Genomic DNA, 72,089 nt, shown 5'->3' on the forward strand with positions numbered 1-72,089 from the left:
CCAAGCATCAACAGCGTGGTCTGTGCTATGTGATTGCATTGTTACTGCTGGAATGAGCAATTTCAGGTAAATAAGGTTATAATGTTGTCAATTTCTATTCCAATATAATATTAAATTTGGTTGTAAAGATTGCGTTATGATGGCGTGCCCCGTTAGCGTCGTGATCGGCGTGCCCTGTTTTTAGCGTCATGGTTTGGCGTGCCCTGTTTTTACCACATATTTTTTTTTTTTTTTTAATGTAATTGGCATAATTTAAAACTAGTTATTCTCCAAACTTCTTACATAGTGATTTCAACTCCAGCATTGGTCAGAGGAGTTTCGCAAGCAGCAAGGAAAGGAGGCCCCTTCATCACCAAAAGTTTAGTAAGCAGGTGCAGTACACAAGTTGATTTCATTACTTGTAAGTATATTCATAGTTTGTAATTAATATCTTTGTTTAATATCTCTGTTTTTCAAGATAAGCAAAGTCAAATTTTTTTTGGATATGAGATGGGCAGCAATTTTATCGAGCCATGACATCTGAGTAAGATTTCATTTTTGTATTATATTATGGTTTGACTTTATTAATTGGTCTAACCTTTTTATAAAATTCAGTTTCTGTTATCCTGCTTTTGGTGACCTGTCACTTGATTGGTAAGCCAAACCTAAGTTTTTGCCTTGCTTGAAGTATGTAAGACAGCTTGCATTGCAATTTTGTTTTGTATAATCAAAGTTTACATTTAATTTATTAGATTTTCTTCATTAAGATTATGAATGTCAAATTTGGGACACAGCTGTGCAGTTTTTATTATTGAGCTCTGACATCTGAGTATGATTTAATTATTTAATTTTTTTAGAGTTTTTAGACTTTACTTGATTAATTGAAAAAACTCGAAACCCTTTTTTATATCAGTTGCTATGCTATGCTATGCTTCTGTTGCTATACTCCATGCCTTTGGTGCCCTCTCACTCTATGATAAGCCAAAGTTAAGCTACGTAAACAGTTTGATTGCATTATTTGTCACACAACAACACAATGATTTAAATTGATAATAAATACTTTATTTATCAACAACAACAGTACTATTTCTTTTATTCATCATTATGCAATGTTACTTTTTGTGACTGGTTATAGATAACCAAGTACACCTATACACATCATCTTTTCTGTAGAGACCGCCATTATTACCTGTTGACGGGACCAAGAAAAGGAATTTTTGCCGGTATTCATAACATAACTTCCGAATCCACATACCAAGTAATCTCCTGTGGACTCCTTTGTCAAACTTCTAGCTGATGAAGAGGAGCCTACTTTTCTTTTTTTTTTTTGTTTTCTCTCTTTGACCAATGCTGGAGTTGAAATCACTATGTAAGAAGTATGGAGGTTAAGTTATCTTTTCAACAAAGTTGAGCATTTTATATTGGAATAAACATTTACAACATTATAACCTTATTTACCTAAAATTGCTCATTCCAGCAGTAACCCCCCCCCCACCCCAAACACAAAACAAAAAACCCCCTTTTAAAAAAATTTTTGGCTTCTGCTTGAAATGAAACCGATTCAAAATCGATTTCTAACAAATCAAATGTTACGAAGAATACAATTTACATATTGAAAAAGATAAATAATAAAAAATAGGTACATGAAAGATAATTTTATTTGATAACTTTACTTTTTTCTTATTTGTAAAATGCTGAGGTTGATGATGGACAGATGACGCCATCTTCATGACGCTATCGAACCAAGCGACTTTTACCGATAGATGGAGAATTTTTAAACCAGGCTTTGGTTCTTTGGTATTTAAAAAATGTTATAAAAATAGTCGTTTCGTGCTATAAAATATATTTAACAGTTTATAAAAACGTTTTCAATAAAAGCGCACAAATTATTTCATCGAAATTGTTTGATTGAATTTTCATCGGATCCTGCGCGTTTTCATAGCGGTTGATGAGTTGAGAAAGCACTGAAGGCCATAAAGCAGTTTATTGAAATTTTTTTTTTAACAAATAAACTTGTTAGTTATGGCTACGGTTAATATGTTTAATGAATTAAAACTTGAATCCGGCTACTTTACGTGTGATTTACAAGACGGTAAAGTGATATCAGATGTCATAGCGGTTTGAAAAAGGCAAAGTATATACAGACTGCCTGTTTCTATCAAGCCGCCATCTTCTAGGTTGGGTAAATTTTTGGAAAAATTTTTCCGAGGCTTTTATGAGACTTGAAATTATTTGGTAGAAATAGGCCCATTTTATTGTAGAAATAGGACCGCTTTAAAAATATTTTTTAAAGTGGGCCTATTTTGTAGGGTCCTATTTTGTAGGTCCTATTTTGTAGGTCCTATTTGACGGGCTTATATTGTAGGGTCCTATTTTGTCCGGGCCTATTTCACAGCAATTCATATTTGATCCTGTTTACATATAGAAGTAAAAAGTAATGGTATCACAATGTATGCACATTGAATACAAGTATGTTTGATCCTGTTTACATGTAGAAGTATAAACTCATAATATAACAGTTTATTCACATTGAATACAAGTATATTTGATTCTGTTTACTTGTAGAAGTATAAAATCATAATATATCAGTGTATTCACATTGAATACAAGTATATTTGATCCTGTTTACATATAGAAGTAAAAACTCATGGTATCACAGTGTATTCACATTGAATACAAGTATATATAATGCTGTTTACATGCAGAAGTATAAACTCATAATATAAAATTTTATTCACATTGACTACAAGTATATTTGATCCTTTTTACATAAAGAAGTAAAAACTCATGGTATCACAATGTATTCAAATTTAATACAAGTATATTTGATTCTGTTTACATATAGAAGTAAAAAGTAATGGTATCACAGTGTATTCACATTGAATACAAGTATATTTGATCCTTTTTACATGTAGAAGTAAAAAGTAATGGTATCACAGTGTATTCACATTGAATATAAGTATATTTGATCCTGTTTACATGTAGAAGTATAAACTCATAATATAACAGTTTTTTCACATTGAATACAAGTATATTTAATTCTGTTTACATGTAGAAGTATAAAATCATAATATATCAGTGTATTCAGATTGAATACAAGTATATTTGATCCTGTTTACATATAGAAGTAAAAACTCATGGTATCACAGTGTATTCACATTGAATACAAGCATATTTGATTCTGTTTACATGTAGTAGTTTAAATTTATAATATCACAGTGTATTCACATAGAATACAAGTATATTTTATTCTGTTTACATGTATAATATAAACTCATAATATAATATTGTATTCACATTGAATACAAGTATATTTGATCCTGTTTACATATAGAAGTAAAAACTCATAGTATCACAGTGTATTGACATAGAATACAAGTATTTTTGATCCTTTTTACATATAGAAGTAAAAACTCTTGGTATCACAGTGTATTCACATTGAATACAATTATATTTGATTCTGTTTACATGTACAAGCATAAACTCATGGTATCACAGTGTATTCACATTGAATACAAGTAAATTTGATCCTGTTTATATATAGAAGTAAAAACACATTGTATCACAGTGTATTCACATTGAATTCAAGTATATTTTATTCTGTTTACATGTAGAAGTATAAACTAATAATATAACAGTTTATTCACATTGAATACAATTATATTTGATTCTGTTTACATGTAGAAGTATAAACTCATAATATAACAGTGTATTAACATTGAATACAAGTATATTTGATCCTGTTTACATATAGAAGTAAAAATTTATGGTATATTAGTGTATTGAAATTGAATACAAGTATATTTCATTCTGTTTACATGTAGAAGTATAAACTCATAATGTAACAGTGTATTCACATTGAATACAAGTATATTTGATCATGCTTATATATAGAAGTAAAAATTCATGGTATATTAGTGTATTCACATTGAATACAAGTATATTTCATTCTGTTTACATGTAGAAGTATAAACTCATAATATAACAGTGTATTCACATTGAATACAAGTATATTTGATCCTATTTACATTTAGAAGTAAAATCTCATGGTATCACAGTGTATTGACATTGAATACAAGTATATTTGATTCTGTTTACATGTAGAAATAAAAACTCATGGTATCACAGTGTATTTACATTGAATACAAGTATATTTGATCCTTTTTACAAAAAGAAGGAAAAACTCATGGTATTACAATGTATTCACATTGAATACAAGTATATTTGATTCTGTTTACATGTAGAAGTATAAACTCATAATATAACCGTGTATTCACATTGAATACAAGTATATTTGATCCTGTTTACACATAGAAGTAACAATTCATGGCGTCACAGTGTATTCACATTGAATACAAGTATATTTGATCCTGTTTACATATAGAAGTATAAACTAATGGTATCACAGTATATTCACTTTGAATACAAGTATATTTGATTCTGTTTACATGTAGAAGTATAAATTTATAATATCACAGTGAATTCACATTGAATGCAAGTATATATGATGCTGTTTACATGTAGAAGTATAAACTCATAATATAAAATGTATTCACATTGACTACAAGTATATTTGATCCTTTTTACATAAAGAAGTAAAAACTCATGGTATCACAATGTATTCACATTGAATACAAGTATATTTTATTCTGTTTACATGTAGAAGTATAAAATCATAATATATCAGTGTATTCACATTGAATACAAGTATATTTGATCCTGTTTATATATAGAAGTAAAAACTCATGGTATCACAGTGTATTCACATTGAATACAAGTATATTTGATTCTGTTTACATGTAGAAGTATAAATTTATAATATCACAGTGTATTCACATTGAATACAAGTATATATGATGCTGTTTACATGTAGAAGTATAAACTCATAATATAAAATTGTATTCACATTGACTACAAGTATATTTGATCCTGTTTACATGTAGAAGTATAAACTCATAATATAACAGTTTATTCACATTGAATACAAGTATATTTGATTTTGTTTACATGTAGAAGTATAAAATCATAATATATCAGTGTATTCACATTGAATACAAATATATTTGATCCTGTTAACATATAGAAGTAAAAACTCATGGTATCACAGTGTATTCACATTGAATACAAGCATATTTGATTCTGTTTACATGTAGTAGTTTACATTTATAATATCACAGTGTATTCACATAGAATACAAGTATATTTTATTCTGTTTACATGTATAATATAAACTCATAATATAACAGTGTATTCACATTGAATACAAGTATATTTGATCCTGTTTACATATAGAAGTAAAAACTTGTGGTTTCACAGTGTATTCACATTGAATACAAGTATATTGGATTCTGTTTACATGTAGTAGTATAAATTTATAATATCACAGTGTATTCACATTGAATTCAAGTATATTTGATTCTGTTTACATGTAGAAGTATAAACTCATAATATTACAGTTTATTCACATTGAATACAACTATATCTGATTCTGTTTACATGTAGAAGTATAAACTCATAATATCACAGTGTATTCACATTGAATACAAGTATATTTGATCATGTTTATATATAGAAGTAAAAATTCATGGTATATTAGTGTATTCACATTGAATACAAATATTTTTCATTCTTTTTACATGTAGAAGTATAAACTCATGGTATCACAGTGTATTGACATTGAATACAAGTATATTTGATTCTGTTTACATGTAGAAATAAAAACTCATGTTATCACAGTGTATTTACATTGAAAACAAGTATATTTGATCCTTTTTACAAAAAGAAGTAAAAACTCATGGTATCACAATGTATTCACATTGAATACAAGTATATTTGATTCTCTTTACATGTAAAAGTATAAACTCATAATATAACCGTGTATTTACATTGAATACAAGTATATTTGATCCTTTTTACACATAGAAGTAAAAACTCATGGTATCACAGTGTATTCACATTGAATACAAGTATATTTGATCCTGTTTACATATAGAAGTAAAAACTCATGGTATCACAGTGTATTCACATTGAATACAACTATATTTCTTTCTGTTTACATGTAGAAGTGAAAACTCATAATATAACAGTGTATTCACATTGAATAGAATTATATTTGATCCTGTTTATATTTAGAAGTAAAAACTCATGGTATCGCAGTGTATTCACATTGAATACAAGTATATTTGATTCTGTTTACATGTAGAGGAATAAACTCATAATATCACAATGTATTCACATTAAATACAAGTATATTTGATCCTGTTTACATATAGAAGTAAAAACTCATGGTATAACAGTGTATTCACATTGAATACAAGTATATTTGATCCTGTTTACGTATAGAAGTAAAAACTCATGGTATCACAGTGTAATCACATTGAATACAAGTATATTTGTTTCTGTTTACATGTAGAAGTATAAATTCATAATATAACATTGTATTCAAATTGAATATAAGTATATTTGGTTCTGTTTACATATAGAAGTAAAAACTCATGGCATCACAGTGCATGCACATTGAATACAAGTATATTTAATCCTGTTTACATATAGAAGTAAAACTCATGGTATTACAGTGTATTCACATTGAATACAAGTATATTTGATTCTGTTTACATGTACTGGTATAAACTAATAATATGACAGTGTATTCACATTGAATACAAGTATATTTTATTCTGTTTACATATAGAAGTAAAAACTCATGGTATCACAGTTTATTCACATTTAATACAAGTATATTTGATCCTGTTCACATATAGAAGTAAAAACTCATGGTATCACAGTGTATTCACATTGAATACAAGTATATTTGACTCTGTTTACATGTAGAAATATAAACTCATAATATCACAGTGTATTCACATTCTGTGATTCTGTTTATTTGTAGAAGGATAAACTCATAATATCACAGTGTAATCACACTGAATACAAGTATATTTGATCCTGTTTATATATAGAAGTAAAAACTCATGGTATTACAGTGTATTCACATTGAATAAAAGTATATTTGATTCTGTATACATGTGGAAGAATAAACTCATAATATCACAGTGTAATCACATTGAATACAAGTATATTTGATTCTGTTTACATGTAGAAGTATAAACTAATAATATCACAGTGTATTCACATTGAATACAAGAATATTTGATCCTGTTTACATATAGAAGTAATAACTCATGGTACCACAGTGTGTTCACATTGAATACAAGTATATTTGATTCTGTTTACACGAAGAAGTATAAACACATAATATAACAGTGTATTCACATTAAATACAAGTATATTTGATTCTGTTTACATGTTGAAGTGTAAATTCATAATATCACAGTGTATTCATATTGAATATAAGTATATTTGAATTTGTTCACAGGTAGAAGTATAAACACATAATATAACTGTGTATTCACATTGAATACAAGTATATTTGATTCTGTTTACATGTAGAAGTGTAAATTCATAATATCACAGTGTATTCACATTGAATACAAGTATATTTGATTAAGTTTACATGTAGAAGTATAACCACATAATATCACAGTGTATTAGCATTAAATACAAGTATATTTGATCCTGTTTACATATAGAAGTAAAAACTCATGGTATCACAGTGTTTTCACATTGAATACAAGTATATTTGATTCTGTTTACATGTAGAAGTATAAACTCATAATATCACAGTGTATTCACATTGAATACAAGTATATTTGATTCTGTTTACATGTAGGAGTGTAAATTCATAATATCACAGTGTATTCACATTGAATACAAGTATATGTGTTTCTGTTTACATGTGGAAGAATAAAGTCATAAAATCACAGTGTAATCACATTGAATTCAAGTATATTTGATTCTGTTTACATGTAGAAGTGTAAATTCACTATATCACGGTGTATTCCCATTGAATACAAGTATATTTGATTATTTTTACATGAAGAAGTATAACCTCATAATATCACAGTGTATTCACATTGAATACAAGTAAATTTGATCCTGTTTACATATGGAAGTAAAAACTCATAGTATCACAGTGTATTCCCATTGAATACAAGTATATTTGATTCTGTTTACATGTAGAATTATAAACTCATAATATCACAGTGTATTCACATTCTTTGATTTTTTTTACATGTTGAAGTATAAACTCATAATATCACAGTGTATTCACATTGAATACAAGTATATTTGATCCTGTTTACATATAGAAGTAATAACTCATGGTACCACAGTGTATTCACATTGAATACAAGTATATTTGATTCTGTTTACATGTAGAAGTATAAACACATAATATAACAGTGTATTCACATTAAATACAAGTATATTTGATTCTGTTTACATGTTGAAGTGTAAATTCATAATATCACAGTGTATTCATATTGAATATAAGTATATTTGAATTTGTTCACATGTAGAAGTATAAACACATAATATAACTGTGTATTCACATTGAATACAAGTTTATTTGATTCTATTTACATGTAGAAGTGTAAATTCATAATATCACAGTGTATTTACATTGAATACAAGTATATTTGATTATGTTTACATGTAGAAGTATAACCACATAATATCACAGTGTATTAGCATTAAATACAAGTATATTTGATCCTGTTTACATATAGAAGTAAAAACTCATGGTATCACAGTGTTTTCACATTGAATACAAGTATATTTGATTCTGTTTACATGTAGAAGTATAAACTCATAATATCACAGTGTATTCACATTGAATACAAGTATATTTGATTCTGTTTACATGTAGAAGTGAATATTCATAATATCACAGTGTATTCACATTGAATACAAGTATATTTGATCCTGTTTACATATAGAAGTAAAAACTAATGGTATCACAGTGTATTCACATTGAATACAAGTATATTTGATCCGGTTTACATATAGAAGTAAAAACTAATGGTATCACAGTGTATTCACATTGAATACAAGTATATTTGATCCGGTTTACATATAGAAGTAAAAACTCATGGTATCACAGTGTATTCACATTGAATACAAGTATATTTGATTCTGTTTACATGTAGAAATATAAACTCATAATATCACAGTGTATTCATATTCTGTGATTCTGTTTATTTGTAGAAGGATAAACTCATAATATCACAGTGTATTCACATTTAATACAAGTATATTTGATCCTGTTTATATATAGAAGTAAATACTCATGGTATTACAGTGTATTCACATCGAATACAAGTATATTTGATTCTGTTTACATGTGGAAGAATAAACTCATAATATCACATTGTAATCACATTGATACAAGTATATTTCATTCTGTTTACATATAGAAGTATAAACTAATAATATCAAAGTGTATTCATATTGAATACAAGAATATTTGATTCTGTTTACATGTAGAAGTATAAACTCATAATATCACAGTGTATTCACATTCTGTGATTCTGTTTATATGTAGAAGGATAAACTCATAATATCACAGTGTATTCACATTGAATACAAGTATATTTGATCCTGTTTACATATAGAAGTAAAAACTCATGGTATCACAGTGTATTCACATTGAATATAAGTATATTTGGTTCTGTTTACATATAGAAGTAAAAACTCATGGTATCACAGTGTATTCACATTGAATACAAGTATATTTGATTCTGTTTACATGTAGAAGTGGAAATTCATAATATTACTTAGTATTCACATTGAATATAAGTATATTTGATTCTGTTTACATGTAGAAGTATAAAATTATAATATTACAGTGTATGCACATTGAATACAAGTATATTTAATCCTGTTTACATATAGAAGTAAAACTCATGGTATTACAGTGTATTCACATTGAATACAAGTATATTTGATTCTGTTTACATGTACTGGTATAAACTAATAATATGACAGTGTATTCACATTGAATACAAGTATATTTAATTCTGTTTACATATAGAAGTAAAAACTCATGGTATCACAGTGTATTCACATTTAATACAAGTATATTGGATCCTGTTTACATATAGAAGTAAAAACTCATGGTATCACATTTTATTCACATTGAATACAAGTATATTTGACTTTGTTTACATGTAGAAATATAAACTCATAATATCACAGTGTATTCACATTCTGTGATTTTGTTTATTTGTAGAAGGATAAACTCATAATATCACAGTGTATTCACATTGAATACAAGTATATTTGATTCTGTTTACATGTAGAAGTGAATATTCATAATATCACAGTGTATTCACATTGAATACAAGTATATTTGATCCTGTTTACATATCGAAGTAAAAACTAATGGTATCACAGTGTATTCACATTTAATACAAGTATATTTGATCCGGTTTACATATAGAAGTAAAAACTCATGGTATCACAGTGTATTCACATTTAATACAAGTATATTTGATCCGGTTTACATATAGAAGTAAAAACTCATGGTATCACAGTGTATTCACATTGAATACAAGTATATTTGATTCTGTTTACATGTAGAAATATAAACTCATAATATCACAGTGTATTCATATTCTGTGATTCTGTTTATTTGTAGAAGGATAAACTCATAATATCACAGTGTATTCACATTTAATACAAGTATATTTGATCCTGTTTATATATAGAAGTAAAAACTCATGGTATTACAGTGTATTCACATCGAATACAAGTATATTTGATTCTGTTTACATGTGGAAGAATAAACTCATAATATCACATTGTAATCACATTGAATACAAGTATATTTCATTCTGTTTACATGTAGAAGTATAAACTAATAATATCACAGTGTATTAACATTGAATACAAGAATATTTGATCCTGTTTACATATAGAAGTAAAAACTCATGGTACCACAGTGTATTCACATTGAATACAAGTATATTTGATTCTGTTTACATGTAGAAGTATAAACACATAATATAACAGTGTATTCACATTGAATACAAGTATATTTGATTCTGTTTACATGTTGAAGTGTAAATTCATAATATCACAGTGTATTCATATTGAATATAAGTATATTTGAATTTGTTCACATGTAGAAGTATAAACACATAATATAACTGTGTATTCACATTGAATACAAGTATATTTGATTCTGTTTACATGTAGAAGTGTAAATTCATAATATCACAGTGTATTCACATTGAATACAAGTATATTTGATTATGTTTACATGTAGAAGTATAAACTCATAATATCACAGTGTATTAGCATTAAATACAAGTATATTTGATCCTGTTTACATATAGAAGTAAAAACTCATGGTATCACAGTGTTTTCACATTGAATACAAGTATATTTGATTCTGTTTACATGTAGAAGTATAAACTCATAATATCACAGTGTATTCACATTGAATACAAGTATATTTGATTCTGTTTACATGTAGAAATGTAAATTCATAATATCACAGTGTATTAACATTTAATACAAGCATATTTGATCCTGTTTACGTATAGAAGAAAAAACTCATGGTATCACAGTGTATTCACATTGAATACAAGTATATTTGATTCTGTTTACATGTAGAAGTATAAACTCATAATATCACAGTGTATTCACATTGAATACAAGAATATTTGATCCTGTTTACATATAGAAGTAAAAACTCATGGTACCACAGTGTATTCACATTGAATACAAGTATATTTGATTCTGTTTACATGTGGAAAAATAAACTCATAATATCACAGTGTATTCACATTGAATACAAGGATATTTGATTCTGTTTACATGTAGAAGTGTAAATTCATAATATCACAGTGTATTCACATTGAATACAAGTATATTTGATCCTGTTTACATATAGAAGTAAAAACTAATGGTATCACAGTGTATTCACATTGAATAGAAGTTTATTTGATTCTGTTTACGTGAAGAAGTATAAACTCATTATATGACAGAGTATTCATATTGAATACAAGAATATTTGATTCTGTTTACATTTAGAAGTATAAACTCATAATATCACAGTGTATTCACATTCTGTGATTCTGTTTATATGTAGAAGGATAAACTCATAATATCACAGTGTATTCACATTGAATACAAGTATATTGGATCCTGTTTACATATAGAAGGAAAAACTCATGGTATCACAGTGTATTCACATTGAATACAAGTCTATTTGATCCTGTTTACGTATAGAAGTAAACACTCATGGTATCACAGTGTTATCACATTGAATACAAGTATATTTGATTCTGTTTACATGTAGAAGTAAAAATTCATAATATAACAGTGTATTCACATTGAATATAAGTATATTTTGTTCTGTTTACATATAGAAGTAAAAACTCATGGTATCGCAGTGTATTCACATTGAATACAAGTATATTTGATTCTGTTTACATGTAGAAGTGGAAATTCATAATATTACAGTGTATTCACATTGAATATAAGTATATTTGATTCTGTTTACATGTAGAAGTATAAAATTATAATATTACAGTGTATGCACATTGAATACAAGTATATTTAATCCTGTTTACATATAGAAGTAAAACTCATGGTATTACAGTGTATTCACATTGAATACAAGTATATTTGATTCTGTTTACATGTACTGGTATAAACTAATAATATGACAGTGTATTGACATTTAATACAAGTATATTTAATTCTGTTTACATATAGAAGTAAAAACTCATGGTATCACAGTGTATTCACATTTAATACAAGTATATTTGATCCTGTTTACATATAGAAGTAAAAACTCATGGTATCACAGTGTATTCACATTGAATACAAGTATATTTGATTCTGTTTACATGTAGAAATATAAACTCATAATATCACAGTGTATTCACATTCTGTGATTCTGTTTATTTGTAGAAGGATAAACTTATAGTATCACTGTTGCGGATTGTCAAAGCCCACAAGAATAAAGAGTATCCAAATTTGGAAGGCCCGTCAGACGGCCTATTGTTTTTGACTTATAATATATGTTGTAATTGTACTTTGTGTAGGCCGCCAGGGGCGCTGCCAAGCAGAGCCTTCTTGGTGGCCGATATCGGCAATAGCCGTTGTTAGAATTTTTCCCTGTGTAAAGGCAGACGCCATTTCTTGTGTCAGAAGTCAGTTTCAAATAAACTAGTGGTAGAACCTGCCTAAGTTAAATTTACAAAGGTATTGAATCGCAGGTATTAGAGTTGTTAATTAGATTTAAATACTTTTCATGGTCCTTCGAACTTTTTGAGACTTTTCATGGTCCTTCGAACCTTTTTTGAGACTGACGATATCGTCCAAGTAATTGGCGTAATTTAAAGTGTAGACTTTGAGTGAGAGATTCAACACGTGTTGTAAGGAATCACGTGTTAGGGAAATTTTCAGCCAACTATTAAGTTATAGTGTAAGTGTTTTGACCTATCTGTTACCTAATTAACAAGTCGTTAAAGGTGTGCGATTTCGCAAAAATACAGTCTTTTGTTTCTTATTAAACTCGTTTTTGTGTTGCTTTCTCAGATACAATATTGCCTTGGGATATCCCACTATAATTGTTATTTAGACAACTTTTTCAGATCACCAGTAGAACTCCATAACAAAAATGGCTGCCAAGAGATTGAATCAAGCAACGTTGGCGGTGACCATAGAAGTTTTGGAGAAAGAACTTCATAAAGACTTGAAGAATTATGAAACCGCAGCTAATGAAAACAGACTGCAGGAAGCTGAAACTTCGTTTGAGCTGGCCGATGACAGGATGAAACGACTAATCAGAAATTACGAAACAATCATCCCTATGTTGGAACAAGCCCCCGAAGTTCAACAGAAGTACCTGGTGCAGCATGAAGAGTTCGTCGACCGTTTCCACAAAATAACCATCGACTGGAAGAAAAAGAAACCAGTAGTAACACCAAGTATGGCAAGCCCCATACTTCAAGTAGCAGCTCCAAGTGGAAACAATACACCTCCAAGCACAATTAATCCACCGATGAATGCGATGCAATTGCAAGTACCTTCAACCCCGTGGAACATTGCACATCTGTTACCACGGATAGAAATCACCAAGTTTGATGGAGATCTTAGCAAATGGGAGGATTGGTGGGAAATTTTTCGCACACTGATCCACGAGAATCCGTCAATGAGACCCATCGAGAAATTCAGCAGACTGAAGTTGCATTTAACGGAGGACGCAGCTGGTGCGATATCGTACTTGGATCTGACAGACAACAATTATATCAAAGCAATAGATATTTTGACTGGGAAATACAACAAGCCGAGATCGGTAAAAGCAGACCATTATATTGCCATTACAGAACTTCCAAGAGTAGAACATCAAGAGGACTTTAAAGGACTACGGAAACTACATGACAAGGCAATGGGCCATGCTTTAAACCTCGGCAGTTTAGACCAACAAACAGCTCAGAATGAAGCAATTATGGAAATCTTGACAAGAAAACTGCCAATTGAACTAAAATCTCGATGGCATGGCAAAACCAGGCAGTTCAACAAGACATTAGAAGATTTCTTTACCTTCATTGACTCAATAGCTGCAGATTGGGAGTATGCTTACTCAACCGAGAAGCAAGAGAAGAAGAAAACAAGACCAGAAGCAAGCGAAAAAACGCGCAAAAGTAACATTTGCTACCACACCAACGGCAGCTGAACTAGCAGTCACAGGCACTGCTACAGAATATAAAGACAGGAAACAGAACACTACGGTCAAAAGAAGATGTTTATTCTGCAATGATAAACATTCACCGGCTAAATGTGATATCACCCTAGAGAAGAAACTGGAGCTAATCAAGAAAGAAAAAAGGTGTTGGAAGTGCCTGGAACAAAATCATCAGGTGAGAGAGTGTTGGAGTACAAGAAAATGCTACAAGTGCGGAATGGGTCACCACACGTCTATCTGCAACAAGGCAGTTAAACCAAAATCGGTGACAGCAACTGTGGCAGCGTCTCCAATGTTAAAAGTAGCAGATGGCGCTCCTCTCTCAATCGAAGCACGACTATTTGGTGGCGTATACGTCCAAACGGCAACAGTGGTAGTGGAGGGCCCAAACGGGTGGCATAAAGCTATCGCCTATATCGATCAAGGATCGAATGCAACCCTTGTTAGAAGTGAATTGGCACAGACTTTAGGGCTACAAGAAGTCGGGAAAATCAATCTGAAGCTGCAAGCAGTGGGACACATCCATCCAGAAAAGGAAAGAAGCGTAAGAAAGCTACGACTTCGCGGAACAATCCCACAGGCGGAAGATATTGAAATTGAAGCAATAGAGCAACCCGAAATCGGGAAAATTGCTGGGTCGAGTAAGACTGAATTCGTCAGCGAACTTTGGAGACAAGGATACCAACTAGCCGACGACAGAATACTGAGCGGAAAAGCAGGACCCTGCCAAATAGACGTCTTGATTGGAGCGAATCAAGTCTGGAAGGTTCTCGGCTCAAAACAGATCGTGTCGAATACAGGTATTCGAGCGATAGAAAGTAAATTGGGATGGCTATTACTAGGGCAAGATGAGAAGGTGGCGTTATCGTCTACAACGGCTATCAGCTTTCTCTTAAAAGCTAAACTAGGAACACCCAAAGATTTACATGAAGAAACTGACCCGAGAAAAGAAGAAATCGATTTTGCCAGATGGTGGAAACTAGAGAGTCTAGATCCACTGGAAAATTTTCCACTTTCAGAACAGTGGAAGACCTATGCAGAGTCCATCACTCAAGATGATGATGGACATTATGTAGCACCGCTCCCATGGAACGGGAACAAAAAATACCTCAGCAAGAATGAAGCCATGGCAGAAGGTCAGGCAAAGGCACTGATAAGAAGATTGGACAGAGACCAGGAGATGAAGACTTCATACGAAGCCGAGTTCAGCAAATTAAAGGAACTTAGGTTCATTTCCAAGGCGGATACGTCATTCGATGGTATCTACACGGTTCTGCCCCATCATCCGGTTGTCAGAAAAGACAAAACCACCAGCAGAGTAAGGCCAGTTTTCAATGGTTCAGCAAAACCGAAAATGGGTTTCAGCGCCAATGATTGCCTAGAAGAAGGACCCAATCTGAACCCAGACATTCTTGACATCATGTTACAGTTTAGGCTCAACCCCATTGCCTGGACAGCTGACATTAGACAAGCGTTTGTAATGGTGAAACTGCTTAAAGAAGACGCGGAAGCGTTAAGGTTTTTTCTAGAGGATGAAAACTTCCCAGGATCACTGCAACTTTATAAATGGAACAGGCTTCCATTTGGACTCACATGCAGCCCGGCAGTGCTCAGGACCGTCCTGAAGAAACATTTGGAGTCCTATGAAGGGGACTTAGCAGAAATCAGCAAACAAATTCTACGCCACCTATATGTAGATGACTACTTGTCAAATGCATCTACAGTAGAAGAAGCAATGGCCGTAATCGGAATTGTGCTGAAACTTTTTGCTGACGCAAATATGGACTTAAGAAAATGGGTAACAAACAACCAACAACTGCGTAGATATCTACAAAAACAAGGCCTAACCAATGACTCAGACAAGTCACACTCATGTCTTAATTTAGACCCACAAAAAGTGATTGGAGTTAGATGGAATACTAGCACGGACTGCTTTTATTTCAAGGCAGACGTTATCGTAGACGCAGCAGCAAAAGTTCAAATGTTGACTAAACGAGCTTTTGCAAAAATTTCAACAAAATTGTTCGATCCACTTGGATTAATTGGACCTGTAACGCTCCAATTTAAGCTTCTTTTTCAAGAATTGTGGGAATTCAAGATTGGATGGGACGAGAAGGTGCCCGAAGAAACGGAAAGCCGATTCAGAACAATTGTTGAAGACTTAAAATACATTGACAAAATACAAGTGCCAAGAATGATTTCTATGGCACCTAGCAAACACACGCAAGAACTGCATGTTTTTTGTGACGCTTCAACCAAAGCGTATGGAGCTGTTGCTTACGTGAAATCAAGACATCCAGATTTCATTCGGCTAATTTGCTGCAAAACCAGAGCAGCACCACTCCCGAAGAACGAGGTATCTCTACCACGGTTAGAGTTACTTAGTGCCGAACTCGGCAGTGTTCTAGCTGAAAGAATCGTCAACGCAGTTGACAAAGTAAATTGGGAAGTGCATTTATGGACTGACTCAATGGCAACCCTTGGATGGATTCGCGGAGAAGCAAACCGTTGGAAGATGTTCGTCAGAAACAGAGTTGAAGCCATCCAGAAGAGGTTTGGGCCAGATCACTGGAAACATTGTCCGGGGAAGGACAACCCAGCAGACCACGCATCAAGAAGCTTGACAGCAAAGAAGTTAGTTGCGGCTTCTTCCTGGTGGGGAGGTCCCTCCTGGCTGAAACTGGAAAAGACGGAATGGCCGCAACAAGATATGCCGACATCAGAAGTAATGCAATTGATGGAGATCGAAGCAAAATTGAAGCAGAAACTGCAAATCCTTGCAGCTAACAGTACTTCGGATTGGTTTGACGTACTCGTATCAAGAGCAAGCAGTTATCTGAGAGTTTTACGTACAATCGCCTGGATGTTTAGGATTTTTAGGAAGGAGTCGCCCGGCAAAGCAACTGAAATGATCAGGGGAGTGGAAGTTTCCTGTCTCTCTGTTCACGAAATCGCCGTCGCCGAGAACTTCATCTTAAAACTCATTCAAAAAGGGCATTTGCAGAAATCTACGAGTCCTTGCAAAAGGGAAAACCACATGGTAAACTGCTTTACGGTATTGATACACTCAGGCCCATTTGGGAGGCAAAGGAGCAACTCATCCGAGTGACTGGAAGAATAGGCCCGGCCCTAAAAGAACTGCTCATCGATCCACCCATCCTTCTTCCATCAAACGAGAGGATTGTTGACATGATGATTCACTATCATCATGTTAAACGGAAGCATGCTGGTGTCCAAAACACTCTAACGTTCTTACGAAATCGTTTTTGGATCATTCGTGCACGCCAACGGATTAAAAGTGTCATAAAAAAGTGTGTAAAGTGCCAACGAGTTCAATCGCGTCCTTTTAATGAAGAAACTGCTGCAATGCCATTGGATCGAACCAAGAAAGCGCAGCCATTTGAAGTGATCGGGATCGACTACTTCGGCCCAATGTATGTGCTAGAAGAAGTGATTCTTATTGAAAAGGACAGTGATGGGAACGATATCGAGAAAACTCGTGTTGGTGAAAAGAAAGTGCATGCGTGTTTGTTTACTTGTGCAGTCACAAGGGCTGTGCATTTGGAGCTTGTGACTGATCTGACAACACAAACCTTTATGTACGCGTTAAGAAGAATGATGTCACGCCGAGAAGATTGTAAAATTATCTACAGTGACAATGCGTCAACATTTACTTGTGCCGCAAAATTAGTGACGGAAGATCCTACCCTAGCCAACTGGCTCTCAAGTAAGGGTATAGAATGGAAGTTTTCTCCTAGCCTAGCTCCATGGTGGGGTGGGTTTTGGGAGAGGATGGTCCGCTCCGTTAAAGAACCGCTAAGAAAGGTGCTGGGGAAAATGAAGGTTAGTTTCGACCAACTTCACACCATACTGGTGGAAATTGAAGCTATCGTGAATTCACGGCCCCTAACTTATGTTTCTGGCGACGCACATTCCTATGAAGTTTTGTCTCCACAAAAGTTGCTGACCGGAAGACAACCTGGAGCTACATCAGAGTCACCCGACTCAACGAAGATGAGCCGTGATGACCTCATCGAGCTGGACAAGCAGAGGAGCGAACACGCTTTAACATGGTGGAGGCTGTGGCAAGAGTCATACCTGTCTGATCTTAAGCGATTTCACTGTCGCAAGGGAAAGGGTACCAGAATTCCGCGTGTTGGCGAAATCGTCCTGCTGAAAGAACCTAACATCAAACGTGTTTCGTGGCCGACGGCTATTGTTACAGGAGTGATACCTGGAACCGACGCCAAGGTGCGAGCGGTTGTTTTACGACTACGTTCGGGTAAGGAAACCACCAGGAGCATCCAGACTGTCTATCCATTAGAAGTTCAAGCCGATATCGACACGCCCTTCGATGATACCGAAATCGGCACAGTGGAGAAGACTACGTCTACAAGAAAGAAGAATCCGCTCCGTAAGAAGAATTTGGAATCGCGCGAGGACGCTGGCGATTCCGGCGGGGAGGATGTTGCGGATTGTCAAAGCCAACAAGAAGAAAGAGTATCCAAATTTGGAAGGCCCGTCAGACGGCCTATTGTTTTTGACTTATAATATATGTTGTAATTGTACTTTGTGTAGGCCGCCAGGGGCGCTGCCAAGCAGAGCCTTCTTGGTGGCCGATATCGGCAATAGCCGTTGTTAGAATTTTTCCCTGTGTAAAGGCAGACGCCATTTCTTGTGTCAGAAGTCAGTTTCAAATAAACTAGTGGTAGAACCTGCCTAAGTTAAATTTACAAAGGTATTGAATCGCAGGTATTAGAGTTGTTAATTAGATTTAAATACTTTTCATGGTCCTTCGAACTTTTTTGAGACTTTTCATGGTCCTTCGAACCTTTTTTGAGACTGACGATATCGTCCAAGTAATTGGCGTAATTTAAAGTGTAGACTTTGAGTGAGAGATTCAACACGTGTTGTAAGGAATCACGTGTTAGGGAAATTTTCAGCCCACTATTAAGTTATAGTGTAAGTGTTTTGACCTATCTGTTACCTAATTAACAAGTCGTTAAAGGTGTGCGATTTCGCAAAAATACAGTCTTTTGTTTCTTATTAAACTCGTTTTTGTGTTGCTTTCTCAGATACAATATTGCCTTGGGATATCCCACTATAATTGTTATTTAGACAACTTTTTTCAGATCACCAGTAGAACTCCATAACAAAAATGGCTGCCAAGAGATTGAATCAAGCAACGTTGGCGGTGACCATAGAAGTTTTGGAGAAAGAACTTCATAAAGACTTGAAGAATTATGAAACCGCAGCTAATGAAAACAGACTGCAGGAAGCTGAAACTTCGTTTGAGCTGGCCGATGACAGGATGAAACGACTAATCAGAAATTACGAAACAATCATCCCTATGTTGGAACAAGCCCCCGAAGTTCAACAGAAGTACCTGGTGCAGCATGAAGAGTTCGTCGACCGTTTCCACAAAATAACCATCGACTGGAAGAAAAAGAAACCAGTAGTAACACCAAGTATGGCAAGCCCCATACTTCAAGTAGCAGCTCCAAGTGGAAACAATACACCTCCAAGCACAATTAATCCACCGATGAATGCGATGCAATTGCAAGTACCTTCAACCCCGTGGAACATTGCACATCTGTTACCACGGATAGAAATCACCAAGTTTGATGGAGATCTTAGCAAATGGGAGGATTGGTGGGAAATTTTTCGCACACTGATCCACGAGAATCCGTCAATGAGACCCATCGAGAAATTCAGCAGACTGAAGTTGCATTTAACGGAGGACGCAGCTGGTGCGATATCGTACTTGGATCTGACAGACAACAATTATATCAAAGCAATAGATATTTTGACTGGGAAATACAACAAGCCGAGATCGGTAAAAGCAGACCATTATATTGCCATTACAGAACTTCCAAGAGTAGAACATCAAGAGGACTTTAAAGGACTACGGAAACTACATGACAAGGCAATGGGCCATGCTTTAAACCTCGGCAGTTTAGACCAACAAACAGCTCAGAATGAAGCAATTATGGAAATCTTGACAAGAAAACTGCCAATTGAACTAAAATCTCGATGGCATGGCAAAACCAGGCAGTTCAACAAGACATTAGAAGATTTCTTTACCTTCATTGACTCAATAGCTGCAGATTGGGAGTATGCTTACTCAACCGAGAAGCAAGAGAAGAAGAAAACAAGACCAGAAGCAAGCGAAAAAACGCAAAAAGTAACATTTGCTACCACACCAACGGCAGCTGAACTAGCAATCACAGGCACTGCTACAGAATATAAAGACAGGAAACAGAACACTACGGTCAAAAGAAGATGTTTATTCTGCAATGATAAACATTCACCGGCTAAATGTGATATCACCCTAGAGAAGAAACTGGAGCTAATCAAGAAAGAAAAAAGGTGTTGGAAGTGCCTGGAACAAAATCATCAGGTGAGAGAGTGTTGGAGTACAAGAAAATGCTACAAGTGCGGAATGGGTCACCACACGTCTATCTGCAACAAGGCAGTTAAACCAAAATCGGTGACAGCAACTGTGGCAGCGTCTCCAATGTTAAAAGTAGCAGATGGCGCTCCTCTCTCAATCGAAGCACGACTATTTGGTGGCGTATACGTCCAAACGGCAACAGTGGTAGTGGAGGGCCCAAACGGGTGGCATAAAGCTATCGCCTATATCGATCAAGGATCGAATGCAACCCTTGTTAGAAGTGAATTGGCACAGACTTTAGGGCTACAAGAAGTCGGGAAAATCAATCTGAAGCTGCAAGCAGTGGGACACATCCATCCAGAAAAGGAAAGAAGCGTAAGAAAGCTACGACTTCGCGGAACAATCCCACAGGCGGAAGATATTGAAATTGAAGCAATAGAGCAACCCGAAATCGGGAAAATTGCTGGGTCGAGTAAGACTGAATTCGTCAGCGAACTTTGAAGACAAGGATACCAACTAGCCGACGACAGAATACTGAGCGGAAAAGCAGGACCCTGCCAAATAGACGTCTTGATTGGAGCGAATCAAGTCTGGAAGGTTCTCGGCTCAAAACAGATCGTGTCGAATACAGGTATTCGAGCGATAGAAAGTAAATTGGGATGGCTATTACTAGGGCAAGATGAGAAGGTGGCGTTATCGTCTACAACGGCTATCAGCTTTCTCTTAAAAGCTAAACTAGGAACACCCAAAGATTTACATGAAGAAACTGACCCGAGAAAAGAAGAAATCGATTTTGCCAGATGGTGGAAACTAGAGAGTCTAGATCCACTGGAAAATTTTCCACTTTCAGAACAGTGGAAGACCTATGCAGAGTCCATCACTCAAGATGATGATGGACATTATGTAGCACCGCTCCCATGGAACGGGAACAAAAAATACCTCAGCAAGAATGAAGCCATGGCAGAAGGTCAGGCAAAGGCACTGATAAGAAGATTGGACAGAGACCAAGAGATGAAGACTTCATACGAAGCCGAGTTCAGCAAATTAAAGGAACTTAGGTTCATTTCCAAGGCGGATACGTCATTCGATGGTATCTACACGGTTCTGCCCCATCATCCGGTTGTCAGAAAAGACAAAACCACCAGCAGAGTAAGGCCAGTTTTCAATGGTTCAGCAAAACCGAAAACGGGTTTCAGCGCCAATGATTGCCTAGAAGAAGGACCCAATCTGAACCCAGACATTCTTGACATCATGTTACAGTTTAGGCTCAACCCCATTGCCTGGACAGCTGACATTAGACAAGCGTTTGTAATGGTGAAACTGCTTAAAGAAGACGCGGAAGCGTTAAGGTTTTTTCTAGAGGATGAAAACTTCCCAGGATCACTGCAACTTTATAAATGGAACAGGCTTCCATTTGGACTCACATGCAGCCCGGCAGTGCTCAGGACCGTCCTGAAGAAACATTTGGAGTCCTATGAAGGGGACTTAGCAGAAATCAGCAAACAAATTCTACGCCACCTATATGTAGATGACTACTTGTCAAATGCATCTACAGTAGAAGAAGCAATGGCCGTAATCGGAATTGTGCTGAAACTTTTTGCTGACGCAAATATGGACTTAAGAAAATGGGTAACAAACAACCAACAACTGCGTAGATATCTACAAAAACAAGGCCTAACCAATGACTCAGACAAGTCACACTCATGTCTTAATTTAGACCCACAAAAAGTGATTGTAGTTAGATGGAATACTAGCACGGATTGCTTTTATTTCAAGGCAGACGTTATCGTAGACGCAGCAGCAAAAGTTCAAATGTTGACTAAACGAGCTTTTGCAAAAATTTCAACAAAATTGTTCGATCCACTTGGATTAATTGGACCTGTAACGCTCCAATTTAAGCTTCTTTTTCAAGAATTGTGGGAATTCAAGATTGGATGGGACGAGAAGGTGCCCGAAGAAACGGAAAGCCGATTCAGAACAATTGTTGAAGACTTAAAATACATTGACAAAATACAAGTGCCAAGAATGATTTCTATGGCACCTAGCAAACACGCAAGAACTGCATGTTTTTTGTGACGCTTCAACCAAAGCGTATGGAGCTGTTGCTTACGTGAAATCAAGACATCCAGATTTCATTCGGCTAATTTGCTGCAAAACCAGAGCAGCACCACTCCCGAAGAACGAGGTATCTCTACCACGGTTAGAGTTACTTAGTGCCGAACTCGGCAGTGTTCTAGCTGAAAGAATCGTCAACGCAGTTGACAAAGTAAATTGGGAAGTGCATTTATGGACTGACTCAATGGCAACCCTTGGATGGATTCGCGGAGAAGCAAACCGTTGGAAGATGTTCGTCAGAAACAGAGTTGAAGCCATCCAGAAGAGGTTTGGGCCAGATCACTGGAAACATTGTCCGAGGAAGGACAACCCAGCAGACCACGCATCAAGAAGCTTGACAGCAAAGAAGTTAGTTGCGGCTTCTTCCTGGTGGGGAGGTCCCTCCTGGCTGAAACTGGAAAAGACGGAATGGCCGCAACAAGATATGCCGACATCAGAAGTAATGCAATTGATGGAGATCGAAGCAAAATTGAAGCAGAAACTGCAAATCCTTGCAGCTAACAGTACTTCGGATTGGTTTGACGTACTCGTATCAAGAGCAAGCAGTTATCTGAGAGTTTTACGTACAATCGCCTGGATGTTTAGGATTTTTAGGAAGGAGTCGCCCGGCAAAGCAACTGAAATGATCAGGGGAGTGGAAGTTTCCTGTCTCTCTGTTCACGAAATCGCCGTCGCCGAGAACTTCATCTTAAAACTCATTCAAAAAGGGCATTTGCAGAAATCTACGAGTCCTTGCAAAAGGGAAAACCACATGGTAAACTGCTTTACGGTATTGATACACTCAGGCCCATTTGGGAGGCAAAGGAGCAACTCATCCGAGTGACTGGAAGAATAGGCCCGGCCCTAAAAGAACTGCTCATCGATCCACCCATCCTTCTTCCATCAAACGAGAGGATTGTTGACATGATGATTCACTATCATCATGTTAAACGGAAGCATGCTGGTGTCCAAAACACTCTGACGTTCTTACGAAATCGTTTTTGGATCATTCGTGCACGCCAACGGATTAAAAGTGTCATAAAAAGTGTGTAAAGTGCCAACGAGTTCAATCGCGTCCTTTTAATGAAGAAACTGCTGCAATGCCATTGGATCGAACCAAGAAAGCGCAGCCATTTGAAGTGATCGGGATCGACTACTTCGGCCCAATGTATGTGCTAGAAGAAGTGATTCTTATTGAAAAGGACAGTGATGGGAACGATATCGAGAAAACTCGTGTTGGTGAAAAGAAAGTGCATGCGTGTTTGTTTACTTGTGCAGTCACAAGGGCTGTGCATTTGGAGCTTGTGACTGATCTGACAACACAAACCTTTATGTACGCGTTAAGAAGAATGATGTCACGCCGAGAAGATTGTAAAATTATCTACAGTGACAATGCGTCAACATTTACTTGTGCCGCAAAATTAGTGACGGAAGATCCTACCCTAGCCAACTGGCTCTCAAGTAAGGGTATAGAATGGAAGTTTTCTCCTAGCCTAGCTCCATGGTGGGGTGGGTTTTGGGAGAGGATGGTCCGCTCCGTTAAAGAACCGCTAAGAAAGGTGCTGGGGAAAATGAAGGTTAGTTTCGACCAACTTCACACCATACTGGTGGAAATTGAAGCTATCGTGAATTCACGGCCCCTAACTTATGTTTCTGGCGACGCACATTCCTATGAAGTTTCGTCTCCACAAAAGTTGCTGACCGGAAGACAACCTGGAGCTACATCAGAGTCACCCGACTCAACGAAGATGAGCCGTGATGACCTCATCGAGCTGGACAAGCAGAGGAGCGAACACGCTTTAACATGGTGGAGGCTGTGGCAAGAGTCATACCTGTCTGATCTTAAGCGATTTCACTGTCGCAAGGGAAAGGGTACCAGAATTCCGCGTGTTGGCGAAATCGTCCTGCTGAAAGAACCTAACATCAAACGTGTTTCGTGGCCGACGGCTATTGTTACAGGAGTGATACCTGGAACCGACGCCAAGGTGCGAGCGGTTGTTTTACGACTACGTTCGGGTAAGGAAACCACCAGGAGCATCCAGACTGTCTATCCATTAGAAGTTCAAGCCGATATCGACACGCCCTTCGATGATACCGAAATCGGCACAGTGGAGAAGACTACGTCTACAAGAAAGAAGAATCCGCTCCGTAAGAAGAATTTGGAATCGCGCGAGGACGCTGGCGATTCCGGCGGGGAGGATGTTGCGGATTGTCAAAGCCAACAAGAAGAAAGAGTATCCAAATTTGGAAGGCCCGTCAGACGGCCTATTGTTTTTGACTTATAATATATGTTGTAATTGTACTTTGTGTAGGCCGCCAGGGGCGCTGCCAAGCAGAGCCTTCTTGGTGGCCGATATCGGCAATAGCCGTTGTTAGAATTTTTCCCTGTGTAAAGGCAGACGCCATTTCTTGTGTCAGAAGTCAGTTTCAAATAAACTAGTGGTAGAACCTGCCTAAGTTAAATTTACAAAGGTATTGAATCGCAGGTATTAGAGTTGTTAATTAGATTTAAATACTTTTCAATCACAGTGTATTCACATTGAATACAAGTATATTTGATCCTGTTTATATATAGAAGTAAAAACTCATGGTATTACAGTGTATTCACATTGAATACAAGTATATTTGATTCTGTTTACATGTTGAAGAATAAACTCATAATATCACAGTGTATTCACATTGAATACAAGTATATTTGATTCTGTTTACATGTAGAAGTATAAACTAATAATATCACAGTGTATTAGCATTAAATACAAGTATATTTGATCCTGTTTACATATAGAAGTAAAAACTCATGGTATCACAGTGTTTTCACATTGAATACAAGTATATTTGATTATGTTTACATGTAGAAGTATAAACTCATAATATCACAGTGTATTCACATTGAATACAAGTATATTTGATTCTGTTTACATGTGGAAGAATAAACTCATAATATCACAGTGTAATCACATTGAATACAAGTATATTTGATCCGGTTTACATATAGAACTAAAAATTCATGGTATCACAGTGTTTTCACATTGAATACAAGTATATTTGATTCTGTTTACATGTAGAAATATAAACTCATAATATCACAGTGTATTCACATTCTGTGATTCTGTTTATTTGTAGAAGGATGAACTCATAATATCACAGTGTATTCACATTGAATACAAGTATATTTGATCCTCTTTAGATATAGAAGTAAAAAATCCTGGTATAACAGTGTATTCACATTGAATACAAGTTTATTTGATTCTGTTTACATGAAGAAGTAAAAACTCATAATATCACAGTGTATTCACATTCTGTGATTCTGTTTATATGTAGAAGTATAAACTCATAATATCACAGTGTATTCACATTGAATACAAGTATATTTGATTCTGTTTACATGTAAAAGTATAAACTCATAATATCAAAGTGTTTTCACATTGAATACAAGTATATTTGATTCTGTTTACATGTAGAAGTATAAATTAATAATATAACAGTGTAGTCAACTTGAATACAAGTATATTTGATCCTGTTTACATGTTGAAGTATAAACTCAAAATATCAAATTGTATTCACATTGAATATATTTACATTTGATTCTGTATACATGTAGAAGTGTAAACTCATAATATCACAGTGTATTCACATTGAATACAAGTATATTTGATCCTGTTTACATATAGAAGTAAAAACTCACAATATAACAGTGTATTCACATTGAATACAAGTATATTTGATTATGTTTACATGTAGATGTGTAAATTCATAATATCACAATGTATTCACATTGAATACAAGTATATTTGATTCCTTTTACATGTAGAAGTATAAACTCATAATATAACAAAGTATTCACATTGAATACAAGTACATTTGATCCTGTTTACATGTAAAAGTATAAACTGATAATATAACAGTGTATTCACATTGAATACAAGTATATTTGATTCTGTTTAAATGTAGAAGTATAAACACATAATATCATATTATATTCACATTGAATACAGGTATATTTGATTCTGTTTACATGTAGAAGTATAAATTCATAATATTACAGTGTATTCAAATGGAATACAAGTATTTTGGTCCTGTTTACATATAGAAGTAAAACTAATTGTATCACAGTGTATTCACATTGAATACAAGTATATTTGATTCTGTTTACTTGTGGAAGTATAAACTTATAATATCACAGTCAAATCAAATTGAATACAAGTATTTTTGATTCTGTTTACTTGTAGAAATTTAAGTTCATAATATTACAGTGTAATCACATTGAATACAAGTATATTTGATTCTGTTTACATGTAAAAGTGTAAATTCATAATATCACAGTGTTTTTACATTGAATTCAAGTATATTTGATCCTGGTTAGATATAGAAGTAAAAACTCATGGTATCACAGTGTATTCACATTGAATACAAGTATATTTGATTCTGTTTACATGTTGAAGTATAAACTTAAAATATCAAATTGTATTCACATTGAATACAAGTATATTTGATTCTGTTTACATGTTGAAGTATTAAATTAAAATATCAAATTGTATTCACATTGAACACAAGTATATTTGATTCTGTTTACATGTAGAAGTATAAACTCATAATATCACAGTTTATTCTCATTGAATACAAGTATATTTGATCCTGTTTACATATAGAAGTAAAAACTGGTGGTATCACAGTGTATTCACATTGAATACTAGTATATTTGATTCTGTTTACATGTGGAAGTATAAACTCATAATATCACAGTCTAATCACATTGAATACAGGTATATTTGATTATGTTTACTTGTAGAAGTGTAAATTCATAATATTACAGTGTTATCACATTGAATACAAGTATATTTGATTATGTTTACTTGTAGAAGTGTAAATTCATAATATCACAGTGTATTCACATTGAATACAAGTATATTTGATCCTGTTTACATATAGAAGTAAAAACTCATGGTATCACAGTGTATTCACATTGAATACAAGTATATTTGATTCTGTTTATATGTGGAAGCATAAACTTATAATATCACAGTGTAATCAAATTGAATACAAGTATTTTTGATTCTGTTTACATGTAGAAATTTAAGTTCATAATATTACAGTGTAATCACATTGAATACAAGTATATTTGATTCTGTTTACATGTAAAAGTGTAAATTCATAATATCACAGTGTATTCACATTGAATTCAAGTATATTCGATTTTGTTTATATGTAAAAGTATAAACTCATAATATCACAGTGTATTCACATTGAATACAAGTATATTTGATCCTCTTTAGATATAGAAGTAAAAAATCCTGGTATAACAGTGTATTCACATTGAATACAAGTTTATTTGATTCTGTTTACATGAAGAAGTAAAAACTCATAATATCACAGTGTATTCACATTCTGTGATTCTGTTTATATGTAGAAGTATAAACTCATAATATCACAGTGTATTCACATTGAATACAAGTATATTTGATTCTGTTTACATGTAAAAGTATAAACTCATAATATCAAAGTGTTTTCACATTGAATACAAGTATATTTGATTCTGTTTACATGTAGAAGTATAAATTAATAATATAACAGTGTAGTCAACTTGAATACAAGTATATTTGATCCTGTTTACATGTTGAAGTATAAACTCAAAATATCAAATTGTATTCACATTGAATATATTTACATTTGATTCTGTATACATGTAGAAGTGTAAACTCATAATATCACAGTGTATTCACATTGAATACAAGTATATTTGATCCTGTTTACATATAGAAGTAAAAACTCACAATATAACAGTGTATTCACATTGAATACAAGTATATTTGATTATGTTTACATGTAGATGTGTAAATTCATAATATCACAATGTATTCACATTGAATACAAGTATATTTGATTCCTTTTACATGTAGAAGTATAAACTCATAATATAACAAAGTATTCACATTGAATACAAGTACATTTGATCCTGTTTACATGTAAAAGTATAAACTGATAATATAACAGTGTATTCACATTGAATACAAGTATATTTGATTCTGTTTAAATGTAGAAGTATAAACACATAATATCATATTATATTCACATTGAATACAGGTATATTTGATTCTGTTTACATGTAGAAGTATAAATTCATAATATTACAGTGTATTCAAATGGAATACAAGTATTTTGGTCCTGTTTACATATAGAAGTAAAACTAATTGTATCACAGTGTATTCACATTGAATACAAGTATATTTGATTCTGTTTACTTGTGGAAGTATAAACTTATAATATCACAGTCAAATCAAATTGAATACAAGTATTTTTGATTCTGTTTACTTGTAGAAATTTAAGTTCATAATATTACAGTGTAATCACATTGAATACAAGTATATTTGATTCTGTTTACATGTAAAAGTGTAAATTCATAATATCACAGTGTTTTTACATTGAATTCAAGTATATTTGATCCTGGTTAGATATAGAAGTAAAAACTCATGGTATCACAGTGTATTCACATTGAATACAAGTATATTTGATTCTGTTTACATGTTGAAGTATAAACTTAAAATATCAAATTGTATTCACATTGAATACAAGTATATTTGATTCTGTTTACATGTTGAAGTATTAAATTAAAATATCAAATTGTATTCACATTGAATACAAGTATATTTGATTCTGTTTACATGTAGAAGTATAAACTCATAATATCACAGTTTATTCTCATTGAATACAAGTATATTTGATCCTGTTTACATATAGAAGTAAAAACTGGTGGTATCACAGTGTATTCACATTGAATACTAGTATATTTGATTCTGTTTACATGTGGAAGTATAAACTCATAATATCACAGTCTAATCACATTGAATACAGGTATATTTGATTATGTTTACTTGTAGAAGTGTAAATTCATAATATTACAGTGTTATCACATTGAATACAAGTATATTTGATTATGTTTACTTGTAGAAGTGTAAATTCATAATATCACAGTGTATTCACATTGAATACAAGTATATTTGATCCTGTTTACATATAGAAGTAAAAACTCATGGTATCACAGTGTATTCACATTGAATACAAGTATATTTGATTCTGTTTATATGTGGAAGCATAAACTTATAATATCACAGTGTAATCAAATTGAATACAAGTATTTTTGATTCTGTTTACATGTAGAAATTTAAGTTCATAATATTACAGTGTAATCACATTGAATACAAGTATATTTGATTCTGTTTACATGTAAAAGTGTAAATTCATAATATCACAGTGTATTCACATTGAATTCAAGTATATTCGATTTTGTTTATATGTAAAAGTATAAACTCATAATATCACAGTGTATTCACATTGAATACAAGTATATTTGATCCTGGTTAGATATAGAAGTAAAAACTCATGGTATCACAGTGTATTCACATTGAATACAAGTATATTTGATTCTGTTTACATGTAGAAGTAAAAACTCATAATATAACAGTGTATTCACATTGAATACAAGTATATTTGATTCTGTTTACATGTAGAAGTATAAACTCAAAATATCAAATTGTATTCACATTGAATACAAGTATATTTGATTCTGTTTACATGTAGAAGTATAAACTCATAATATCATATGGTATTCACATTGAATACAGGTATATTTGATTCTGTTTACATGTAGAAGTATAAATTTATATTATTACAGTGTATTCAAATTGAATACAAGGATTTTTGATCCTGTTTACATATAGAAGTAAAAACTCATGGTATCACAGTGTATTCACATTGAATACAAGTATATTTGATTCTGTTTACATGTGGAAGTATAAACTCATAATATTACAGTCTAATCAAATTGAATACAAGTATATTTGATTCTGTTTACATTTAGAAGTGTAAATTCATCATATCACATTGTATTCACATTGAATACAAGTACATTTGATCCTGTTTACATATAGAAGTAAAAACTCATGGTATCACAGTGTATTCACATTGAATACAAGTATATTTGATTCTGTTTACATGTAGAAGTATAAACTCATAATATCCCAGTGTATCCACATTGAATACAAGTATATTTGATTCTGTTTACATGTAAAAGTATAAATTTATAATATCACAGTGTATTCACATTGAAAACAAGTATATTTGATCCTGTTTAGATATAGAAGTAAAAACTCATGGTATCACAGTGTATTCACATTGAATTCAAGTATATTTGATTCTGTTTACATGTAGAAGTATAAACTCATAATATAACAGTGTATTCACATTGAATACAAGTATATTTGATCCTGTTTACACATAGAAGTAAAAACTCATGGTATCACAGTGTATTCACATTGAATACAAGTATATTTGATCCTGTTTACATATGAAAAAAAAACCATGGTATCACAGTGTATTCACATTAAATTCAAGTATATTTGATTCTGTTTACATTTAGAAGTATAATTTCATAGTATAACTCTTAACGATGCTTTCCAGACAATGGTCACCAGGTTGTGAGAAACGGATCCGTTGATCCCTCCTGGTATATCGCCAATGGGTGAGCTTATCGTACAGTTAGCGCACTCAGTTTCTAAAGTAACTTCTTCTAATCGACAGTTGATCAGCTGATCAGCTGTGACTTGAAGCCAGCTACCCTGCACATTTGGAATACGTTCGAACGACCACTTATTGTTTCCTAAGTAGTCCATGCTTTTGCCATGGCACAATCGGGATTCACGCATTTTTTCACATTCATGTGCATTGACTTCTATTGGCTCTCTTGATTGACTTGGAGTTTGCCAACCCCAGAAGTCAGTATAGATGTGTTTCTTTTCCAGCCACATGGTACATGAATGGCCAACAAGAAAAGAATAGACATCATAATATACTGGAATAGCGGGAAGGGGGCTTATTTGGTAATCACAGTCATCGCTAGTGAATTTTAGGAGCCCTTTTGGCTGAGCAGCCGTACAATTACAAATAGTGATGTTAAGAGCATGGAGGCGACAGAAAAACGGTATGATGAGGAGAGGTAGAAGACATAATCTATGAGAAAAAATTAATTTCAAAATCAATTTCAGGGATCCATTCTATGAATTATTAAGATTACCAATACAAAGTTTTTAGAATTTAAACATGGTTTAAAGATAGTTAAAGTGATTCGAACGTAATTTACCAAAAAAATTTACAGCAATACAATTTCAGAATTTGACACTTGGTTTTAAAAGATTTCGAGGACGTAACGCGAGGCGACGCTCTGGTTGTATGGGTAAGGTTAACGTCTCTGGAATCGGGTTGGAAGGTAAGGAAATTGTTGGTGAACTTATCATTAAATTTGGAGTAGGAGGAATTGTGGGTGGGAGTCTCATCAAATTTTGAGTAGGAGTTTCTTTTTCGCAAGGAATTTGTTCTAACTCAGATTTAAGGTTTGTTTCTAGGGGTAGAGGAAAAGTTTCGAGTTCATCTACGGTTTCTTGTACGAATTTTTCGGCTTGTTTCTCAATTCTTACATCTAAAAAGTCGACACCTGGTTCGTCTTTCCAGATCATTGACTCAAATAGAGGTTTTATTCGATTCACATGTACAAGCTGAGTTTGTTTTCCTACGTCTTGTTGTATTTCCACAGTACTATTGTTGCTTACTTTCAAAATTCGAAAAGGGCCTATAAAACGTGGAATGAGTTTTTTACTAATTCCCGCCAAGCGCGTTCGCATATCCAGTAAAACTTTATCTACTACGTTAAATTTTTTGCTCTTTTACGCGTTTATCGTACTGGGCTTTTTGTTGTTCACGAGCTTGGGAAAGATTGATTTTGACAAGTTGAAAGGCTTCGTGTAAGCGTTTCATAATTTGACTTTTATAATCTGAGGGAGTAACTATTACTGGGGGAAGAGGACCGGAGGAATCGAATAATCGGCATGACTGGATCACGACCGTGATTTAGAAAATATGGAGTCTCAAGTGTTTTTAAAAGCAAAACTGTTATAATTATTTATTATTAATCTACGCAAATTCTCTTTGTTTTCCTCATCTATGTCTGGAAGACCCGACTCAACGGCTGCTGTGTAAATTGGATCTGAAGCTACGCTAATTGAAGCCATTGTTTCAACAGGTTTTCTTGAAGGTCTGGAAATACGAAGGGTTCCTAACACTGTAAGGCGAGGTAGAAATATGGTTTTATCTGTTCCATTAACAGCCACCACACGGAGCGAACGATTTGGTGTCGTAGAGATGTAGGGTTCCAAGCTAAGGCCGGAGGGAATATTACAGCATCTAACAAAATGACAAGTATTGAGAGGGTTGAAAGGGTGAGTTTCCTCTTCTCTAGTCTCTAGGAAACAAGTGGAATTGGGAGGAATTCTCAAAGACTTGCTAATCACAAAGGGATTTTCTGTTTCCTGGAAGTGATCAATTTCCTGGAATCGGTAGATGGACTGTTGTTTTCTGTTATAGATAAACTGATATTTCCAAAGTGCATCGCGCCCTAGAACGCAATCTTCAACAATTCCGTTTACGACTATGAATTTCTGCCTAAGTGCTTGGCGTGGCGTTTCTTCTGCCACAAAAAAGTTAACGGTGATTGTGCCTTCCGTGACGAGGCGCCTGTCATTTATGCTGAAAACATCCACATCTACCTCTTTAGTGAAATTAATTAATTCCTTTCCTTCTTTAAGCTTATGAAAAAATGTGCTGCTAATAACGCTTCTCTCGGCTCCAGTGTCAAACAGCGCTTTTACAACAGAATTTTCTATTTTTATTCTTATCCTAGGAACTGTAGATTTTACTTCCAAACTATTTATATGATGTCGGGGCTTTTTCTTAGTTCCACCGAGGGGCACAACGCTTACATCGGTAGTTTTTAGTTTCCCCTTTCTTTAAACAAAGGGAGTTTTTTTCCCATTTCCGTCATAACCCTCCGGAGTAGTGGGTTTCAAATTTTTTATCTGGGGACAAAAGTTTGCTCGGTGTCCAATTTCTTTGAAACGAAAACATTTATCATTAGCTTGACTCTCCCTTGCTTTACAATTGTTTATTGAGTGATAGCCCCAATCGTTGTGAAAATCACAAAAATATAAATCCCCTGTTTTATTTTGAGTATTCAAACTTTACTGTGACTGATTAACCGCCGGACAAGTGATTGTTGTGGTACTAGGGGTCAATTTAGGACAATCTAAAGGAATCTGATCACCTTGCGTGTGGATTTCCGCTCTTACAATTTTGATGGGTACGCTGTTTTTAGAAGTTTCCTACTCAGTTTCAATTGTTACTAAAGATTGGGGCACTAAGTCTGATTCTGACCTACTTTGTTGTTCTCCCGAGTGCACTGATTCATACTCTGAATCGGTACTTTCGCAGTATGATTTTAGACCACAGTGCTTAAAGAGTTCAATTGGTGTCAAAATTGTGGGTTCGGTTAAGAGTAATGCTCTTAAGGCTGTTCCTACTTCTTCGTTTGTTAACTCTATTTTTTTTTTCACTTCGAAGTAATTACTGCGATTCAAAAATAAGATCGTCAACAGGAATTTCCGTTATTCTCGTATTTCCGTATTGCTGATAAAACCATGCCCGATCTTGGTTCTCTTCATTTATTAGTCCTAGGTTTTGGAAATCTAAAGAGATATCTTCTGTGTTTTCTACCCTATCTGTTGTTTTTTCAAGGTCCGTAATTGCCCAAGCCTGTTCTAGAAGTTGATTATATGATAGCAATTCTCTTGTCTCCTCGCTTTTCAGGGGTTCGACTACGGTTTCGTCTTGTGATGATACGTGCATATTAAGTACTTCGTTCCACTGATCATCATTTCTCAATTCTTTAATTTCATTGGAATCAAGAAGATCAATATCGGATTGATGTGGGCTATCACTATCTAGTTCGACACCTAGATTTTCGTTATTTCTAAAAATTGACGTCGACCCGCCTCCTGATCGTAAGGGAGTGAACCTTTCACGTACTGATCGAACAAATCTTTGTATTAGTGGCCCTTTTCTTACAGATCTTCTTTCTAAAGTGGTTTCTAAACCGCTATCTTCATTTGCCCTCATCTTTTATAACGAACTAATTCCTAACAAAGCATGTTCTTTTATAACTATGAAAAGTTATCAAAAATTTCAACCAAATAGGAAGCCAAAAAACGAAGAGAAGGTAATAAGTAACACTTATTACCATAAAAATTTAAAACCAGCAATATAAAAAAAAAAAAACAAAAAAAACACACGCTGTTCAGCTTAACACGAAAGCCCAGTTCGACTCCGCTGCCACCAAATGTAAGTTATTAATATTTTAACTTACTTTTTCATTGTCGTTTCTTGGAAAGTATATTTCAGTAGCACAAAAATTGGGGAACAACTCTTTAGGAACTGAGCTGTGAAATGTGTCTCTCTCTATTTTCTATAGAACAAAAGTTTTTATACGGGGTTCGTGAAGGTCGAACTACAAGAAAATTAAGTTAAAACGTTTGAAGGGTAAATCAGTCAGTAAGACGTCTAAGGAAGAAATTACATAGAAAAAAAGGGGCGTATAGAAAATTAATGTTATAAGAATAATAATAAGTAGTAAGTAATAAGTAATGTTACGTATGAATAAAGGGTAGGGAAAAATAATGAAAATAATAAAGAATAAATTGTTTTGGTTCTTTACAATATACTTGTATTCAATGTGAATACACTGTGATACCATGGGTTTTTACTTCTATATGTATACAGGATCACATATACTTGTATTTAATGTGAATACACTGTGATACCATGATTTTTTACTTCTATATGTAAACAGGATCAAATATACTTGTATTCAATGTGAATACACTGTTATATTATGAGTTTATACTTCTACATGTAAACAGAATCAAATATACTTGTATTTAATGTGAATACATTGTTATACCATGAATTTTTACTTTTATATATAAAAAGGATCAAATATACTTGTATTCAATGTGAATACACTGTGATACCATGATTTTTTACTTCTATATGTAAACAGGATCAAATATACTTGTATTCAATGTGAATACACTGTTATATTATGAGTTTATACTTCTACATGTAAACAGAATCAAATATACTTGTATTTAATGTGAATACATTGTTATTCCATGAGTTTTTACTTTTATACATAAAAAGGATCAAATATACTTGTATTCAATGTGAATACACTGTGATACCATGAATATGATACCGTTAAGAATATAAACTGCTGCGTTTGATGCCTCCGCCCAGAGCTCAGTTGAAAGATTTGCTCCATGTAGCATGCTTCTGGCCATCTCTACTATAGTCCGCATCTGCCTTTCCGCTACTCCATTCTGCTGAGGGATTTGCGGCACACTAGTCTCGTGTCGGTAAGAGGGAGGAAGAGTTGAAGCAATTTTGGTGATGACCTGGTCGTCCGAAACTGGAGATCCGACATCTTGTAGTTGGCTGGCCATTAATTCAATGGCCGTGACGTGACTGGAGATATCGTGACCTTCCTTATACTGGTAGTTCAGGAACTGTTGAAGAAGAAACATTTTGTTTTCTGCAGCAGATTGTTCGAACTGACTGATGACTCGTTTCCACATTTCTGTGGCTGATGTACAGGTAATGAGGGAACGTTGTTGGTCAGAGCAGATGGTGGATGAAATCAGTAACTGTGCTGTGTTGTCCTTTTGCTTCCAACTGGTGATTGCTGCTTGATTGGTGGTGACGCCTGAAGCCACGATTGGATCTGGTTTAGCTTCTGTTCCAATTACTAGATCCATCAAGCTGTGATTGCGAAGCATCAGGCATGTCTGGAACTTCCATACTTGGAAGTTGGCTCCGTTGAGCAACATCCTTCGAGCTCCGTGGGCAACATCCTTCGCAGTGAAAACTGACATGCTGGTCTTGGCAAGCAACAGGAATGTTCTTGAAATAATAGATGTGCGGTGAATATTATAGCACTGGGCCCATAACCTGTTAACTATTAATCAATATGAACTAATACCAGAGGTTGCTGTGTGATCTTGACTTCGATCTGATAGCTTCTGTATTTCACAAATAGACAGAGATAAAGCCTGTCAGAGAGAAGAGACACAATACATAAGATTAGCATGAGGTAATTCACATCAAGATATATCAAGATCATTCTTACGAATATTGAGAGGACAGCAAAGTAACATACCTGTCAGAGAGAAGAGACACAATACATAAGATTGGTGATTGACACCCACTGACTTCACTTGCTTATGGACTGGCAGAGCCAACTAGTGGTCTCTCAAGGCACTCTGACAGATAGAAGGGGGAGGAAGGGAAGTTTGGTTATAGACAACAAATCAACAGATTCAGTTGTCCACTGAGCATTAACATTACAACAAATAATTGAGATGTAATTTTTTCTTACTTACATAATTGCAATGACTCCTTAACCACGCGACTATATTTCAGCAGACAGAAAAAACGTCTGCATTTTCGATTTTCCCCGATAAAAAAGAAAAAATTACTGCCTTCTGCCTTAGGCCCCTTTTCTCCTGGCAGCCTCTTCTTGCCATCTTGTCTGTCGCTCTCGCCCTTCTCCCTTCAATTGTTTTCTTCTAAACTTTAAGTCACACACCTCCCCAGTTTTGAAGCACAACAAAAGCCAAACAAGCAAACAAACAAACAACAAAAAAAAACAAACAAACAACAAAAAGGAAAAAAAAAAGAAAGAGAAAAAAAAATTAATAGTAATTGTTAGTATTCTGGCAGCTTCTATTTGGATGCTGCTACTGAAGAATTCGTTGTGCCTTCAAAACTCTTGTCGTCGTTGTCAGTCAACAACAGGCATAATTTAACGACCGACCGCGTGTATTCCCGATATCTTGGTTTGGTTTGAGGGTTTGAATCCCTGATCACCACTCGTACGGTGGCGGCCCGGACAAATCCGTCCTTGCCCGGCGTAGTTTTTACTACTCTCCCGACTGGCCATTCTACCTTGGCGTATTGTGATCGATGACCAATACGACGTCTCCCAATTGTATGTTTCTTTCCATCTTCATCCATTTCTTGCTCTCGATGAGGTTGGGTGCATATTCCTTTAGCCAACGCCACCAATATTGAGTGACAATTTGTTGGGCCGCGATCCAATTTCTCCTGGATAACGTACTGTCACCTTCCACTATATCTGGTGGGACGTGGGGATGTGGGCGTAGAAGGAGAAAGTGGTTTGGTGTAAGGGGGCTGAGATCCTGTGGGTTAACACTGAGGTGTGTGAGCGGTCTGGCGTTTAATAACGCTTCTATTTCCACGAAAACTGTCCTTAAGATTTCTTCTCTCACCCTTTTCTCGTTTAACACCGCGTTCAGGGAAGATTTAAATGCCTTTATTAGGCGCTCCCATGCTCCTCCATGGTGTGGTGCTGCAGGAGGGGAAAATCTCCAGCGTATGTCTCTTCTAGCCAGCCAGTCTATTAATTCCATGCTGTTGATCCGTTTTTTCGCTTCTTGGAGCTCCCTTTGGCCAGATGTCAGGTTTGTTCCATTGTCACTGAACACAGTATTCGGCGTTCCTCTTCTGCCGATGAATCGCCTGAATGCCAGCAAAAATGAGCACATGTCCATCTTGTCCGTTAATTCCAAATTCACTGCACGCGTTACCAAACAAGTGAATAAGCAACCGTATCTTTTCTCACTGCGTTGACTGATATTCACGAAATAAGGTCCAAAAAAATCAATGGAAATGGAAAATGGATGTACACATGATGCTAACCGTTCCTTGGGCAGTTGTCCCATAATGGGGTAAACGCGTGTGCTGGATTGCCTTTTGCAGTGCATGCAGTTCCTTACCGCGCGTTTGGCTGCTCTTCTGCCTTTCAAAATCCAATAGCATGTTCGCGTCTCGTAGTACAATCTTTCTGTCTTAGCGTGCCCAAATTTTACATGCAGATCTTCGACAATTAGTCTTGTGAGTTGATGATCTAACGGCAGTATGGCTGGATGTTTGGCTTCGTAGGGCAGCAAGGCGTGCTCCAATCTACCTCCTACACGCACGATCCCGCTATTGTCTAAGAACGGTGTTACTTTTTCAGTTGAGAAGATGAACGTACTTGCATACCAGCGATCAGCCTTTGAATATCTCCTTTAAACTCCCTTCGCTGGACTGTTCTTATGCATTCGTGTAGTGCTTGTTGCAAGTCGACGTTTCGTAGCCAAAGTGGAGGCTTCGGTTTGCGGGCCCTTTTTGCTTTCCAAAATCGCTGGAACTGCGTTAGTCTTGCTATCATCCTTCTGATCTTGTCTAAGTCGGAATACCTCTTGATGATAATCTCCGCTGGACTTGCCGGGACTTGGTCGTTACTTTCCTTCTTTGCTTCTGTTGATGTTGATAGTGCTAGTGTCAAAGTTTCAGTCGGAATAAGCCACTTTTCTGGATTTTCTCTCAAGAATGCAGGGCCCGTGAAAAACCGATGGTTGTTTATAAGTTCGTCTCCAATTATTCCTCGGCTCACTTCATCCGCTGGGTTTAGAACGCCTGGGATATGGTTCCAGGCGTTCTTCTAGCTTCGAGGTTTCTTCTAAACTTTACGTCACAAGGATCAAATATACTTGTATTCAATGTGAATACACTGTTATATTATGAGTTTATATTTCTACACGTAAACAGAATCAAATATACTTGTATTCAATGTGAATACACTTTGATACCATGAGTTTATACTTCTATATGTAAACAGGATCAAATATACTTGTATTCAATGTGAATACACTGTTATATTATGAGTTTATACTTCTACATGTAAACAGAATCAAATATACTTGTATTCAACGTGAATACATTGTGATACCATGAGTTTTTACTTCTATATATAAAAAGGATCAAATTTACTTGTATTCAATGTAAATACACTGTGATAAAATGAGTTTTTACTTCTACATGTAAACTGAATCAAATGTACTTGTATTCATTGTGAATACACTGTGATTTCATGAGTTTTTACTTATACATGTAAACAGAACCAAATTTACTTGTATTCAATGTGAATACACTGTGATACCATGAGTTTTTACTTCTATATGTAAACAGGATCAAAAATACTTGTATTCAATGTGAATACACTGTGATACCATGAGTTTATGCTTGTACATGTAAAGAGAATCAAATATAATTGTATTTCAATGTGAATACACTATGATACCATGAGTTTTTACTTCTATATGTAAACAGGATCAAATATACTTGTATTCAATGTAAATACACTGTTATATTATGAGTTTATACTTCTACATGTAAACAGAATCAAATATACTTGTATTCAATGTGAATACACTGTGATACCATGAGTTCTTACTTCTATATCTAAACAGGATCAAATATACTTGTATTCAATGTGAATACACTGTTATATTATGAGTTTATACTTCTACATGTAAACAGAATCAAATATACTTCTATTCAATGTGACAACACTGTTATATTATGAGTTTATACTTCTACATGTAAACAGAATCACATATACTTGTATTCAATGGGAATACACTGTTATATTATGAGTTTATACTTCTACATGTAAACAGAATCAAATATACTTGTATTCAATGTGAATACACTTTGATACCATGAGATTTACTTCTATATGTAAACAGGATCGAATATACTTGTATTCAATGTGAATACACTGTTATAGTATGAGTTTATACTTCTACATGTAAACAGATTCAAATATACTTGTATTCAATGTGATTACACTGTTATATTATGAGTTTATACTTCTACATGTAAACAAAATGAAATATACTCGTATTCAATGTGAATACACTGTGATATCATGAGTTTTTACTTCTATATGTAAACAGGATCAAGAATACTTTTATTCAATGTGAAAACACTGTGAAATTATGAATTAATACTTCTACATGTAAACAGAATCAAATATACTTGTATTCACTGTGAATACACTGTGATACCATGAGTTTTACTTCTATGTGTAAACAGGATCAAATATACTTGTTTTCAATGTGAATACTCTGTTATCCCTGAGGGTATATACGTATACATACCGAAGGACTACAACAATTTTAGGGTGTGTGGTATAGGGGATAGGGTAGTAGTAGTAGATTTTAGAAGGTTTAATGTCCATTATGTATTTCCAAATACGTTTCTTCCCTGAATGACCAATCGTCCCCAAATTTTGTACAAATTTCTGTCAAAATTTGATATGTGGTATAGTGGTTTTTCATTTGATTCTATTACTGTTTAAAAAAATTAATTTGCGTAATTGTTACCTAGCTGGTTGCCGAATCCTAGGCAGTGAATTCGCTTTTGTTTGCGTAATGTTATAACTGTCAATGCATTGCTGTCAGTGCAGAAGGCTGTATAACAGTCACTAAACAGTAAGTTTTTTCTTTAACAAAATGTTTTAAACAGTAGATTTTAATATATTTTTTTATATTGCAATAGTAAACATGCTGCCAGAACGGAGACTATGGAAAAGAAAGTTACACAGCGGCGACAAGATGCCTAATTTTTGATGCTATTTCCACATGTTTTATGGTGGTCATCTTAACAGGTATGTCCTCAAAGCCATTATTGTGCTAGTTCACCACCAAAAAAAGAATAAAAATACAAAAAAAACTAATTTGTTTTCTCTATCTTTGCTGGCCGATATCTTGGATTAGGGCAAGTATTTGCCATATGGTCCCTCTGTAAACACAAAAAAAAAAATCAATTTTTTTAGAATAAAAATATAAAAAAAACCTTAACTTACGTTGTGGCAAATCCTGTGTTTGGCAACTTTGTCGATATGCCTAACTCTTTTCTTTTTTGATTTATTTATTTTTTTTTTAGTATTCCCTCTGGATTGGGAATTTCAGATGGTGGAGCTGGACCTGGAGCTGGACCTAGAGCTGGTAAAGATGGAGCTGGACCTGGAGCTGGACCTGGAGCTGGTGAAGTTGGGGACGGTGAAGTTGGGGACGAAAAAGCTTGGGACGGAGTAGTTGGGGACGGAAAAGCTGGGGACGGAGAAGTTGGGGACGGAGTAGTTGGGGACGGAAAAGCTGAGGACGGAGAAGTTGGGGACGGAGAAGTAGGGGACGGAGAAATAAGTAGTGGTAAAGAAGATGAAGAAAAAGAAGAAGGAGAGGAAGAAACTGGACGAGGAAGAGGAGAAAATTCTGAAGAAGGAGACGATGGAGTCGGAGAAGGTGAACCGGGAATGGGTGAAGAAGGATAGGGGGCAGAAGGCGAAGTTGGGGCCACAGCATTTTCATTAGCTCTACTTTAAACAAAAATAAGTATTAATTTTTAAATCTAAATATTATTAATTATCTATTATAACTTACCCTAATTCACGCTCTTTTTTCTTCCTATAATATTGCCTCACAAGTGAATGGCAATTACAATAGGAAGTTGGCAGCCATTGATTGTCCGAATCTGGACAATTTTGAAATTTAATAAAATACCAGACTCGGAAATTACCATTTTCACACACAAATTTCCTTTTTGAAAAACAGTAAGTAAATTTAAAAAAAAATAAAATAAAAACAAACTTACCTGGAATCTAAAATTTCCTCCACTTCAAATTCAGGGTCGATATTTGCCGCCATTTCACCGTCAATGTGTGAGCTAGACTAATGAAAACAAGATTCAAAAAACCAACAGCGCCCTGGTGGTGACGGTTAGAATCTGTCTGGGAGAGCCAATCAGATTGCCGGATAGGTGCTCCCTCACACAAACCGAGGGGGTGAGACGTCTCGCGGCGGCCATGTTGCATTTAGTCATCAACAGTAGGTCAAAGTTGAAGGTTCTGAAGTTATCTTGGCAACCAAATAGAAGGTTTGTTAAAAAGGTAGTTAAATAGGTAGTTATTATTTCTATATATATAGTTATATTTTTTATTATATATAGTAAATTTTTTCAGATGGGGTGACATAAAAAATTTACTAAACCAAAAGAGAATGTTTGGCATAGAGTGCCAACGGAGCGAACAAAATGTAAATTTAAATTTCGACGATCCTGAAGCAGCACGTTACGTTTGGAAATTGGCGGTTTTACAGGTATTTGAAATACTTGCTGTTTTAATGAGAAGTGCCACACTGATTGTTCCGTAACTTTGCCGACACTTAGCATACTTTTTACAAGCAAACACTGTTAACTCTCCAATCTCTGCAATCGCAGGCAACCGAAGATAAGGAAATGGATGTGTCATGTGGAATAGCTGGTATAAATTTAGAACCAAGTAGTGCAACTGTCAACAGCGGCCTGGTTCCATCGACCTCAATGTTTTAATCTACAGAGCCACGAAGTTCTAGCGCAATGGCTGAGTATCGCATAGACAGCCTAGGCAGTGTTCGAGCCAGCCTTCCGCATTCCATCTCATCCCCAATGGTTCATGTTGTGATTACTACTCCTGGTCGTGTATTGGATCTGATGGAAAAAAAAGATAGCTGTTATGTACCCTTGCAAGGTCCTTGTACTGGATGAGGTATGTAGTCTGTGTAGGTTATTTGTTGCATATATTATATGTTGTTGTGAGCATTTCGGCCGATAAATTGCTTTCGCAAGACTTCATGGGTATGTTGGATCGCATAATTTCGTTCCTACCAAGCAAGCGCCAAATATTGTTGTATTCGGCAGCGTTTCCTGTAACTGTCGAGGAGTTTATGGTAATGAGAACATGAATTCCTGTTCTATAAGAATATATACATAAATATACTCACACTATACATGCACAAATTGATAACATTTTAATTGGTAGAGGAAACATATTGATAACCCTTACGAGATCAATTTAATGGAAGAACTCACGCTGAAGGGTGTGACACAATATTACGCGTTCGTCAAAGAACGACAGAAAGTTCACTGCCTCAATACGCTCTTTTCCAAAGTAAGTTCTTATTCCCTTTGTTATTTGTTGTTTTTGATACTGATGAGTTTTTGTTGGATTCCCCTTCTCTCGTCTGAGTGAACATCAACATCTGAATTGCTTTTATTCGTTTTCTCGTTCGTGCTCAAATAGAAAGATTTTAATAAGTTTTTTTTGTGGTACAGTTGCAGATCAATCAAAGTATTATATTCTGCAACTCGACCCAACGCGTGGAATTTTTTGTCGAAAAAATCGTTAGACAAAAAGGAGAGGCAGCAGCCGTGTGTAAAAAAAAAAGAATTTATCTGGCAACGAAGAATTCATCTGGCAACGTTGCTTTGATCGCACAAAAGTGGAAGCGTCTGTTGTCGTCCAGTCGTAGACCATTCGTCCGTTAGTCGTCCCTTGGCCAACTACGGTCTCATTTTTTTAATCGCCTTTTCTCTTATATCCGCCCAACAATTGGGAAACCGTTTGACGTCTGAGGCAGCAGCTGCAGCAGCCCGTCGCACACACAAAACTTTCCGAGTCCAGTTTTTTATTTTATTTTTTTTTCTGCGTGTTTGTCTTTTGAACGCACACGAATGATATCAAGCCAATGTCACATAGTTCCATAACGAGGTGATTTCTTACAAGAATGACATTGAAATTTAAACAAAACAAAGAAGAGAAACTACCAAATATTCAATTGCAAAGTTGAGGCTAAATTCAAAAGGCATTTACGTGTTCACCTTCCCATTCAAGTTCTCACATCGCCTGGTCTCCATCGGCCATGATCCGTTGCTTTGCTTGCACAAAAGTCGAAGTCATTTTTAACTAAAGTTGATTAATCAGTCGTCGTTGTTTCTAACAATGGCATAAGATTAACCAGCTCTTTTTTTTTAAACTAAAGTTGATTAATCAGTCGTCATTGTTTCTAAAAATGGCATAAGATTAACCAGCTCATTTAAAAAAAACTAAAGTTGATTAATCAGTCGTCGTTGTTTCTAACAATGGCATAAGATTAACCAGCACATTTTTTAAAAAACTAAAGTTGATTAATCAGTCGCCGTGGTTTCTACCAATGGCATAAGATTAACCTAACAACACAACAAGCAGCTCTATAGAAGAAAATAATAAAGAACGAAGAAGAGAGAATGATAAAGTGGTGTGTGTATGGTGAAGATTTTTCAAGCGCGGTCAATTCGGTGTGTTTTTTTTATACGGCCACAGCATTTTTTATTGCACCTCATTCATTCTACTATGCACAGTGTGTTGTATATACACAAGCTTGGTGGCTTTCTGTCACCCTAGCAACGGTAGGCAGAGTAAAGGTTGACGGAAACTGAAAGAAAACAAAAAGAAGGAGACATAGTGGGTTTCTCGTTTCCCTTTTTTTACCATTAACTTTTGAGTCTGAAAGAGCCAACATCGAGTGTAACCAACATCGCATTTTTCACGTAATTGTTAACAGTGGCCATTGTTACCTATGCCCTGTCGATGGCCAACACTCCGACCAAAGAAACTACGTTTTATCTGCTACATGGCATGAGACGTGAAAATGGTTAAATAAAATTTTCAATTGCCCATTTGAAACTTCTTTCATACAATTAGAATCGTACGTGACTTGGTTTACTGGTCGAAGGATCCTGTTCCATCCAATCAAATTGTTTATGAAAATCAGGGGCCTTTCCTCCAGCCTCGTTTGCCCATGCACCAAGACGCCGTGGCTGTTGAGGCCACATCCTACTCTCTGCTCGTCTATTTGGCACGTAATGGCATCGGTGATCTCCAGGAGAGGGTCGTCACTTGGCTCAACACGATGCGGATGGTGGATGGTGGTTTCGTCTCCATCTACGTAATTCTTTTTGTATCTTTATCCTTTTAATTCAGAATGCCATTATAACGTTAATGTTTTGTAATCGTAGGACAGCATCGTGGTTACGGACGACAGCATCTTGACTAGCAAAGTGTTTATGCGTGAAGCAGTCGAACAGCAAATTGAACGTAACCGATTGGATCAAATGCGCGAGGCAGCCATCAATATCCAGAGGGCCGTATGGACCCATCAGTTGAGGAAGGACTTTCCCATTCAACGACGAAGTGCGGTGTTGATCCAGGTGTGGGTCCGTCGTTATCAGGCTCGCAAAAGATTCAACACCATCCGACGTGGTGTGATCCTCGCCCAGGCTCAATTCCGAGCCACTCGTCAAAGACGATTGTACAAGGAACTTAGACAATAGTTGCAACGTAGAGAAGCAGAACGAATATGTTATTATGTTATTCGTTCCCAGAGAATGTTATCATTAATGAGTTGTTTGCTTTGGTAGATGATGAAAATTTACGCACTCACGAGTGTTATGGCACTTGGCGAATGGGTCAAGAAACAACCTCATTTACAAGCAAAATCCCTAGGTATATATAGTTATGCCATAGTGAATTTCTTTTCCTTTTTATGGTCGGTTAAGTTTTGAGATAAAGAGAGATTACGTTTGAGTTCAGAGATAATTGAAGAACATTTGAATTTTTGTGTTTTACGTTCACTCATTTACATGCTTGTTAAATTAGATGCCAAGTTTCTGTTGAGATGTTTACGCGGATGCAAATACAGCATGGAGAAGACAAAGAAGAAGCTGGACCTGACGTTAACTTTACGCATTGCCCTGCCGGAATTTTTCAGGGATGGCATCCGATGTCTCCTGAAAATCAAGAGGCTCAAAATAAGTTTGGGGTATAATTTCATAATTTTTTTCCCCTTATTGGTATGCGTCAAATCGTTTTAATCTTGCAGGGGAACCCTTCTTCTGCCCGGGTATGATCGCCAAAGCCGTAACGTGGTGATAATCCGACCCGGTACGTACGATCCCACGAAAACCAAGGGAAAGTGAAGTTTTTAAATTATGAGCAATGATGTGAACGTAATATTGAATTGGCAACAGATTGAGAAGATTCAACGGGCCAGTTTTATGATTTAGGATATAGTGAGTGATGAAGACGAGCAGATGTTTGTTTGTCAGATTTCTCCGATTACGCCATGAATCACTTTACGGCCATGCCGTTCGCCATGATGAAGAAGCTGATGCTTTGTTGAAAGTATTTAATATCTCTTTGTTTTCAAACTATTACGTAAATTCCTTTTTTTTTCTTTCGCTAGGATGCTTCGCCAATCCGTCCGAAGAATGGAATGAACTACATCCACACGCCTTCCCTCTTTAATTTGATCAACAATCTTGGTTGTAACGGTTGTGAACCGCAATAGTCGCCCACTGTAATAAAAATCTCGGATAATAATCAGAACATACTGTTCCTCATCATGTGTGGGTCGGAAATCTTAAAGCTGAAAATTTTTTGGTTTGTTCACCATAAGAAGATCACTGCCATTCGCTTTCTACTGAAATCCGAAGGGAAAATCAATGGAGGTGCTGATTTGGTTAGTTTGGGTGTCCGAGGTAATATCGACGTTGGCAATAACTCCATCAACGGTGTTGGTGTGCAGAAAGCAGAATACATTGCGAAAGAATGCTCACGCTTCGTCATTCAAGGGACGAAATCATTTTCCGCTATCGAAGTTAAAAACAATGTTACGACCAACACCGTCTATGAGGTTCGCTAACATGACATTTGTATTTCATTTTCTTTGTTTTAACTAACAACGCGTTGCAACGTGATTTTAGGGCATGGTCAAAAATAATTATTCTACAGAAAAGCGAGAAAGAGCAGCATTTCCCCGGATGATTCGTGGGCGTTCACGTAGTATTTGTAGTATATAGTTTATTAATACATTCAACCCAAATTATTCGGGAAAAAAATGAAAATTAAGCGGACCAGACTCCTTCAGTATTAAATCTACCGAGCCATTGGGTTAAGGTTTTGGGAGGGTGTAATTCAGAAAGGTAATTAATGTTTGTTGAAAAGGGTTGCAGGGGTAGTGGACGCAAGTGACGACTCGTTCGAACACGTGAAAGTGCAACATAAATACCATGGTAAGTTAGTGAAGGTTTGAAAGGGCGTTGATTAATATCTAAAATCAACCTTGTTTGGCCTTGCATTTTATGGACAGTAATGGCAAAAGCCAAAACTACCGCATGTGCCTTCCCTTTAACTGTTAAATGGTTATTTTTCAAAGGAAAATGAATTTTGTGCTCCTCTGCCTGGGACTTCAGTTTCACCGGAATAACAACTTTATCTTTGAACAAAGATTCATGTATAGGTTCTTGGACCAGGATCTCCATTTTCTATTTCTTTTCGGTCTACGAGAAGTTTCATAGTTGCACCCATTAAAAGAAAGACGAATCCACCAAAAGGAGATTCCGGTTTTCCCATTAGTTGTCGTAGACGGTTGTCAATTTGGCCAAGAGCTTCAGGAGAAATATATGATATTTCATCAATTACCAACAATATCCAGCTTGGACGTGGTAAGACGGGAACAAAGTTAGTTTAATTTATCCGTTGACAAGTCTGGGACAAAAGTCATTTTCTTCAAGTCACTGAACGTAAAGTTGAAGTGATTGTGTATGGTTCTACCATTAGGTAGATTTGCTGCTGCAATACCAGTAAAAGCAACGCACATTATGCTGTATTCCATTTCCATTTCTTGTGCAGCATTGTTTATGCAGCGAGTCAAAAATGATTTTCCCGTTCCCGGCCCGCCATGAACAAGAATATGAATAGGATTCTGAATTTCATATCCATGCATATCTGCTTCGCGTTTTGCCTAGACAATTATGAAACGTTAAGTTCGTTAATTTCAGGAAGTAACTAAGAGATGACATGTAGTTAGTGATAGCATCGAGCCATTTATCGTGGAATAACTAAAACTGAAAAACTAATACCTAAGCTACCATTCCAACTCGAGATAAATAGTAGAAAAAGGTACATTCAAACATACCTGAAAATAGGTTTTGCAGCAATCAAAAACCAATTTTTGACCCATGTTCAATTGGTTTTCATCAACCACGTTATACTCATTGCTGATGTTTCTTGGTTGATCTGATGTTATTACATCATCACTCACTTGTAGCGTTAGGTCATCAATGTCTTCATTTTCCTGTGGGCGAAATATCCGAAATTAATAATCTTTCAATATATATACTGTACGTTAGAATCACATTGCTATCCAGTTATTTAAGTCAATTCAATTTCATGAACATTTGTGGCAGACCATTTTTTTAAATCTTCAAAACTTTATGAGAAATCAAAATATGTAAAGAATTCATAAAATTCCATAAATTTCTGACCACAATTAAATGCTGTACGAAAGAGAGTGGACATTACTTTCATTCATTGTTTTAGATTTTCTTACCTGAAAGTTGGAACTCAAATTTTTAAGAATTTCAGCAATACCTGGTTCTATCTCTGGAAATGCATGAATCACCCGTTGGGCTTCAATTAAATTAAGTTGAGGTACCAAATATCCACACTCTATACCGCCATGAATTTTTTCAAGAGCCGCCTCGGTTGCTTGTAGATATTGATTTTCTTTATAATTTAAATGACTCATTTGGTCATCAGCAGCAGCTTCAGAGCGTAGCAAATCAATAGCTAATTGAGCTGTTTCACTCGATCAGGTTTCATCCTCAAGAATAGGTTCCTCACTGGGTTCAAATCTTCCAATTGGTGTCGAAGAATCAGGTACCCCCCATATACCCGGGTAGGAATTTTATCTAGGTCCAATGTTGTTGCCGATACAGAATCGGCCATTGGTTCAGGATCAGAATCGCACATCGGCCCGGGTCATTTCCAACTTGAGTCGCCAAACCTTGTCCATTTCTGCTATGCCAATATTACACATGTATTTTGGTAGAACACCGGCAAGCAGTGTTGATCCGGGATTAATTTATCAATATTGGCATAACAGAAACGGACAAGGTTTGGCGATTCAAGTTGGAAATTACCCGGGCCGATGTGCGATTCTGATCTTCAGCCAATAACAGCGAAAAACAACATTGTATCAATGTTAAAAATTGAACACCTAACCAATGTTATAAATGTATTTTGGTAGAACATTGGCGAGCAGTGTTTATCCGGGATAATTTTATCAGTAGTGGCATAACAGAAATGGACAAGGTTTGGCGACGTAAGTTGGAAATGACCCGGGCCGATGTGCGATTTCGATATGCAGCCAATAATGGCGCAAAACAACATTGGACCAACATTCAACATTCCAACATCAAAAATTAAATAGTAGCCTAAAACAAAACAATAGCTTTATTCATCGTAATATAAAGTAAAGACAAACCTAGCCGGATTTGCCGGATTTTAACCCTAGACCACTGTACAACAACTTCATCTTTCAGACGCTTTATCCACTTAGCTATTTCTATACATATCAACAAATATGTTTTCCAGAGTAATTCCGGAATTTGGTTAAAAACTTAGAAAAAATTTCCCAGTGAAAACCAAAGTTAGTTTAAATTTAGTACGTGGTTACAGTTCTATTATTTTTACTGATTATAGATACTAATTTACACAACAATCATTTCATTTTCATGTTTAATCGTTAATTTAGACCAAACCTTTCAAAAATACAACAAAAAATGTAATTAAAAATAACAAATTTAAAAAGCACATTCGGGTAGGAAACAATACTGACCATTCTGTTTTCTTCATCCGATGTTGATTTCAGGTCGGTTCACATCGTAAATACGTTATTAGTTACATGAGATTGGTCCATGGTTGGAAAAATATTGGAATGTGGTTTTCCAAAAACCAAATCAATTCCATTCTGGGCCATTCTTAGAAAGTTGAGTTTTAACGATGCATGTATCCCGCTACTAAACCAATGTCGATACAATTTCGAACCTTTGCTGTTGTTCGATATCGACTAGCCAATAATAATCCAATGTCCAAAACCCAAATTTCAACGATTTATATATCCCAATATTTATCCAATGTCAATACAATTTCGAATTTTTGATGCTGTTCGAAATCGAAATGCCAATAGTACCCCAAAGTCAGAAATTCAAGTTTAAGCGATATATATACCCATATACTAATCCAATGTTGGTACAATTCCAAATTTTAGCAGCTGTTCGATATCGAAATGCCAATAGTACCCCAAAGTCAAAAACCCAAGTTCAAACGATATATATATCTATCTACTAATCCAATGTTGGTACAATTTCAAAATTTTGCTCTTGTTCGATATCGAAATGCCAATAGTACCCCAAAGTCAGAAACCCAAGTTTAAATGATATATGTATCCATGTACAAATCCAATGTTGGTACAATTTCAAATTTTTGCTCTTGTTCGATATTGAAATGCCAATAGTACCCCAAAGTCAGACACCCAAGTTTAAACGATATTTATATATCCATACACTAATCCAATTTTGGTACAATTTCAAATTTTTGCTCTTGTTCGATATTGATTAGCAAACAGTAAACCAATGTCAGAAATCGATGTTTATCTCCCGATACTAATCTAATGTTGAAACAATTTCGAATTTTTGCTGTTGATCAATATCAATTTGACAATACTAAACCAAAATTAGGAAAAACAGATTACATGATCTATATATTCCGATACTAATCCAATGTCGATACAATTTCGAATTTATGTTATTGTTCGATGTATACCCGGGCAGGAAACAACATTCGCCAAAATTAATCCGATGTTCGTATAGGCTTGGATTGATGCACAAAATATACAAGCTTTCTATTGGCAAGCCAATGCTCGGCCAATGATGGAATTCTGCACTTATATCAGTTATCGAATGACGAGACTAGGTAACATCGTAGGACCTGTGTTAAAAATTCCTCGCTAAAATTAAACCCGGTTCCAAACACCAGTTCCAAAAACAGGGTTTTACCGTTTCCCGACTTCTACCCCAAAACTATACATATATACATACATACCAATAATATTATCGTTAAACAACAACAAAAAGATCGTTTAATCTTGTTTGTCCAATATTGGCTTATAATTGGTTAGTCGATATCGATCAAGAGCAAAAAATTGAAATTATACCAACATTGGATTAGTATATGGATATATAAATCGTTTAAACTTCGGTTTCTGACTTTGGGATACTATTGGCATTTCGATATCGAACAAGAGCAAAAAATTGAAATTGTACCAACATTGTATTAGTATATTGATATATAAATCGTTTAAACTTGAATTTCTGACTTTGGGGCACCATTGGCATTTCGATATCGAACAGCATCAAAAATTCGAAATTGTATTGATATTGGATAAATATTGGGATATATACATCGTTGAAATTTGGGTTTCGGACATTGGATTATTATTGGCTAGTCGATATAGAACAACAGCAAAGGTTCGAAATTGTATTGACATTGGTTTAGTAGCGGGATACATGCATCGTTAAAACTCAACTTTCTAAGAATGGCCCAGGATGGAATTGAGTTGGTTTTTGAAAAACCACATTCCAATATTTTTCCAACCATGGACCAATCTCATGTAACTTATAACGCATTTACGACGTGAACCGACCTAAAATCAACATCGGATTAAGAATGGTCAGTATTGTTTCCTACCCGGGATAGTAGCTGATCTTCTAACGAACTTTTGAACTGCAGCTCTTTCGGTACTGCTCGTACGAAAACCATGACTGATATTTAAGATCCAGCGTAACTGAACGACATCAATAATTGAAGATCCATTGCCATCAATCCCATTTTCTAGCTCTTTGATGAATTTGCAAAATTCGTACCACGTTAGAGATCCTGGAAGGGTACCATTTCCATTATCGTACCTTAAATTTTGAATAAAAATAGATATTTGAATAGTATTTTTCCTTATAACCAATAAAACATCAATAAAATTATACCTCCACGGACGAAATTATATAAAAAAATAACGAGCAAATAACCTTGCTTGCTTTTTCCAGGCTTCAGTAAGTTTAGCTGGTTTTAACGGTGGTGGCTTTGGGATATATTTCGGAATCGGCACCTTCATCTTGGATCGGAGGCGGACTTGATGCGTGGCATAAATCGGGTGTGTTGTATCAAAATTAAAATAGCAATAAGATGGACGTCCAACACTTCGGCTTTGACTATTGAACTAATAATAAATTATTGAATTGTGGGGTTATGAAAAAGGTTTTAAAAAAAATTAATATTTAATCTACCTCTTGATAAAACTGATTATCTTCAACGGAGTCCTCGGGACTAAAAGTGATGATTGGTACGGCTACTGACTTTTTTTTCGGAACTACATCGACAATGGAAGCAAACTCATAAAGATTGTAATCGTGGAGTTCTGGTCCCCGGTGAGAGTAGTGAATATGCTGTGGTACAGAAATTTTTCCAGTTTTTCCAGTGTAAATGACTGCAGTTGAGTGGTCTTCGTTACGATCACTGTTTTCTTCACTTGGTGTAAACACTTGAGGTTCACTTTCTTCGTCAAAAACGACATCTAAATCATTCATTTCACCATTGGCTGAATTGGTTGTTTCATCAGAACTAGCCAACTCCTCGTCATCACTCGGCTCCTCTTCTTCTTTTTCATCTCCAGGCAAATTTTCAAACTCTTGAGCATTATCAATTGAAATGATTGAAGCGGCGTAATCAGGGTGCTCTTCCGCAAACTTAAAAGCTTCGTGAACATAAACTTTAAAAAAGAGCAAGACGTAAATTCGGCCGGTCCACCTAAGAAATAACATTTATCAAATTGGAAAAAAGAGCGCTCAATTTTGAAATTACCTAAAATAGCAAGCGAAGCAAATGAAGAAGAAACTTCGATAGTGCTACTGATTTGATTATTAACTCGGTTCAGAAGATGCATAACCGTCCGTTTATCAGTTCCGCTATCTTCTGCCACTGATGGATAGTTTTCAATTGTTCGTCTTGCGTGATGGATAAGGCTGATGCTATGCGTAATTTCAGTAGGAGGCTTTGTCACATATTTAAGGAGATAAAGCAATGTACTTTTTGCTTGTTCTTCGCTTCCTAAAATGCTAACATTTGTGTTGCAACCAAGCATCGCCGACATTGTTTCGTTGTATTCAACGATTAGTCCATTCCTATTTACCAAAACCTGGTTCAGTAGTTCTTTTTGTTCGTGGCGGAGTTGATTGAATTTCGTTAACAGAATTTCAGGAAGATATGTATCAGCTAAACGAAAAAGAAAATTTGTTAAATTAGTAACTTTAGCTTGGTTTACAACCGAAAACATAAGCAATCTTTATTACTGCATAGAATCTAGCTGGTTGCGAAATTGATACCGATAGTAGCGTCGCTAGCGATATTCCTATAGCGAAACTTCGTCTGTCGTTACAGTTTTTGCTGTTCACGAACCTAAGTAACGCTAGCAGCGATACTATCGGTATCGACTCCGTTATCGGTATCGACTCCGTTATTGGTATTAACAGCCCTAACAACCATGCAAAAACCAATGCCAAATGACGAAAATAAAAAATTAACCGAAATGAAAATAAAATATGAAAATAGAGGATGTACGAACTTGAATTTTCATATTGGATTGGAGGGAAGGAACGACGCATTAATTCCCACATGATGAGCCTTTTGTCTCTTAATGGAATCGGGATTCTTGAAATATTTCTGCTTCGTTGCGAGTCAATTTCGGGGGGTTGAACTACTTCAAGTAATTTATAGCTTCGATGTCCGTTACTGTCGTCAGCAGGCACAATTTGAGTACACATCGTACTCTTAACCATTGTTTGCGCACGACGCATTCTACAGCCAATTTTTCCAAATTTTCCAACGTGACAGGTATGCGAATGACTATGACAGTTGCAAATAACTACAGTTTTCTGGACATCTTGGTTGAATTTTTCCGGGTTACGTAAAGGATGATGTGCTTTTAAGAGCGAAGGTTTAATTGGCATAACTCCGTTGAATTTGTCGATAACTGTTCTACGTGGACTGCCAAATCTACTTCAGCCTTAAACATCTCATTGATTGCTTTAGCAACGGTACATCAGAGTTCTGGATAGATGGCTGAATTTTGAAGGAGCTGGCATGGCAAACTTCCCCAATAAACTACATGTACATGTAGCGAACCTCTGGCCTGTTCTTCTACACATCCAAATGAGGCAATCGGAACACCAAAAACTCCAGAACTTCTGCTCGGTAATGGCACTGTCTTTTTTGAAGAATGCTCTGTTGGGGTCCCAAGCAGAGTGGTAAAAACCGTTTCGGTTAAAAGTCTAAAGATTTCAGCAGCAGCAAGAGGTCCTTTTGCCAAAAGAAATCGTAAATGATGAGGAGTGATAGGTATTTCTTGAAAAACTGCAGCATTATTTTGAATTGCTTCTGATAAACCGGTTACATCAGCAGGGAATTTATTGTTATCTTTCTGAGGTAAGGAGAGTCTGATATTTAAGGTGCCATTTACATCATCTGGAGCGTAAGTAAAAAATATACTAGGAAGTCCAAACATTTAACGCATTCCAATTAGGTTTGATAAAGAAGCTGCTCGTTGACTTGAAGTGAATGGAATTCTTGAAGTGCACGACTTGATGTGTACGTTTAATTTGTTTAATAACTTCAAAGAAGAAGTTGATTTAGGATATTTTGCTGCTTCTTTCAACTGATCAATAAATGCTGGATCATTAACCCACTTGGAAAAAGTGTCAAACGATATTGAATTGCACTTAATCCTGGAAGCGATTACGCGAGAAGCTGCGTGACGTTGAAGCTGGTCGAATAGAACAAAGATGAGACGAATACATGATGAGAAACTTCTGGTAAATTGAAACATCATGGGTCTCACGTAAGATGAAGACACAGTTCCACTTGATTCAAGCCCACAGCCCAAAATGAAGAGAAATGGAAACGATGAATAAAACAGCCTGTCATTTTCTTCAAATTCATTGAAGGGTGAAGCTTCCCTCTCGATATGAATCTGAAAAATAAAGAAAATATTTGAACACTAAAAGTTGTGTTGTTAATACCGGTAGCGGAATCGATATCGATTTAATGCCGCTCTTGATATAGTAACGCTTCAGTATCGGCGTTACTTTTAAGAACGCCTTTTCAAAGTATCTCAAGCCAACAAAACACTATTATAAAGGTTACCTGGCTTATATGTTGGTCAATCTCTTCATTCACGTTTTCGGAATTTAGGGGTTCTCTATGGGACGAATTTAGAACATTAACGTTTGCAGATGTATCTAAGGTTTCTGAAAATATATCAAATAAAAGAATCACTGAAAATCGGTATGAGTTTACGTGAATATAGACAATAAAAAAAATACCTAAAAGACCCCTTAAAGCTATCCTAACAGATTGTGTTTGGTCCGTAGTTACAGGCATACTACGAGTTAGGAGAGAAACGGGCATTGGCATGTCTGGATTTTTATCAGAATCTTGAATTTCATCTGTTGGCATATCAGATGATCCTTCTGGGGTAACCAAACAATCAATTTGGATTTCAGTTTCTGTGTCAACTATTGAAGCATTTTCGATTAATTCTACCAAAATATTTTGCATCTTCATATGCATTGCTTCTGTTTCAATGATAGAAGCATTGCGATATAAAGGGTTGAGATGTTTAAGAGCATGAAGCCAAAGATAGACAACATCGACTAGGACGCACAGTTCATTGACGTCTCCGAAACAAGTTGGAATTAAAGAGTCGAATTGTAGTCGAGAACCGATAAAACAAATCGAGAGAAATTCACCGAAATTTTCCGTTCGAGGATACTCTCCTCCATCTATAAATAATAAATATAAATTTAGATAAATAAAAGGTCGTTGGAAAGTTTAGGTTAGGTTTAGATAGGTTAGGTTAGGGTTAGTACAACATAGTAATTATAGTAAAAAAAAATGACTGATAACCAAAATTTGAATTCAATCTCTGAAGTTCCGCCAATTTTGTAGTGCCATCTGGTTGGGGGTACGTAATCACGTAACCTTTTTTTGCTTTTTGTCGTTCGGAAGCATTATATCCGACAAGTTTCAAAATTGAGACATATTGACGACTGCGGCAAATAAGAAGTTATTCTGAGAGAGTTAACTGCGGAAGTCCTAATCGACCAGGATGACCAAAGTCAATACCAGCAGCGATACAGAGTTTTGGAATTTTCGGTTTACTACTTTTGATATTTCGGTGGCAAGTAGAACAAAGTGAAGCAATACCGTCTTTTACCAGTTCAGGATGAAGATGATAAAGTTTACCTGTTGAAACAAATAACCAATTCAAAGCCCAAAATTAATTGACGAACTATGGTTAGGTAAGGTTAGGTTAAAGAAAACTACTAACCTGAACTCGAAAGGTATACGCTAACACATAGCTGATATGGGTGGGGTATTGCGTAAAACAACAATTGACGTTCTTCGTTTAATTTAAACAAATCTAATTCAGCGACAGGAACTGGATGGTAGAGCACTTTGTTCATTTGGAAAGCTCTAATTCCGCAGCAAGCACAGCCCAAAAGAAGGGAGTCTTTGTCAAAACACTACTGAAATTAATCGACGATTCTACCGCGATTACGAATGTCAAAATTCCCTTCAACTTCACGTTTCAGTACTTCAAGTAAATATCTTTCTTCTTCCGGAGTAGACCCATAAAGCTTAGCTGACGCGGAAAATCTGTTTTGTCCAGAATTTACAGCCAAAGCTAATAAAGCAACTATTGGGTCTTTTTCAAAATTCACTAGTTGTTGGGCAGATGGTGTCTCTTTATAATGAAGGTTTAATATAGGAGCTTGCGTATTTGACGACAATACGGGATGCAGGTTAAATATTGGATCTTGAACACTTGACGACAATACTTCCATCTCTAATGGAAGATTTTGATTTGCTTCTGTGATCATTTCACCAAGTTCAATAAAACCTTCACCCACCTTAATAAAATAAATTTAATAAGAGTAAACAAAAAACAGTAAAATCTCAAGTTGAAGAACAGGTTTACCTCAACTTCAATGTCAACAAAATTATTTTCCTGCAATCCCTGAGAATTTGAAGCGGAATTTTCAGCGGTCTAAATATTGAAATTAAGAAGCAGAAAGAAAATTAATTATTATATTAAATCATAAAAAGTTGAATCAGTATAGTTTTCGTTTTTTATTATTTTTTGAGGCGAATGATCCCTTCCTCGAATTTAAAATTTTCCTACCTTTTGGAGGAATTTTCAAATCAATTTAAATACGTTACTGGAAAGAGGGAAAAAGCCTTGGCCTTCAGAATCTCCAGTCAATCCTTACATAAAAAAAATAATGTTATGGATTAAATTTTAAAAAATGAAAAGGAAAACTAAACCCAAATGAAATAAATTATGTTACCAGAAAAAAACAGTGAATTGGCCTTAAGACTGTTCCTAAAACAAAGAAAATGAAAAATAAGTTAGAGTTAGGGTCTGAAACACTACCTTGGCTTTGCAATATTCTACAAAAGAAGTACGGGTAGGGGATTACAAAATTATGAATATGTAGGGGAGGGGGGAAGCAAAAGTGCATAACAAACCATTACCTAAGCATCGTCGACCTGAAAAGGTGTTGAAGGAAAACAGGCTAGTTAAACCATACTCTCAGTGGTATGAACACGCATTCTCTGGGCTTGCCTAATTAACACCATGTCATTTAGGGCGTTAAAAAGAAAGATAGAAGAAAAGGGAAAAAGTAATGGCGAAAAACGTGCCCATTTTAGCTCAGGCGAACTTCCTACAAGAAAAGGTTTTGCGGATATTCCTCTGGGTTTTCTAGAGTATTAGATAACATTTTTAACTATGAAAATCCTAAAAAGTATTATCTATTAAAATTTTGTAGAGGGCCTATTAAATGTCGAGTGACTCATAAAGTTACTTTCTTAACGCATTCGAATACTTGCCTTATAATAAATTTGATTGACGGAAATGGTGACGAAATCCGTCTCAACGTATGGGGCCCGGAAAAAACTGCAAAATATGTGGATAAATTTGAAGTAAGTTTGACAAAATATATAACAATATAAATTGATTAAATGTTCGTGTTTGGTAGGAAAAGTTCACCTAATAAGAAAAGTTTCAGTTATTACGAGCACTAACGATTACTCCAGGATCTTAAACAAAAGAACGTTAGTGTCAACACAGTCGACTACAGTAAGTTTCTTTAAAATAACACATTGTAAAATACATTAAAAATTTGAGAACCTGCAGGTGAGTGAATGCTAAAGAAAACGAAGAATTTCCTGACTTAGCTTACAATTATATGTCTGTTAGCAGCATTGGGGACATTGCTGATCGAGAAATAATTGGCGAGGAAAATTTTTAAAAAATTACTTCAATTAACAAAATTTTTTTGTCTAGATGTGATAGGGATCTTCTACAAAAAAAAGAAGAAGGTGATACCACTGCAGTCCTATACCAAAGAAGAGCATAGTATTAAAATTTTGGACGACAAAGGCAAGAAGGTGAGAAGTATGAAAGACAACTTTAAAATTCTTAAAAATAACTTTATTTTGATTTCAGATGGAAGTAGGGTGCTCAACAATTGAACAATTCCTGCAGAAAATGAAAATAGAAGAGTTGAAGACTATTATAGGACTCCAAAGGAGTGCGACTAGTTAGGAAGGGAGAAATACTAGAATGTGTCACATATTCTGACACAATTATAGATGTAAAAAAAAATTGCATATTTCAAAACCTTTCACTTACTTTTATTTTATCGTAGATCGATCCAGCATCCAAGCACACTGAAGAACTCAAAAATTGGATGGCTGCTGAAAGTTCAGAAGGAGAAACTGCTGAAGCAACTAAATAAAAAATGTTTTCTATTAAAATTGACTCGGCAACTTTCTCAAAATCAAAATGACTAATAAATGTGAATGACCTTTCTACTTTCTTGGAAATTATATTGTAATCTATCTCTCTAGTTGGGAACGGCAAAAACTGTAGTGACAAGCTTGAAAAAACTGACAGTTAACATGCTGAAAGTCTTGTCAATAACTAGAGCTGTTCTGCTATTGATACGATGTCCGCTGGGTGGCGCGACATGACGTGTCATTTTTTATAATTTTTTTTCGTATAGGCAGAGTTATAAGAGGAGATGGTTATGGCAATCGGTTTTTTTTGCCATAATATGGCAACCGGTTTTCCCTCAATAAAAATTCGTGCAGGAACGTAAAAAAAAAATCCTACCCATTCGCCATCTAGCTGTCGATTGCGAACTAGGTGTCCACAATCTAGTTTGCAAAGTAAACATGTCTTTCTCAATTCCTGTTCCTTTGTAATTATATTAGATTGAACTAAAAATTGTCTTTTATAAGCTAGTATTACAAAACGTCATGGACTAATTTGTGTTACAGGAACTGGTCGTGACTTAAAAGAGCCAAGGCTTTGTCCGCAAGTGCTTCAAATATACCGGTTTGGAGCAATATAACAAAATAATTTCGCGCAAGTTTGTTTAAACATTTGTATTGATGCTTACTTTTGACAATACATTTTTTTCCATGAACAAAAGTTCTTGACAGCTTTTTACTAGTTTTCCTATGTGTTCTTTCTTTGGCTAGGTAAAAATTACGAAAGCGTTTTGATTCCGTATGAAATCTTATGTGGACATATTGCGGTATTATATATGGTAGTGACTCTTCATACTTCATGGAATGCAATCTTCCAGATTTAGCTTGCAATTCAGCTTTCCCCTTCATAATAAAGGTATTGATGATTACTCTTTCTGTAAATTGTAAATTAGTTTTTTATAGTTGAATACCAATTACTCTCTAATTCAAAACTAGTTTATTGGTCCAATAATTGACGCCAATAATTGACGCTTCTGCGAAAAACCGTAAGTTGAAAGACTTGGCTTGTCATTACCGATTATTTTGATAGCGCTGACGTCACGACTAGTAAGTGTGAAAAAAGACAAGACGGAGAACGAAGCAAACACTATAAATTGATTGAAATTTAGAAATCTTGGATCAAAAATCTGTTTATCTTTGGCCCACGTTACATGTCTATAGACAATTTTTTCCAAAAAAATTGCCCGAAGGACATTACCGAAGGAATCTTGTATTTTAAGTTTATACTTCTTAATGTAAACAAAATCAAATATACTTGTATTCAACGTTAATACACTGTGATATTATGAGTTTATACTTCTACATGGAAACAGAATCAAATATACTTGTATTCAATATAAATAAACTGTTATATTATGAGTTTATACTTCTACATGTAAACAGAATCAAATATACTTGAATTCAATGTGAATACACTGTGATACCATGAGTTTTTCCTTCCATATGTAAACAGGATCAAATATTCTTGAATTCAATGTGAATACACTGTAATACCATGAGTTTTTACTTCTACATGGAAACAGAATCAAATATACTTGTATTCAATATAAATAAACTGTTATATTATGAGTTTATACTTCTAAATGTAAACAGGATCAAATGAACTTGTATTCAATGTGAATACACTGTTATATTATGAGTTTATACTTCTACATGTAAACAGAATGAAAAATACTTGTATTCAATGTGAATACACTGTGATACCATGAGTTTTTAGTTCTATATGTAAACAGGATCAAATATACTTGTATTCAATGTGAATACACTGTTATAATATGAGTTTATACTTCTACATGTAAACAGAATGAAATATACTTGAATTCAATGTGAATACACTGTGATAGCATGAGTTTTTACTTCTATATGTAAACAAGATCAAATATACATGTATTCAATGTCAATACACTGTTTTATTATGAGTTTATACTTCTACATGTAAACAGGATCAAATATACTTGTATTAAATGTAAATTTACTGTTATATTATGAGTTTATACTTCTACATGTAAAAAGAATGAAATATATTTGTATTCAATGTTAATACACTGTGATATTATGAGTTTATACTTCTAATGTCATAAGAATCAAATATTCTTTTATTCAATGTATATACACTGTTTTATTATGAGTTTATTTTTCTACATGAAAACAGAATCAAATATACTTGAATTCAATGTGAATACACTTTTATATTATGAGATTATACTTCTACATGTAATAGAATTAAATACACTTGTATTCAACGTAAATACATTGTGATACCATGAGTTTTTACTTCTATATAAAAAAAAGTTCAAATATACTTGTATTCAATGTGAATACACTGTAATATTATGAGATTATACTTCTACGTGTAAACCGAATCAAATATACTTGAATTTAATGTGAATACACTGTGATACCATGAGTTTTTACTTCTATTGTAAACAGGATCAAATATACTTGTATTCAATATGAATACACTGTTATATTATGAGTTTATACTTCTTCATGTAAACAGGATGAAATATACTTGTATTCAATATTAATACACTTTGATATTATGAGTTTATACTTCTACATGTAAACAGAATCAAATATACTTGTATTCAATGTGAATACACTATGATACCATGAGTTTTTACTTCGATTTGTAAACAGCTTCAAATATACTTGAATTCAATGTAAATACACTGTGATACCATGAGTTTTTACTTCTATATGTAAACAGGAACAAATTTGCTTGTATTCAATGTGATTACACTGTGATACCATGAGTTTTTACTTCAATATGTAAACAGAATCAAATATACTTGTATTCAATGTGAATACACTGTGATACCATGAGTTTCTACTTCTATATGTAAACACGATCAAATATACTTGTATTCAATGTGAATACACTGTGATACCATGAGTTTTTTCTTCTATATGTAAACAGGATCAAATATACTTGTATTCAATGTTAATACACTATGACATTATGAGTTTATACTTCTACATGTAAAGAGAATCAAATATAATTGCACTCAATGTGAATACACTGTGATATTATGAGTTTATACTTCTACATGTAAACAGAATCAAATATACTTGTATTCAATGTGAATATACTGTGATACCATGAGTTTATATTTCTACATGTAAACAGAATCAAATATACGTGCATTCAATGTGAATACACTGTGATACCATGAGTTTTTGCTTCTTCATGTAAACAGGATCAAATGTACTTGTATTCAATGTGAATACACTGTGATACCATGAGTATATACTTCTACATGTAAGCAGAATCAAATATACTTGTATTTAATGTAAAATTAACTGTGATACCATGAATTTTACTTCTATAAGTAAACAAGATCAAATATACTTGTATTCAATGTGAATAAACTGTAATATTATGGGTTAATACTTCTAAATGTAAAAATAATCAAATATACTTGTATTCAATGTGAATAAACTGTGATACCATGAGTTTATACTTCTACATGTAAAAAGAATCAAATATACTTGTATTCAATGTGAATACACTGTGATATTATGAGTTTTTACTTCTATATGTAAACAGGATCAAATATACTTGTATTCAATGTCAATAAACTGTGATACCATGAGTTTTTACTTCTATATATAAACAGAATAAAATATACTTGTATTCAATGTGAGTACACTGTGATTCCATGAGTTTTTACTTCTACATGTAAACGGGATCTAATATTCTTGTATTCATTGTGAATACACTGTGATACCATGAGTTTTTTACTTCTATATGTTAACAGGATCAACTATACTTGTATTTAATGTGAATACACTGTGATACCATGGGTTTATACTTCTTAATGTAAACAGAATCAAATATAATTGTATTCAATGTGAATACACTGTGATGTTATACGTTTATACTTCTACATGTAAACAGAATCATATATACTTGTATTCAATGTGAATACACTGTGATATTATGAGTTTATACTTCTACATGTAAACAGAATCAAATATACTTGTATTCAATGTGAATACACTGTGATACCAACAGTCTTTACTTCTATATGTAAAAAGGATCAAATATACTTGTATTCAATGTGAATACACTGTTAAATTAGGAGTTTTTACTTCTATATGTAAACAGGATCAAATATACTTGTATTCAATGTGAATACACTGTGATATTATGGGTTTATACTTCCACATGTAAACAGAATCATATATACTTGTATTCAATGTGAATACACTGTAATATTATGAATTTATACTTCTACATGTAAACAGAATCAAATATACTTGTATTTAATATGAATACACTGTGATACCACCAGTCTTTACTTCTATATGTAAACAGGATCAAATATACTTGTATTCAATGTGAATACACTGTGATACCATGAGTTTTAACTTCTATATATAAACAGAATCAAATATACTTGTATTCAATGTGAATACACTGTGATTCCATGAGTTTATACTTCTACATGTAAACAGGATCTAATATTCTTGTATTCATTGTGAATACACTGTGATACCATGAGTTTTTTACTTCTATATTTAAGCAGGATCAACTATACTTGTATTCAATGTTGATACACTGTGATTCCATTAGTATTTACTTCTACATGTAAACAGAATTAAATATACTTGTATTTAATGTGAATACACTGTGATACCAACAGTCTTTACTTCTATATGTAAAAAGGATCAAATATACTTGTATTCAATGTGAATACACTGTTATATTAGGAGTTTTTACTTCTATATGTAAAAAGGATCAAATATACTTGTATTCAATGTGAATACAGTGTGATATTATGGGTTTATACCTCCACATGTAAACAGAATCATATATATTTGTATTCAAGGTGAATACACTGTAATATTATGAATTTATACTTCTACATGTAAACAGAATCAAATATACTTGTATTCGATGTGGATACACTGTGATACCATTATTATTTACTTCTACATGTAAACAGAATCAAAGATTCTTGTATTTAATGTGAATACACTGTGATACCACCAGTCTTTACTTCTATATGTAAACAGGATCAAATATACTTGTATTCAATGTGAATACACTGTGATGTTATACGTTTATACTTCTACATGTAAACAGAATCATATATACTTGTATTCAATGTGAATACACTGTGATATTATGAGTTTATACTTCTACATGTAAACAGAATCAAATATATTTGTATTCAATGTGAATACACTGTAATACCAACAGGGTTTACTTCTATATGTAAAAAGGATCAAATATACTTGTATTCAATGTGAATACCCTGTTATATTAGGAGTTTTTACTTCTATATGTAAACAGGATCAAATATCCTTGTATTCAATGTAAATACAGTGTGATATTATGGGTTTATACTTCCACATGTAAACAGAATCGTATATACTTGTATTCAATGTGAATACACTGTGATACCAACAGTCTTTACTTCTATATGTAAAAAGGATCAAATATACTTGTATTCAATGTGGAAACACTGTTATATTAGGAGTTTTTACTTCTATATGTAAACAGGATCAAATATACTTGTATTCAATGTGAATACACTGACATACTACTTCTACATGTAAAAAGAATCGTATATACTTGTATTCAATGTGAATACACCGTGATATTATGAGTTTATACTTCTACATGTAAACAGAATCAAATATACTTGTATTCAATGTGAATACACTGTTATATCAGGAGTTTTTACTGCTATATGTAAACAGGATCAAATATACTTGTATTCAATGTGAATACACTGTGATGTTATGGGTTTATACTTCTACATGTTAACAGAATCATATATACTTGTATTCATTGTGAATACACTGTGATATTATGAGTTTATACTTCTACATGTAAAGAGAATCAAATATACTTGCATTCAATGTGAATACACTGTGATATTATGAGTTTATACTTCTACATGTAAACAGAATCAAATATACTTGTATTCAATGTCAATACACTATTGTATTATGAATTTATACTTCTACATGTAAACAGAATCAAATATACTTGTATTCAATATGAACACACGGTGATACCATGAGTTTTTACTTATACATGTAAACAGGATCAAATATACTTCTATTCAATGTGAATACACTGTGATACCATTAGTTTTTACTTCTTTATGTAAACAGAATCAAATATACTTGTATTCAATGTGAATACACTGTGATACCATGAGTTTTTACTTCTTTATGTAAACAGAATCAAATATACTTGTATTTAATGTGAATACACTGTGATACCATGATTTTTTACTTCTATAAGTAAACAAGATCAAATATACTTGTATTCAATGTGAATAAACTGTGATATTATGGGTTTATAATTTTAAATATAAACATAATCAAATATACTTGTATTCATTGTGAATAAACTGTGATACCATGAGTTTTTACTTCTATATGTAAACAGGATCAAATATACTTGTATTCAATGTGAATACACTGTGATACCATAAGTTTATACTTCTACATGTAAACAGAATCAAATATACCTGTATTCAATGTGAATACACTGTGATATTATGAGTTTTTACTTCTCTATGTAAACAGGATCAAATATACTGGTATTCAATGTGAATAAACTGTGATACCATGAGTTTTTACTTCTATATATAAACAGGATCAAATATACTTGTATTTAATGTGAATACACTGTGATTCCATAAGTTTATACTTCTACATGTAAACAAGATCAAATATTCTTGTATTCAATGTGAATACACTGTGATACCATGAGTTTATACTTCTACATGTAAACAGGATCAACTATACTTGTATTCAATGTGAATACAATGTGATACCACTAGTCTTTACTTCTATATGTAAACAGGATCAAATATACTTGTATTCAATGTGAATACACTGTTATATTATGAGTTTATACTTCTACATGTAAAGAGAATCATATATACTTGCATTCAATGTTAATACACTGTGATACCACCAATCTTTACTTCTATATGTAAACATGATCAAATATATTTGTATTCAATGTGAATACACTGTGATATTATGAATTTTTACTTTTATATGTAAACAGGATCAAATATACTTGTATTTAATGTGAATACACTGGGATACCATGAGTTTTTCCTTCTATATATAAACAGGATCAAATGTGCTTGTATTCAATGTGAATATACTGTGATACCATGAGTTAATACTTCTACATGTAAACAGGATCAAATATTCTTGTATTCAATGTGAATACACTGTGATACCATGAGTTTTTACTTCTATATATAAACAGGATCAACTATACTTGTATTTAATGTGAATACATTGCTGATACCATGAGTTTATACTTCTTTGTGTAAACAGGATCAAATATACTTGTATTGAATGTGAATACGCTGTGATATTATGGGTTTATATTTTTACATGTAAACAGAATCATATATACTTGTATTCAATGTGAATACACTGTGATACCATGAGTTTATACTTCTACATGTAAACAGAATCAAATATACTTGTATTTAATGTGAATACACTGTGATACCACCAGTCTTTACTTCTATATGTAAACAGGATCAAATATACTTGTATTCAATGTGAATACACAGTGATACCATGATTTTATACTTCTACATGTAAACAGAATCAAATATACCTGTATTCAATGTGAATACACTCTGATACCATAAGTTTTCACTTCTATATGCAAACAGATTAAATATATATTTATATTCAATGTGAATACACTGTGATATTATGAGTTTATAATTCTACATATCAACAGAATTAAATATACTTGTATTCAATGTGAATACACTGTGATATTATGAGTTTATACTTTTACATGTAAACAGAATCAAATATACTTGTATTCGATGTGAATACACTGTGATACCATGAGTTTTTACTTCTAGTTATTAACAGCATCAAGTATACTTGCATTCAAAGTGAATACACTGTGATACCATGATTTTATACTTCTAAATGTAAACAGAATCAAATATACTTGTATTCAATGTGAATGCACTGTTATACAAGAAGTTTTTACTTCTATATGTAAACAGGATTAAATATACTTGTATTCAATGTGAAAACACAGTGTATTCAATGTGAATACACTGTGATACCATGAGTTTCTACTTCTATATGTAAACAGGATCAAATATACTTGTATTCAATGTAAATACACTGTGATACCATGAGTTTTTACTTCTATATGTTAACAAGATCAAATATACTTGTATTCAATGTGAATACACTGTGATATTATGAGTTTATACTTCTACATGTAAACAGAATTAAATATAATTGTATTCAATGTAAATACACTGTTATACCATGAATTTTTACTTCTCTATGTAAACAGGATCAAATATACTTGTATTCAATGTGAATTCAAAGTTATATTATGAGTTTATACTTCTACACGTTAACAGAATCAAATATACTTGTATTTAATGTGAATACACTGTGATACCACCAATCTTTACTTCTATATGTAAACAGGATCAAATATACTTGTATTCAATGTGAATACACTGTGAAACCATGAGTTTTTTCTTCTATATGTTAACAGGATCAAATATAGTATTATTCAATGTGAATACACTGTGATATTCTGAGTTTATACTTCTACATGTAAACAAATCAAATATACTTGTATTTAATTTGGATACACTGTGATACCATGATTTTATACTTCTACATGTAAACAGAATCAAATATACTTGTATTCAATGTGAATACACTGGAATACCATGAGTTTTCACTTCTATATGTAAACAAGATCAAATATACTTGTATTCAATGTGAACACATTCTGATACCATGAGTTTTAACTTCTTTATGTAAACATGATTAAATATACTTGAATTCAATGTGAACACACTGTGATATTATGAATTTACGCTTCTACATGTAAACAGAATCAAACGTACTTGTATTCATTGTCAATACACTGTTATACCAGGAGTTTTTACTTCTATATTGTCGCGGGTGAAAAGGGAGATTGGTTATCTCTTCACAGAGATGAGTCATCCGCTCCTTGGACAACGCTGCGATCGTGGTGAAGAAATTATCGGGAGAAGTCCGCTCTAAGAAATATACGCAGATACGCAGTCCGGAAGGGGAGTAATTCGCGCGACGGTATAAAACGCTGCCCCGAATCTGCGTTAGATGAGTCTCCATCGGGTGAGCTCCCGGAGCTGGGCTCCGTAAGAGTAGTTCCCTGGAGTCTTCAGACGCTCTCCGAGTTTGGTATGGTCATCCCTTATTGTTATTAGTTAAAAGTGAATAATTGTCTAGAATTTAAGTCATCACTTGTTGTATTCGTGTATTCTTGTTCCAATACAACTCGTGTGACAATTGGTGGAGATACAGTCCGTTACCCGTGAGCAACGAAATCGTGCTTTAAGTGGCAATTGGTGGAGACGCAGCTCGTTACCCATAAGTGACGAATTAGTGCTGCAGAGTTTTAATTTTGGAGACGCAGCTCGTTACCCGTAAGTAACGAATTTTTTGCTGCGGTGTGGCAATTATTGAAGACGCAGCTCGTGGCCTGAGAGAAAATGAAGTCGTGCTGCAGTCATTGTTTGCCGATGCCGAAGAGGACAAACCAACGGCTACCTAGTTGCCCAAGAGAACCCAGCCGACGATTACATCCGCTTCGAGAACTGTCAAGCGTTCCGGTAGAAACTTCACCTACCCCAGCCTCATCGTTGGAGAGTGGAACTTCCTTTGTTGGTGAAGCCCTAAATTTTGAAGGTCCTATTCCAAAGGACCATTTGACCGAAGAAGCTGACAGTAAGGGTGAATCAGTCGAGACTTCAAGAGGCTTATACTCGGATCCAGAAACCGAGGTTCATTTTAGAGCGGCGACGAGTCCAGTTGTTGCGGTCGGGGTACAACAATTTGTATTGCCATCAAGGCATATTGAGCAGCCGCAAAGACAAGCTATGGAAGCTGTCAGAAAATTTATTATCCCGCCAATCTTCTGAAAAAATTCAGAAGAAGATGCGCACCAATGGATGGAGCGCTTTGAATAACATTCTACCTACAAAAGATGGGGAGATATTGGAAAAAAAAAAATAATTTTGAAAAGTATTTTTATGACGCCGCCAGGAGCTGGTTCAAGTGTACAAGGCTCCCGAACGAGTGGATGGCAAATCTCAAACGGCCGGAAGATATGCGATTGCAGCGCCTCTTCCCTGGCCGAAGGCAGGCGGTTTAAAGAAAAAAAAAAAAAAAAAAAAAAAAAAAAAAAAAAAAGGGAAAATCCTTAAGACTATCCGGGAAATACAAGAAACATTTAAACAAGTAAGCGCAACCAGAAAGAAGAAAAACGAAGGAGTAAAAGTCCCTTATTTGCCAAGAGGACGCAAGCTGATTTTTTTAGTCTCATCAACCTTCGTGGATCGCAGAAGATTAGTACAATCGGGTCGCCTGTCTTGAAGAAGGGGGACCTGTCGCGGGTGAAAAGGGAGATTGGTTATCTCTTCACAGAGATGAGTCATCCGCTCCTTGGACAACGCTGCGATCGTGGTGAAGAAATTATCGGAAGAAGTCCGCTCTAAGAAATATACGCAGATACGCAGTCCGGAAGGGGAGTAATTCGCGCGACGGTATAAAACGCTGCCCCGAATCTGCGTTAGATGAGTCTCCATCGGGTGAGCTCCCGGAGCTGGGCTCCGTAAGAGTAGTTCCCTGGAGTCTTCAGACGCTCTCCGAGTTTGGTATGGTCATCCCTTATTGTTATTAGTTAAAAGTGAATAATTGTCTAGAATTTAAGTCATCACTTGTTGTATTCGTGTATTCTTGTTCCAATACAACTCGTGTGACAATATGTAAACAGGATCAAATATACTTGTATTCAATGTGAATAAACTGTGATATTATAGGTTTATACTTCTACATGTAAACAGAATGATATATACTTGTATTCAATGTGAATAAACTGTGATATAATGAGTTTATACTTCTACATGTAAACAGAATCAAATAGACTTGTATTCAATGTGGATACACTGTGATACCATGAGTTTTTACTTCTTTATGTAAACAGAATCAAATATACTTGTATTCAATGTGAATACACTGTGATACCATGAGTTTTTACTTCTTTATGTAAACAGAATCAAATATACTTGTATTCAATTTGAATACACTGTGATACCATGAGTTTATACTTCTACATGTAAACAGAATCAAATATACTTGTATTCAATGTGAATACACTGTGATATTATGAGTTTTTACTTCTCTATGTAAACAGGATCAAATATACTGGTATTCAATGTGAATAAACTGTGATACCATGAGTTTTTACTTCTATATATAAACAGGATCAAATATACTTGTATTTAATGTGAATACACTGTGATTCCATAAGTTTATACTTCTACATGTAAACAAGATCAAATATTCTTGTATTCAATGTGAATACACTGTGATACCATGAGTTTATACTTCTACATGTAAACAGGATCAACTATACTTGTATTTAATGTGAATACACTGTGATACCATGAGTTTATACTTCTACATGTAAACAGAATCAAATATACCTGTATTCAATGTGAATACACTGTGATACCATAAGTTTTCACTTCTATATGCAAACAGATTCAAATATATTTGTATTCAATGTGAATACACTGTGATATTATGAGTTTATAATTCTACATATCAACAGAATTAAATATACTTGTATTCAATGTGAATACACTGTGATATTATGAGTTTATACTTCTACATGTAAACAGAATCAAATATACTTGTATTCGATGTGAATACACTGTGATACCATGAGTTTTTACTTCTACTTGTTAACAGCATCATGTATACTTGCATATAAAGTGAACACACTGTGATACCATGATTTTATACTTCTAAATGTAAACAGAATCAAATATACTTGTATTCAATGTGAATGCACTGTTATACAAGAAGTTTTTACTTCTATATGTAAACAGGATTAAATATACTTGTATTCAATGTGAAAACACAGTGTATTCAATGTGAATACACTGTGATACCATGAGTTTCTACTTCTATATGTAAACAGGATCAAATATACTTGTATTCAATGTGAATACACTGTGATACCATGAGTTTTTACTTCTATATGTTAACATGATCAAATATACTTTTATTCAATGTGAATACACTGTGATATTATGAGTTTATACTTCTACATGTAAACAGAATTAAATATACTTGTATTCAATGTAAATACACTGTTATACCATGAATTTTTACTTCTATATGTAAACAGGATCAAATATACTTGTATTCAATGTGAATTCAAAGTTATATTATGAGTTTATACTTCTACATGTTAACAGAATCAAATATACTTGTATTTAATGTGAATACACTGTGATACCACCAATCTTTACTTCTATATGTAAACAGGATCAAATATACTTGTATTCAATGTGAATACACTGTGAAACCATGAGTTTTTTCTTCTATATTTAACAGGATCAAATATAGTATTATTCAATGTGAATACACTGTGATATTCTGAGTTTATACTTCTACATGTAAACAAATCAAATATACTTGTATTTAATTTGGATACACTGTGATACCATGATTTTATACTTCTACATGTAAACAGAATCAAA

General features: G+C 34.4%; 5 protein-coding genes and 3 long non-coding RNA genes across 8 annotated transcripts; 3 read left to right on the forward strand and 5 right to left on the reverse strand.

The window, feature by feature from the left end:
• Window positions 1-746: 746 nt before the first annotated feature.
• On the forward strand, window positions 747-1,054 carry LOC123467798. The gene is made up of 2 exons (XR_006641915.1): window positions 747-808; window positions 893-1,054. It is a non-coding gene; the product is annotated as an uncharacterized LOC123467798 (long non-coding RNA).
• Window positions 1,055-34,132: 33,078 nt separating this feature from the next.
• LOC123467796 lies at window positions 34,133-36,953 on the reverse strand. The gene is made up of 2 exons (XM_045167581.1): window positions 36,188-36,953; window positions 34,133-34,273 (listed from the first exon to the last, which is right to left on the reverse strand). Exons 1-2 carry the CDS (start codon window positions 36,875-36,877, stop codon window positions 34,133-34,135), a joined length of 831 nt encoding a protein of 276 aa, XP_045023516.1. The 5' UTR covers window positions 36,878-36,953.
• A 3-nt stretch (window positions 36,954-36,956) lies between these two features.
• LOC123467793 lies at window positions 36,957-37,316 on the reverse strand. Its single transcript, XR_006641911.1, has 2 exons — window positions 37,162-37,316; window positions 36,957-37,054 (listed from the first exon to the last, which is right to left on the reverse strand). It is a non-coding gene; the product is annotated as an uncharacterized LOC123467793 (long non-coding RNA).
• A 629-nt stretch (window positions 37,317-37,945) lies between these two features.
• Window positions 37,946-39,237, reverse strand: LOC123467797. The gene is made up of 2 exons (XM_045167582.1): window positions 39,069-39,237; window positions 37,946-39,018 (listed from the first exon to the last, which is right to left on the reverse strand). Exons 1-2 carry the CDS (start codon window positions 39,235-39,237, stop codon window positions 37,946-37,948), a joined length of 1,242 nt encoding a protein of 413 aa, XP_045023517.1.
• Window positions 39,238-41,680: 2,443 nt separating this feature from the next.
• On the reverse strand, window positions 41,681-42,559 carry LOC116932511 (vegetative cell wall protein gp1-like). The gene is made up of 3 exons (XM_032940272.2): window positions 42,507-42,559; window positions 42,296-42,451; window positions 41,681-42,228 (listed from the first exon to the last, which is right to left on the reverse strand). The coding sequence occupies exons 1-3, from the start codon at window positions 42,557-42,559 to the stop codon at window positions 41,784-41,786; spliced, it is 654 nt and encodes a 217-aa protein (XP_032796163.2). The 3' UTR covers window positions 41,681-41,783.
• Window positions 42,560-43,500: 941 nt separating this feature from the next.
• Window positions 43,501-44,216, forward strand: LOC116932931 (ATP-dependent RNA helicase cgh-1-like). Its single transcript, XM_032940849.2, has 3 exons — window positions 43,501-43,618; window positions 43,711-43,839; window positions 44,004-44,216. Exons 1-3 carry the CDS (start codon window positions 43,523-43,525, stop codon window positions 44,214-44,216), a joined length of 438 nt encoding a protein of 145 aa, XP_032796740.2. The 5' UTR covers window positions 43,501-43,522.
• A 17-nt stretch (window positions 44,217-44,233) lies between these two features.
• On the forward strand, window positions 44,234-47,221 carry LOC116932935. Its single transcript, XR_006641910.1, has 6 exons — window positions 44,234-45,655; window positions 45,726-46,212; window positions 46,366-46,528; window positions 46,589-46,650; window positions 46,737-46,890; window positions 46,952-47,221. It is a non-coding gene; the product is annotated as an uncharacterized LOC116932935 (long non-coding RNA).
• A 7,829-nt stretch (window positions 47,222-55,050) lies between these two features.
• LOC116934872 lies at window positions 55,051-58,064 on the reverse strand. Its single transcript, XM_045167583.1, has 9 exons — window positions 58,011-58,064; window positions 57,845-57,927; window positions 57,641-57,709; window positions 57,197-57,572; window positions 56,990-57,148; window positions 56,566-56,904; window positions 55,983-56,441; window positions 55,804-55,907; window positions 55,051-55,630 (listed from the first exon to the last, which is right to left on the reverse strand). Exons 4-6 carry the CDS (start codon window positions 57,540-57,542, stop codon window positions 56,726-56,728), a joined length of 684 nt encoding a protein of 227 aa, XP_045023518.1. The 5' UTR covers window positions 57,543-57,572; window positions 57,641-57,709; window positions 57,845-57,927; window positions 58,011-58,064; the 3' UTR covers window positions 55,051-55,630; window positions 55,804-55,907; window positions 55,983-56,441; window positions 56,566-56,725.
• Window positions 58,065-72,089: the final 14,025 nt, after the last annotated feature.

This window comes from Daphnia magna, unplaced genomic scaffold (assembly GCF_020631705.1).
Source record: "Daphnia magna isolate NIES unplaced genomic scaffold, ASM2063170v1.1 Dm_contigs233, whole genome shotgun sequence".
Taxonomy (NCBI): domain Eukaryota; kingdom Metazoa; phylum Arthropoda; class Branchiopoda; order Diplostraca; family Daphniidae; genus Daphnia; species Daphnia magna.

Excerpts from the sequence above, each read along its gene's own strand:
- LOC116934872 (XM_045167583.1), bottom strand. The coding sequence starts at position 57,542 with ATGATCACAGAAGCAAATCAAAATCTTCCATTAGAGATGGAAGTATTG. Across the intron at positions 57,149-57,196 it reads TCGCGGTAGAATCGTCGATT|GCTGCGGAATTAGAGCTTTC; the intron begins AATTTCAGTAGT and ends TGGGCTGTGCTT. Across the intron at positions 56,905-56,989 it reads CGTATACCTTTCGAGTTCAG|GTAAACTTTATCATCTTCAT; the intron begins GTTAGTAGTTTT and ends TTGTTTCAACAG.
- LOC123467797 (XM_045167582.1), bottom strand. The coding sequence starts at position 39,237 with ATGATAGCAAGACTAACGCAGTTCCAGCGATTTTGGAAAGCAAAAAGG. Across the intron at positions 39,019-39,068 it reads TATTCAAAGGCTGATCGCTG|ACAATAGCGGGATCGTGCGT; the intron begins GTATGCAAGTAC and ends CACCGTTCTTAG.
- LOC116932511 (XM_032940272.2), bottom strand. The coding sequence starts at position 42,559 with ATGGCGGCAAATATCGACCCTGAATTTGAAGTGGAGGAAATTTTAGAT. Across the intron at positions 42,452-42,506 it reads GAGGAAATTTTAGATTCCAG|GAAATTTGTGTGTGAAAATG; the intron begins GTAAGTTTGTTT and ends TTTTTCAAAAAG. Across the intron at positions 42,229-42,295 it reads AAAAAAGAGCGTGAATTAGG|AGCTAATGAAAATGCTGTGG; the intron begins GTAAGTTATAAT and ends TGTTTAAAGTAG.
- LOC116932931 (XM_032940849.2), top strand. The coding sequence starts at position 43,523 with ATGGGTATGTTGGATCGCATAATTTCGTTCCTACCAAGCAAGCGCCAA. Across the intron at positions 43,619-43,710 it reads TAACTGTCGAGGAGTTTATG|AGGAAACATATTGATAACCC; the intron begins GTAATGAGAACA and ends TTTAATTGGTAG. Across the intron at positions 43,840-44,003 it reads TCAATACGCTCTTTTCCAAA|TTGCAGATCAATCAAAGTAT; the intron begins GTAAGTTCTTAT and ends TTTGTGGTACAG.
- LOC123467796 (XM_045167581.1), bottom strand. The coding sequence starts at position 36,877 with ATGTCAGTTTTCACTGCGAAGGATGTTGCCCACGGAGCTCGAAGGATG. Across the intron at positions 34,274-36,187 it reads TTAACGGTATCATATTCATG|GAAACTTCTAAAAACAGCGT; the intron begins GTATCACAGTGT and ends GAAACTGAGTAG.